Source organism: Ochotona princeps, chromosome 11 (assembly GCF_030435755.1).
Source record: "Ochotona princeps isolate mOchPri1 chromosome 11, mOchPri1.hap1, whole genome shotgun sequence".
In the NCBI taxonomy this organism is placed as follows: domain Eukaryota; kingdom Metazoa; phylum Chordata; class Mammalia; order Lagomorpha; family Ochotonidae; genus Ochotona; species Ochotona princeps.
Window position 1 is genome coordinate 70,281,129 of NC_080842.1, and position 69,428 is coordinate 70,350,556.

The 69,428-nt window shown below is 55.2% G+C and overlaps 1 protein-coding gene across 1 annotated transcript; it reads left to right on the top strand.

Annotated features, from left to right (window-relative positions):
* Nucleotides 1-5,394: 5,394 nt before the first annotated feature.
* Nucleotides 5,395-40,008, top strand: WDR1 (WD repeat domain 1). The gene is made up of 15 exons (XM_058670302.1): nt 5,395-5,599; nt 5,984-6,105; nt 16,160-16,250; nt 19,565-19,712; nt 20,963-21,143; nt 26,938-27,015; nt 27,192-27,272; nt 27,541-27,774; nt 30,030-30,122; nt 31,256-31,407; nt 32,537-32,624; nt 35,265-35,375; nt 36,695-36,868; nt 37,154-37,298; nt 38,884-40,008. The coding sequence occupies exons 1-15, from the start codon at nt 5,584-5,586 to the stop codon at nt 38,988-38,990; spliced, it is 1,821 nt and encodes a 606-aa protein (XP_058526285.1). The 5' UTR covers nt 5,395-5,583; the 3' UTR covers nt 38,991-40,008.
* The last annotated feature ends 29,420 nt before the right edge of the window (nt 40,009-69,428 follow it).

Sequence of the window (69,428 nt, forward strand, 5' to 3'; positions counted from 1 at the left end):
GGAGGAATCCACCATGGTGGGAGGGTTTGGGGAGGGATGGGGAGAATCCAAGTACCTATGAAACTGTCACATAATACAATGTAATGAATTAAAAACAACAAATTTAAAAAAAAAAAAAAGAATTTTACTGTGACTGCTACTATCGCATTATCCACAAGGGGTGTTCTGCCAAATCGCCAGCTTCTTTTGCCTCGTCTCCCCCACAAGGCCAGGGGAGGCCCAAGGACGAGAACAGGGAGGGAAAGCCCTGTCTGTACCTGGGTTAAGGGCTCGGTTGATTTCCCCTCAAATTATGTTCAAAAGTGTTCAACCTCCAACTCCGGATTTCAGCGATTTTCAAAGATGCTGTCAACTAGAAGACGGATTTCCTTCAAGAAAGGGACACGTGACGGCAGAGGAAGGCCAGCAGACACTGCTATGAGCCAAGCAACACTAGGGACGGCCAGCAGAGCTCCAGGAGCCAGAGATGGCCTAGACTCTCCCTCACAGGAGCCAGTCTCAGCCTTCCCAGCATTAGACTTCTGGGCTCCACAAGGAGTTATGGACCCATTTGTTTCCAACCAGTGTGTGCTTTGTCACAGCAATGAAGATGAGCAGATACTTCCCAGCCAACACACAAGCCTGGAGCATACTGGGTCCCACAAGTGGGCGGAGCAGTGCCTACCTGCCTAACTGCAGGGCAAGTCTATTCAAAGCACCTGTTCCCAGTAGCAGAGGCCCTGAGCCAGAGAAGGGGCCATTAGCCTATCCACATCCCAGCTTGTTCTGAAGCAGTGAAACCCATGCCTCTGGTTCGCCAGTGCTCTTCTACGTGGAGAGACATGAACCCAATATGGCATTGCCTGCTTTCTGGTTCATCCCCCAGGAAACGACCAAGACAGTCTCTGCCCACTTGATCTGGAGGAAGAGTATTCAGAAGGGGTTTGACAAAATGGACAGCAAACCTGCTCGTGAGTCAGGATAAGCTACGGGATTTCTCAGGCCTCACTCCTGGCAGTCTCCTGCACTCTGCTGGATAAGAATTAAGTCCTTCCTGTAGAACAGACTTGAACAAGCCAGTCAACTCATGCACGGAGTAGTCCTTGAACTACAGGAAAGGCAGAGGGAGAAGGGCTTATACAAAGAACTCCACAGAAGTTACAGCCCTCAGGACCGAAGGCTCCACGTAAGCAGCCAGGAGAGCAAGAACCTCCCAACTGTATAGGCATAGCACAGCTATCACAGCCAGACCCTCAAACAGGCAGAAGCCCCCCCCATAGTGTCAACCAAGAATTTGACCATGCAACCAGAGAGCCAAGCTTTCCTGGCATCTGCTCTAAGCTAGGAGACAGACTAGAAGCGTTCATTTGCTTTGAAGGAATGGTGCTTTCTTTACAGTGAGAAAGAGCTGCTACCCATGAACTTGCCTAGGGAAAGCAACCAGTCTCCAACCCCTGAAGAAGTGATAGCTGTCCAACATGGGCAGCTACGGATTTGCACATCCTGGGCTGGGGTGGCAGGCCTCACTGTTGAGCTCCAAGGAGGAAACACATGAGCCTGCATCCCAGCTGCAGTGTTCAACACCTTGAGTTTAAGTCAGCCTCCGAGTTCCTTTTTCCAAGGTTTAAAGGAAGCCAGGAAGGCACACAGGGCTGAAGGTGCCATCACAGGGAGTCCCTGGAGATGCAGGCTTGAGGGTGGCAGCTGAGGGATCCAGGTCTCATCACCTGGCCTAAGGTCTACAGTGTGCAGGGGCTCAGGCAGCAAGTCTTCTATAAAATACCTGGGCAGACAGTCGTTTGCTTTCACAGACCACCACCCAGCCCCTGCCCCTGTTCCCTCAGAGAGGAGTTGAAGGATATGATTTGGTTCCCAAGCCTCCCAAATGTTTGCCAACTCTGGCTAGCCATTACCGACAGCAAGATCAGGTTAACATGCTTAGTTGCCAAAGAATACAGCTTATATACACAGTGAAAGCTTTAGGAAAGACTTTCCTGAACCACGTTCTGGCTAGTCCAGAATTACAGCAGTGTTCCAGGCTCACACCTAGGACGGCTTCAAGATGGGCGTTTACACAGGCCTCTTGCACATGAGAGCCAGTACAATGCTGGTTACAGGTGTGAGAGACCCACTTGTTTTTGCGAAAGCCCACTTGCCCGACAGGCTCCAACGGAGATGGGGTACTTTGAGAGGCCCCAAGAGCAATGCAGTATACTCGAGGTAGTGGGACTCACACATCTTGCTTTGAAGTGTGGAACCCAGAACTTAGCATTGCTGTAGAGGTTCACACAAACAGTGCACTGTCGGTTACAGGCATGGGGAAACCGGCCGAGTCCTCAAGCGTGCTCCCTTCTAGGACAGCCCCAGACCTGGCCCAAACAGGTGGCTAGCCTCGTGGCTAAACTCACCCCAGCCGACTCCACTTCCACTCCTGGTTACTGACCGCACCCTTGGATCCAAAATGAGCTGGACTGCTCAGTCCTGAAGCCCATCTCTGCACTGCAGCCAAAGATCTGGAGCCTTTGAGCCAAAGCCACGGGAACCACGCAGTCAACAGCGCTAACGGCATGCACGGCAGCCGTGCAGCAGGCTGCGGCAGAACTGACTTGCAATCATTTCTCCAGACAAGCAACAGGAGGGATTGTGTAACATACCAGAGGGCCAATTAAGTGTTACCCAACTCAAGTGGAGCTGGTTTACCCCAAGTTAACTTCAGTAATGAGGTGCCTCAGGTATATTGTTTTATCACAAAGCTTAAGTTCAGGTGGTGCTCATGTTGCTCATGCCCTCATGGAAGTCAAGAATTGGCTTCAGACGACCTGGCAGGCCCCGTCCTAGGCATCAGCAAACACGCTATTTGCACATCACAACTTTGCCCGGCACTTCCAGTAGTCAATGTCACTCATCTCAAAAGTGAGTCTGAGAAAGCGGGCTAACTTAGTTAGGACGTCACAGGGATGGCCTGGAAGTGACAAGCATAGTATCCTCAAGGGATGAGATCACTAAAGGGATTAGATGAAAGGCAAGGACTGGGTGGATCCAGGGAGAATAACCAAGCCTTCAAGACTGACTGCTCACTCTGCAACAAGGGTTCCTGCAAGTCTGTTGAGGAAACAGTCAGGAAGGCAATAGCCCAGGTGAGGTCGAGCAGCTAACGGCAGGTGGTGCTAGTGATGTTGCACTGAGTGCAGGACGGATGGGGTTTCTGAAAGGGGGAAACTGGGAGCAGCCTAAGTTGGGAAAACTGGGGATGCACTGTTAGGCTGCGGTTAGGCAGCTCCGGTACCAGGAGGCAGTTGCCAAAGTGAGGCAGAGGAAGTTTCTGGACTGAAGCTACAGCCATGAGCTAGTAAGGGAGCTTGCAGTTGTGTGGTGGGGTTTATGGAAGCCAAGGAGTTGCCTGGATCCACAGCTACAGCCACTTAAGGGCTGTGGAGCAACCCAGCAGACCCACCCCTTTTCGCTTTGTTTCTCAAAGTTAGAGACCAAGCAAGGCTCCAATAAGGAACATTCTTAAAGTTTCTGCTTCTAGAAGAGCGACTTCTCTTCAGGCAACAGGACACCCACAGTGAGGAACTCAGGAACACACGCTGTGGGACCCCCTGCCCCCTCTTCCCGCCAAACCGCCTGACAGTTCACACGGTCTTGAGAGGATTTGTGCCTGAGCTTCAACGCTCCCAAGGTTTCTCCCAGCATGTAACTGCCTCTGGAGCTAATGAAAGCACAGATCCCCAGCCTCCAGCGAGGGCTCTGGGAACAGGTGGCCCGCATTTGCTTTGCCTCACTTTGAGCAGGGCAACACTCCGACAGGGCTCCATGCACAGAAGTCCATACCTAGCTAGCTTTCCAAATACTCATTATGTAAGGCCCCACAGGGTTTGCTCGCAGTCGTAGCACCAGCTGTAGTGTATCTAAGGTAGGTTTAGTTCTCGGTTCTCAGAGAAGCCCCCTTTCGTAGAGCACTTGCCTCGTCTCCTGCTTTGGCAATCTCATCTGATGCTTTCGTTTTAGGTCCCTTCAGCTCATGAACCACGGGTACAAAGGGGTTAGTGCTTTGTAGGAACGGACTGGGGAAGTCCCTTAAGCACCCACACGTGCCAAGCGGGTTTCCAGAGGCTGGACAGTTGCCACTTAGAGCTGGCCATTCGACTTGGGCTGAGACACCTGTGTCCTAGTGCCGGGAGTTGTTAGGCTCCTGACAGCCTACCAAGGCAATAAGGATAGCCCAAGTACACTACTGCGGAGTCGGGTTTCTGGCTCCTGGCCCTACTTGGGAACAGCCCAGCAGAGAAGCTGTCTGCCCCTGAAGGCTTTAAGCCAGAAAACCTCCCGTGAAGTTTCAATCCATGTGGAACCCAAGCATCAGAGACCCCTAGGGTAGTCACACAACCCCCTGGGCATTGCTGCAACACCAAGGCTGGCCGGCGGGCCAGAGCAAGGGGGCGGCAGCTGCCGCGCGACACCTGGAGACTTTTCCTCACGAAGCTTTGGGCACCCCCACCACCCTCGGCTTCGGGCTGGGAAACAGGTTTTACCCTTTAACCAGAATCACTCAGGTGTTCTCAGAACTAGAAGGCGAGGCAGCCTGATAGAAACACCTGTGGTAGCCCAGGGGGTGCACGGTAGCTCCGAGCTAACGGGCTGCAATGCGCTCGAGAACCCGGACACTGAGGACGTAGCACAAACTTCCTACAAAGTTCGAGAAAAAGCAGTAGCTACTCCCCTAAGACTGCGTTTGGAGACGTTCCAGAATCCCCGTTCCCTACACGCTGCCACTTCGCCAGTCCCCCGGAGTTCAAGTCCTTCGCTCACCCCCACGGGGCTGCTCAGCGCGCCCACCCCTTACTTTAGCCGCTAAAGTGCCAGTTTCTCCCGCTTTTCTCCAGCAAGCAATAACCGGCCCCCCGCCCCGACTTCCTCCGCACGCGGGAACCCCTTTTCGCTTTGTTTCTCAAAGTTAGAGACCCAGCAAGACTCCAGCAAGGAACATCCCTAAACTTTCTGCTTCTAGAAGACTGCGACTTCTCTTCAGGCAAGCTCAGTGAAAAAAAGCTATCCCCGAGCCCGCGCCCTCCACGCTAACAGCGGCTCAGAGGTGGCTCGCACCCGCAGCGCCGACCCAGGCAGCCTTCCCTCCGCGGCCCGCCCTGCCCCACCAGGCCCGCAAACCCGCCCGCTCCCGGAGCGTTCTGACCCGACAGCCGCCAGCCCGCCGCCTTTTCACGAGGGCCGCGGCGGGGCGGGCGGGCGACGTCACCTCCGGGGCGGGCGGGGCGGGGCGGGGCGGGGCGCGGCGTCCGCGCAGGCTCGCTGGGCCGGCCGCCGCTGAGCCGAGCGCTTGACTATATATGGTCAAAGCTGGGGGCGAGCCGCGCGCGGGGCCGCGCTTCCGTGTTTGGGGCGTCCGCCGCGGCCGCGCGCCAGGGCAGGAGCCAGCCGCCGGCCCCGGAGCCCCGGCCTGGGCCCGCCCCCTCGGCGCCCGGCACGCCCGCCCAGCGCCTTCCGGCCCCTGTCCTCCGGCTCGGCTTGGGCGAGGTGTGCTCGGCGGCGCGGGCCGGCCCCGGAGGCTCTCGGCTAGCGCGGCGCGGGAACAAGTGGGCGAGGATGCCGTACGAGATCAGTGAGTGGCGGGGCTCTGGGTGTGGGCGCCCCTCTCCCCGCCCGGGCGGTGGCCGGCCGCCTGGCCCTCGGGGCCCACGGGGGGCGGCGCGGGGGCGTCCCGGGCTGCGGGCCCTCGGGGTCCCCGGCGGTCATCCACCCCCACCTGCCCGCGCCCGGGGGCGTCCCGAAGTTGGCGATCGGCCGCCGTGGCACCTCATCCCCGAGGGCTTGGCCCGGAGCGCCGACCAGGAAGTCGCGCTCTTAGGAAGTGGCGGCGGCCCCTCCCGGCGGAGGCAACAGGTGACCGGCGAGACCCGGTGCGGGGCCGCCGCCGTCCTTCCCGGCCGTCCCCTGGAGCCCCCAGGCAGGCGCAGCCCCTCACGAGCCGCGTTTGTCTCCGCAGAGAAGGTGTTCGCCAGCCTCCCCCAGGTGGAGCGGGGCGTCTCCAAAATCCTGGGAGGCGACCCCAAGGGCAACAATTTTCTGTACACCAACGGCAAGTGCGTCATCCTGAGGAACATCGACGTGAGTGTCCCCTCCCCGCCCCCACCGGGAACTGGGGTCCCCCCTCGAGCGGGGAGACGCCCTAGAAGTCGGCTCAAGTTCCCCAGGTCGCCGTGGGGGAAGCTGGGGCCGGGGTGGGACGGGTTAAGACAGACCCGCTTCGTCTTGGGGTGTGGTCGGGGCCTGGTGTGGGGCCACTTTCCTCCTCCCAGTGGAGAGAGGTAGCAGGGCGCTGATCCCCACCCCACTATCCCGCTGAATGAGCTGAGGCGTGCCCAGGTTCCTGGCCGCGCCTGGCACCCTTGGTGACACTTCCGCCTCATGCTGAGGCTGTGGGGCAGATCCCAGGCAGTGGCCTGTCGGAAACAGGAACCAGGTGATCCCCCGAATCCTGCTCTGCAGGCGCGTGGGGCTGTGGCTGCAGATGCTGCTAGAGCCAGCTCCTGGGAAATCCCTGCCAGTGTCTGCTTTTCCTGTGTGATTATCTGCATAACCCAGGCCTGCTGCAGGACTGCCCGCTTCAGGGTCCCCCCCACACACCGGCTCTGCAAGTGCAGCAGACAGAGCCTTGCTGGCAGGGGTGGGAGTGGTGCCACTGTGGGCAACCAAGATAGGCTGGCAAGGGATATCCGCTTCACCCGGGCCTGGAGGGGACTCAGATCTGACTACAGAGTGGAGGGCTGGGTGGACCGTCCTTGCCCGAGAGCTGCAGGGCCCCTCTGGTCAGAGGTACTGCTGGCCGGGCTGCTGGAAGACAGGCGGCTGTAATGCTGTCTGCCCTGCCCGGGTTTGCCCGGGCACCTCCAGTGAGGGGGTGGTGGCTGTGAATCTGCTTTGAAGGTGCTAACAACTTGCTAGTCAGGCAGATTCCTAGAAAGCCGATCCAGCCACACTGGCAGCTGGGGAAGCCTCACCAGGGACCTAACCAGTGAGTCCAGGGAAGTCTCTGGAGCGAGGGCCTTGACTCTGAGAAGGTCGAAATTGAGACAGCCCTAAGGAGGTATTCACTTAGCCGCTGACTGGCAAACGCGCTCCGGCACTGGCCTCCGCACAGTATCACAGTCCCTGTCCACTCCCAGGCCGACCTCCCTGAGGTACCTACTGCCAGTCTGGTGCCAAGCAGGCTTCATGGTAGCAGCATAAGCCGAGCCCGTGAAGGAGGCTGATGCTATTTGGGGGTACAGATGAATGCCCGCTGGCAGGAAGCTCCCCAGACCTGTGAACCCCTGCTGCCTACTCTTCCCCGGGTTCTTGGTCCAAGCATTCCAGGGAGCTGGCCATTCTCTTCTGGGACACCGCCTCCCCGTTTCCCTTCCCACCCCACAGAGCCGGGGGATGGGGGATGCGGGAGGTGAGGCCAGACACTTTCCCCTCCTGTTAGATTGATGGGCCAGTGGTCGCCAGAGGAGGGGGTAGTTTTTATGAGAGCAGTGTGTTCCCGGGAAGGGGGAGATGTAGTTGCTGGTGAACATTGAGTGGATGGAAAGGAAAGTGGTGCGGATGGAATCCAGGCTGGGGACGAAAGGGGATGAAAGCAGACATGCCTGCCTGGAGTCTTGACTAACACACCCTAAAGGGAAACGTCCTCTCTGTGGGCCAGGCCGAAGACCTTGGGCTGGTCTGCTGCGCCACGTTCGTTCTTCCGCAGCTCCTGCCACGGTCAGAATGTCCTGTCCAGGATCTGATTCTCAGGACATCCTCTGCTTCCACACCTCCCACCGGAGTGATTGCCCAAAGCCAGAGCAGGAAAACACGCTCGAGCTTGTATCTCTGCTGCCCCGTGTGTGTTCTAGCACAGCAGCTTGCATGGTTACGTTTGAACGCAGCCTTGTCCCTGAGTCTTCAGCAGCCTCCCACCGTGGTGAAAGTCCGGGTCCCTGTGGGGGCTGACCCCCTCTGGGTGCCAGGCACGCCTGCCTGTACAGCGCCTCAAGCTGCACCCCAGGATCTGCAGTCTTTGTTGCTTTCCTGGGATGTGTCTTCCTCAGACACCTGCAGGGTTTGTTCCCCAGCCTCTTGGTACCTGCTTCGATGGCCCGTGGTCAGAGGGGTTTCCCTCCGTGGCTTCCCTATCCCTTACCCTGTCTGGAAATAGGAAGCCAGCTGGCAAGCAGACCTACAAATGGCTGTAAGGATCTGTCCACCATACCTACTGTGCCCTCCTACTCAGAAGGAGGGCCTGGCACAGAGTCAGTGCTCACTGGGTTACCTGGTGACTGAAGGACCTCCGAAGCCGCCCTGTGTCTTGGAGGTGAAGGTGGTCAGTGAAGTTTAACTGCAAGCGAGTAAGCAAGGCTTGGCCTACTTGAGGCTGCTGGAGTCCGCTCTACGACGACTGGACAGTGCCCTTGCAGACGCTCCTCGCTGGAGCCACTGCTCTGACTTGCTTGCCTTGTGGACTTAGTGGTGTGAGCCCAGCATAATGTGCTTCTTAAAAAGTATAGGAAAGGAGATTTTCTTGTTTCTTTTAATACATCCTGTTTCCTCACCTTGGAGAGGGAATTCTGTGCACGATTAAGGATGTGGTGCCACTGAGACGAGGAAGCCAATGAGGCTCCAGTGAGCAGTGTGTACACATGATGTGTGGAAGTTGCTCACGAAGGCGGGGTAGTTGGTGAATCCAGGAGCTGAGGAATGCGGGTGGGGGTGGCTCCTCTGGTTACGTTGTCCTGTGGCCATAGTGCCTTCTAGTACCCTCTGCCATCTGTGGCATCTGACAAAGGAGCCCGCTTATGACTGCAAACATCCAGAACCCCTCCCCTGCAGAGGCCTCGATGGGCTTCCGGAAGCAGCCTGCGACCTGCTTGTGGGCAGGTGTTCTAAAGGCCCAGTTCCTGGATGCCAGGATTGCAGTGTGCAGTGAGGAAAGTGAGGTCTGTGAAGCTCAGCTTCAGGAGAGCAATCAAGAGAAATGGGGAATCGCTGATCAGAATGCACTGTCGGGGGACTTGGCTGTCAGTGGTATAGAGCACTTGGGGCCTGGAGGACTCTCACCAGGGGCCATGTACCGAAGGAGCACTGAACGGAGGAGGAGGGGAGGCACAGGGTTTGCACACCTGCCTAAATCTTCTATCCATTGCTGCCCTCCGTGTCCAAAGGATGGTGGCCCTGCCCACAGTTTGCTCCCTTGGAAGTGAAATGAGATTGGTGGAAGATAGTGACAACAAATGAAAGATCCATTGCTTGAAAGTTCAGGCCTTCTGACTGGCCCTTCGTCTAGGAGAATCTTGAGCCGAGTCAGGCAGGGATCAGCAGGTGCCAGCTGGGAAGATAGGTGGTTGAAGAACCCTGCACAACAGGATGCATTGGGGAGGTCTTTGGACAGCTAGTCAGTGCTGGGGCTGGTTTGGGTGACCCTACGATGGCCACTGGAACCATGGAAAGGTCAGACCAACCGGTAGGCTCAGAGCTGTCGTGAACAGTACTGTATCTGAAGCTGCTTGAGGATGAACGCATCCCTCGGTTGGCATGGCCCTCTCCCGGGATCAGTGTTCCTGTTGCACCTGCCTCACCCATCTTGCTGAGCCCTGCCCATAGCTGGAGGACCCAGATCGATGTCAGTGATTCCCGGGGAGGGACTCCTGAAGGGACTTTGGTGTTCAGAGATGTTTCTGCATTGCTGGTGTGTAGCAAGTAGAAGCCAGGGGTGTTGCCAAGCATCCTGCGAGGCCCAGCCCCTTCCCACAGGGACCGGTTATCCAGTCCGCAGTGCCAAGGCTGAGGATCTGGTGGGTGATGGGCTTGAGCTTCAAGAGAAGGTTGCCCTGCCTGCTGCAGGAGTGAGGGTAGAGCTGAGCGCTACAGAAGAACAAGGTTGATTGCTGGAGACCCCGCGTTTGAGGAGTCTTGGGGGATGAGTGGGAGTTTCCAGGAAGTGAAGGTGGCGCGTGTGCAGGGCCTTGTGCGGACTCCCACTGGGCGGCTCCGGTCCCTGTCCTGCACTGCCGGGGGGGGCGGGGGGGCCAGCAGCGGTTCTTGAGGCGAAGGAGAAGGTTGCAGCCGTAGGAGGCTCTGATGGTCCTGCTTGCAGGTGGGTTGGGAGGAGATGCTCATCCTGAGCCCCCAGGAAGGTGGTCCTGCTCTGTGGGACCCTGTGGGGATGGTCTACTCTGGGGTTTCCTCCGAGCAAGGGGTCCTCCATAGCCCCCCTGGCCAGCCGTCTTCCAGGGAGCACTGGTTTCTGTCTGGCTCGTGTCCCGAGTGCCCACAGGTCCTTGCTGGGCACATTGTGTGTACTTACGTAGGCTCCTCACTGGGCTGTGTTCTTTTCTCATCTGAAAATGGAGAGTGCAATGGGCTTGATTAGGGTGAAGTTGACCCAAGTTAATTCACAGCTCATAAGGCGTACTTAGAAAGCTGCCTGGCATGGGAACTTTGGTGTGAACGAGGTCTAACTTTGAGACCACCTAGGCCTGACGTGTGTACCTGGGCAGGTGGGGCTAGTATGGGGCAGAAGGGAGGTGGCAGCATATTGACACTCACTTCATGATGCCACACCTGGGTCACGGGGCGAGACCTCCCAGGCTCCTGATCTGTCATAAGAGCACGAGAAGGGGAGAGTCGTCTGTGTGTGGCAAGCCTCCCAGCTGAGTAGCACCACATTCCTGCACGGACTGGGCCAGTGCAGAGTTTGTTCCCGGTATAGGCATCACATTAGCCGTGGGGCTACCACCAGTGAGAACAAAGGCGAAGTTACGTAAAGGTGTTACCTGGTTCAAGTCCAGCTCTACTATGTAATAGCAGTGTGACCTGGGAGGGCATGGCCCTGCGTCTACCTGCCTGTAAAGTGGCTGTGAGGTGACCAGGGGTATGGGGCGGTTTCATGGTAGAGCTGACCAGTGCCTCTCGGATAGGGCATTAGGATTGACCACCTCGGCTGTGCCCTGGTCTCTCCAGCCATGTGGCAAAGCCAACAAAGGCCTGGCCTGGCGTGGGAGCCATCTCTGGAGAGGTGGGGCACAAAGATGGTAGGTGGCACAAGGTGGGAAAAAGTGGGTTCCGCTGGGTGAGGTTGACAACAGGAGTGCCAGGTGGGAGATGTGGCATGCAGTAATGTGGAGGGCTCGGAGGGAGGTGGGCTTTGGCTGCTCTGAGACAGCAAGCATTGTGGACAGGGAAGGAGGAGCAGGTGAAGGAAGGGTATGGAGTGGTTTGTTGGCACACAGGAGGAGTAAGGGGAGCCAGGCGGTGTTCTTTGGCCAGGTGTGCAGGTGCACCCTGAGTGGGCGGGATGTGGGCTGCTTCCGGTGATGGAGGCTCCTGCCCTGAGTGCTGGCTTGTCTTGCTGCTTTTGGTCAGCAGTGAGCAGTGGGCATACTCACACTGCGATGGAGCCCGTGGACACAGCACGCTGCCTGGGGCTCGTGCACACATTGCCTGGGTTTGTTGTGGGCTCCAGGGGCCCCTTGGCCTGTAAAGAAGAGCTCAAGAGGCCCCTTGGGGAAAGCCCTGTCAGCGGCTGAAGTGCTTTGGGATCAGGAGGCCTCGCCCACCTTCTGGCTTGTTCCCTGGGTTCACTGTGACTGGGGGCTGAGGTGTGTCAGACCTTGGGCCGGCACAGCCTGTTGTGATTTCTTCTAGAAGCCTGACCCCACTCAGCGTCTGAGGTGAGAGGACAAGGGCTCTGAGGATTGCGGAGCTTCCTGCGCGGTGCCTCCTGCCCCCACCCAGCCTGTGAGCTTATTGGCATGTCAGAGCAGGCCTGCTCACAGGCACCACGGAAGCAGTGAAGTCTAACGGTCGGTTCGGGTTCCTGTGTTCAGAACTCCCTGGAAGGAAGTGGGAATATTGTTGAGGGGTCAGGTGCCCCAGCCACACGTGGAGGTGTAGGGAAGATGGCACCCAGAGCAGAGCAGGCCTCCTGCTTGACTTTGCTGTAGCCAGTGTGCCTCAGGCCCTGTGACCACAGACCAGAGCACCAATCTGCTGTGTGTCCGCACCAGTCCTGGAGCCCTGCCACCCTCATGCCTTCTGTGCAGTTCCTGGTCCCTGTTCAGGTGGCAGCAGCATTCTGGGGGTTATCCAGAGCTCTCTTCCGTTGGCTCCAGCCCCTGGGTGGGAGGCTAAGCAGCTCTTGATGTAAGGTAAGGCTGGTAGGCAGCGGGTCCAAGCCCACAGGTGGTGAGTTAGGACAGGAGCAGCTGGAGCAGCTCCACCATCCTCAAGGAGCAGGTGTGCGGAGGGCTGGGCTGAGTGGGGTGGAGTCCAGGGGTCTGTGTGGTGGGCAGCAGTGTCAGATTGCGTAGTTGGCAAAGGGAACAGAAGACTCGCAGCTGTGGAGTGAGGCCTTGAGTGTGGATTTAGAGATGAGGGTGGAGGAAATGTGGAGAGGGCTTAAAAGGCGCTTGAAAGGCTGGTCTGGACGCGGGCGGAGCTGTAATGACAGATCCTGTGCTGTCTGCGTGTGTCCCAGCTTCCTCCTGTTTGCTGCCCAAAATTGCCTTCCGACTGCTAATGCTGGCTCAGGGGGTGGGGGAAGGGGCGCCCAGCTCTGCACCTGCAGCCAGCCTGGGTGGGTTCCCTCAGTCCTGGAGGACAGGGAGCCCCCTGACCAGGGCAGTCCCTGCCTTGGTTCTCTGAGAAATGGCTTCCTTCCTCGGCGTGCTCCATCCAGAGCTCTTCCCAGGTGTGCCCAAGGCAGCAGGAGAGAAGGACGCGCTGGGGCATGCAGGGGGGTGCTGACCCAGCGAGTGTGTAATGGTGAACCTCAGGTACAGAGGGCCAGGTGGAGCGTGGGGACAGGAAGGATCCGCTCTCCCGCTCTGCCAGGGGCTTCCCCCTCAGGGAGCAGAGTCGGGAGGAGGCCGTCTGACTCAGATGGAAGTCTGTCAGCCCCACACTGACCCAGTTGTACTTAGGATACAAACGAGAGAGTGATTCATGCAGCCCAGTGCTGGATTTTACTGCCCGTGGGGTGTTGTACACACCCTGCTTGCCGGCCCTGACTATGTAGGGGAAGGATTCTTTCAGGGCAGGACTTCCTGTTGTGGCCCCTGCCCCTTCTTGCCTGCTCCATCCCCCAGATACCCCAGGCCACTGGGACTTCCCCAATTCACACCCCTCTCAGGACCTTGCTGCCTTGGCTGGGGAAGGAAGGGGGGCTGGAGGATTGGTCACCAGTGAGTAAAGGGCTCTGTTGGCCAGGCAAGTGTGTGTGAGACCCTTGGTCAAGCTGTGAGTGGACCCTGGTGTTTGGGTCGGAGGAACTGTCGCTGGGTGCCTGCTCACCTGCAGCCCAGCCTCTGCAGCTCCTGCCTGCGTCCCCCTGTCTTGCCCAGAATGGCTGCCCTCCCCCAGGGAGTCTGTTGAGCCAGGCGTCCTTGGGCAGTGCTGCTGAGGGAGCTTGCAGTATATCCCTTCTTGTGGCTGACTGGCCTTGTGTTGGCAGGTCCGCCGCGGCTTGTTCACCTGCTGGTGGGCCCTGGGTTGCGCCCAGCTTGGGCTGTGAGGAGTAGAGCTGAGTCATGCTACACAGGTCCTGGGGACCCACGCTTCTGCTTTGCTTGCCTGAGTACGTTTAGGAGCGTGATGTGCTTAATCTCATCAGCGCGCCCTGCGTTTCCAGCAGCAGTGTGAACGTTCTGTGTCCCGGGCTGGGGTGGGAGTGTAGCAGGCTGTCACCGTAGTTCTGGTTCACAATTTTTTGTAAGACTCATGGCACTGCCACATTTTCTGGGCCTGTTCACTGTTTATGACATCTTCTTTGGTTAACTTGGTATCTTTCCACTTTTTTTTTTTTTGTTTAGCAAATGTTTGTTTCCAAATCAACTAATTTATGAAACGCATGCCTCTGGCTACTTTAAAAAGCTCCTAGAAAAATGGAATTGAAAAGTAAATGTGGTTTTGATGCAAAATTTTTTTAAAATGTAGTTTTTTCATAATGCACATGGAATTTTTTTCCCAGGAACGTTTAAAGTTCTTAGGTGTAATATTTCTGACATCACGTAATGGTAACTGTTAAGCCTAAAGAGAGAAAATTCTTTTCCTCCCCAAAGTAGTTTCCTGAACATGTCATTTGCTAGGTGCTGTTACAAAATAGCTAATGAGAGAAATGTCACTTCAGGTGGGTCATGGACAAGTTGGAGTTGGAGGAGACCGGGGAGTTTAGGGCCGGTGTGTGCACTCTCCGCCTTGGAGAGGCAGACTTCCCTGAGGGCCATGCATGGCTTGGGCCTGAGAACACGTGGGTGTCCTGGTAGGCGGGGGGCACAGGTGGCCTGTTGTCCGGGCTGGTTAGGGGGTGTGCTGCTTTGCTCCTGTGGTGTACAGCGTTGCAGCAGAAGGCTGACCAGAGGGCAGCTCGTTTGATGTAGCTGAGTCAGAGCTGAGCCAGAGCTCACTTGACAACAGTGCTGGAAAGGCAGAGGAAGGATCTTGATAAAGAATAAAGGTAAAGTATGTGTTAAAACTGCAGTGCTGGGACCCACACTGCTGGCATTCCATGTGGGCAACACTTCCTGTCATGGCTGCTTTGCGTCCCTTCCACTCCTGCTGACGCACCTGGAAAGCAGGACACGGGCCCCTGTGGGAGACCTGGAAGAAGCGCCTGCCTTCAGCCTGGCCTAGCCCTCAACATTGTGGCCGTTTAGGGAGGAAACCAATGGATGGAAGTTCTGTCTGTCCCTGTTTCTCCCTCACTAATTCTGACTTTCAAGTAAATATTTAAGGAGGAGGTAAAAGAGCTAGGGTGGGCACTTCGTGCACCTGTTAAGATGCCACTGGGTGACTTGCATTCAATATCTCTGTCTCTCTCTCTTCCCCTCCACCTCTCTCCCCTGTTGCCTTTTCTCTCCATGGCTACCTCCCTTGTTGAAATACAGACCTCCTGTGTGACTCACAGTGTCTGGCTTTTTGGGGTTTATGGCAGTGAAAGCTAACAACTGGATTGAATGCACTGCCTGCTGACCGCTCTCTACAGTTTCAACTGGGAATTATTTTGTTTGTTTTTACAGAGAGACGGATTTTTCCATCTGTTGATTCACTACCAAATGGCCATAGTGGTCAGGGCTATGCCCGGCTGCCTTTAATTCTACCGAACGGCTGTAGTGGTCAGGCTGGGCCTGGATTCCTGGAATTCTACCAGATGGCCGTAGTGGTCAGGCTGGGGCTGGCTGCCTGGAATTCTATTTGGGTCCCACCCTTTTGGGTAGCAAGAGCCTAAGCACTTGCACTTGAATCATCCACTGCTTTCCCTGGCACGTTAGCAGGGAGCTGGATTGGAAATGGAACAGCCAGGACTTGAACTGGCACTCATGGGATGTCAGTGTCACAGGTGGTGGCTTAGCCCACTGAGCCAAAAGGCTGACCTTCAAATCATGGATTTTTTAGTCAAATTTTTTGTTTCAAAGATATATATTATGTGTTGTAGAAAGTATAGGAAAGCAGACAAGAGGGAAAATCACCTTGAATTTTTTTTTTTCCAAGATTTTATTATTATTGGAAAGCCGGATATACAGAGAGGAGGAGAGACAGAGAGGAAGATCTTCCATCTGATGTTTCACTCCCCAAGTGAGCCGCAATGGGCTGGTACGCGCCAATCCGATGCCGGGAACCAGGAACCTCTTCCAGGTCTCCCACGTGGGTGCAGGGTCCCAAAGCTTTGGGCCGTCCTCAACTGCTTTCCCAGGCCACAAGCCGGGAGCTGGATGGGAAGTGGAGCTGCCGGGATTAGAACCGGCGCCCATATGGGATCCCGGGGCTTTCAAGGTGAGGACTTTAGCCGCTAGGCCACGCCACCGGGCCCAATCACCTTGAATTTTATACTCACAGAAGAAGTTAAAGTTGCCTGAAGTTTTTGTCACCCAAAGATAAGCAGGCATTGAGTGTGTGGGCAGTGGTTCCTTGCAGGTCCTTGGTGCGGCAGTTCTGATGTTTGTGCAGCACCCCTGCCTGTTTTCCTGGGTGAGCTGCGGGCTCTCTGCAGCCTCTGCTCGCTGCTCACCCCCTGCCTGTTTTCCTGGGCGAGCTGCGGGCTCTCTGCAGCCTCTGCTCCCTGCTCACCCCCTGCCTGTTTCCTGGGCGAGCTGCGGGCGCTCTGCAGCCTCTGCTCGCTGCTCACCCCCGCTCCTCCCTGCAGAACCCAGCCATTGCTGACATCTACACGGAGCACGCCCATCAGGTGGTGGTGGCCAAGTACGCGCCCAGCGGATTCTACATCGCTTCTGGAGGTATGTGCTGTGGCCCAGGGGGCTCCTAGCTTTGAGGGGAGGAGGAGAGGGGGACAGCGGAGGGTGAGGCTATGCAGGGAGAAGGGAGGGGGTGGCAGGTCAGTTAAAAGAGGGCCAATGTAACTAACTAGGCATGAATAAGATAACAAAATGTCCTGTTCCAGAGTTGCCCTCTGTTCTAGAAAATGTGCTTTCTAGTTCACAGTATTCCCATAAGTTCCAGCTCAGAGATCATGAGAGAATGAGGTTGGCTAGAGGAACCTATTGGTGACTGTGTTATGCTGCAGTTGGGCTCATTTGTGTGGATGAATTGTGGCTGTTTTGTGCCATTCTTGCATATTGCTGCTTTCCCAGGACCTAAGCTAACAGGAAGCTGCTCTCAGAGCTGGCTCTTGTAAATGGGGACTGAGCTTTTCTCTGTGGCCCCAACTTTGTGTGCCTCTGAAGGAGCCTAGAACAGGAGACCACGTGAGGCTATGTTTTTGGGATGCCTTGTTCACTTAGTTCTGTGAGGTGGAGCTTTGATCATTTGTAAATGAGGAAGGGAGGCCCACTTGAGCACCGTGCCTCTCACTCATTCAGCCATTTCTATAGTCAGCAAACATTTCTGGCCTGCCTTGCTTTGTGCCTCGTGCCACGGGGACAGCTAGGTATATAAGCCATTGCCATTTAGTCTGCCCTGCCCTTCCCTTGTAGCCTGTGCGCAGATGCCTCCCTGCAGGTGGAAGCTAAGGGGTCAGAAGCACTTGGAGGTCACCTCCTACTGCCTCTGCAGCTGTACTGGAGTGACTACCCTCCTGTGCCCTGATTTTCTGTTCTTTAAACTGGAACTGTAAAAAGCCACCTTGTGGGGTTTGGGAAGCATCCAGTGAGGCAGTGAGATGCAGCGTTTAGCACAGGTGGTGCCCTGAGGTTGGTTAATACCATGTGGAGCTCGCAGTAGAGCAGGGCCTCTGTGCTCAGGCAGCTGGGCTGATGGGTGAGCTGGGCCAGAGGCTGTCACCTCACAGGCACTTCATGCTTTTTGTTTTGGTTCTGCTATAGCTCCATCTGTATAACTTGTTCTGATTCATCCCTGGATGTATTTCAGCTCTGGGATACCCCTTACTGTACTCACTAGCTCAATGTTTGTTTGTTTAAGCCCCCAAGAGTTAACCCAGATGCCTTTTAAACATTGTTTAACACATACGCACTCTGGAGTGTCTGAAGAAATGTGGCTGGTGAAGGCCTTGGCCTCAGCTTGGCCCGGCTCCCTGCAGGCTGAGTCTGTGAGCCAGGCCTGCCTTCCCTGTCCAAGGGAGTAGGCAGCAGCGGCTTCACAAAGGACAGTCTCCATAAATCCAGGGCACCGGTTCCAGGCTCTGCTTTCTTGAAAGCGCTCTGATGTGACAGTGGAACCCCGGGCTCTCAGGTAGAGAGCCAGGCCATGCTGATTGTTGAGGATTACAATGGAACAATGCAGCGTTTGCTGCAGAGAAGAGGGCCGTGGGCTAAAAATAGTGTGCTTTGTGCAGTAGAGGGGGCAGGTGCTCAGAAGGGGCTGTGCTAGCTAACATGTGGGTCACCCAGGGATAAAGAGGCCCAGTACCCTAGGAAGCCCACAGCTCGCTTCCCAGGTGAGGTCCTAGCCTAGCCTGTCCTCCGTGGAGTCTTAATTCCAATCATATTGGCCTGTGCGGGGAGGGGGCTTTAAGCACATGATCCCCAGACATTACTCTTTCCTGTCGTGGGTGTTTCTGTGAAGAATTGAATGGAAAGGGTGAGGTCCGGTGAAGGCTGATGGGGAAGTACAGTGGACGGGGCTTGCAGTGGAGCCAGGCCGCAGGAGGAGCAGCAGCTCAAGGAACACGAGAGCTGGGACAGCTGGGCCTGGCTGAGAGGTTGACACCCTCCACCTTGGCCCAGGGAGCCTGGCCTTCTCAGGCACAGCTTCTGTCACTGCTGGCCCGCACTCACTTCCTTTCCTTTCTCTGATGTCTGTACCTCCCTGGGGCTCCTGGTCATCTTCCCGGACCTTACCCAGAAAGCTCCAGGCCCTCCCGGGGCTCCCTGCACTCAGTGCTGCTCACATGCTTTGGTGACCCCTCTGTTCTCACAGCTGGACCGCACTTTGGGCCAGCCCTTGGCATTGTAGTCAGGCCCTGGCCCGGTGCCAGCTCTGGCCTGCAGCGTCGTGCGGGGCCTGCAGTGGCCTTCACAGAGTATGAAGTGAACTCAGTGCCTTGTCCAGCTAACTCGGAATGCTGGCCTGAGGCTCGGCCTGAGGTGGTGTTTGTTTCCATTTATCCACATGCCATTCCCATGAGGTGCACTGTTATTCCCTCTCGTGTGGATAGACCAAGGGACGCCACATAGCGTTTGAGATTTGCAAAGCCCATATGGGCTCAAGGCCAGGTTTAGATTCAGGCACTGGTTCCCAGGCCCTGCTTTTAGCTCTTGTCCTGTGCTACCTCCCCCCTCCCTGTCCTTAGGTTGGCTCCACCAAGAGATCCAAGGCTGTGCACATGAAACCAGCTCTCAAGTGCGTGCCCTGTACTGCTGCAGTGGCCGGGCTCCTCTGCAGGAGCCACACCCTGCCCCTGCACGGAGGCCTTGCCTGAGGTTTGAAGCTCTAGGAGGGTAGAACAGGGTTGTTCCTCCCTGCCAACCAGGACTCGTTCTGGCAGGGGTGTGTTGGGGCTGGTGCTTGGCTCCAGCTTGGCCTCATAGAGGAAGAGGATGTGGCACCCAGTGTCATTTCATCAGTCTGCCATCTGCTCACCGAGGCTTATGTGTTCTCCTGTTGTGCAGCAGCCACTGTGTGTGTCTCAGAGGCAGCTGACTTGGCCTCAGCAGTCGGGGTGTGGAACCATCCCTGGTTGTGAGGAGTGAGCAAGGCCTCCCTGCTGAACCTCCGGGGGAGAGGAGGATGTCCAGTACATTGCCACTTGGTACCAAGGACGCCGATCATCGTGGGATTCTGGTTGTCCAGGGCCCATGTGCCATTGACATGCGTCTGCAAGGAGGAAGGAAGCTGGGCTGTAAAGCTAAGTGACCTCGTCACTGTTGGAGTCTCAGCCTGGTGTGTTGTTGCACTTTGATACCTGAAGAGGGCTGGTTTATCCCAGTGATTACTGAAGAAATGCATAGACCAAGTGCAGCTCACATGGAGACAGCAGGCTCGAGTTCCAGAGTAGCCAAGTACTGGGGACACAAAGGGGCTCCCTCCGCTGCGGAAAGCCTAGGAAGCCAGAGGTGGTACCAAAGTGCACTATGGCCAGGCTTGGCCAGCGCGGAGGTGACCTGGTTTTCTCTGCCCCTGTTGGCATTTGCAGATGTGTCTGGGAAGCTGAGGATCTGGGATACCACGCAGAAGGATCACCTCTTGAAGTATGAGTACCAGCCTTTCGCTGGGAAGATCAAGGATGTTGCTTGGACCGAAGATAGTAAGAGGATCGCCGTGGTGGGCGAAGGAAGAGAGAAGTGAGTCACTTGCCTTGGCCCCTTCCTGCTCGGTTCCCTGTGGCCTGTGCCCTGTTGTTCCCCAGGTGGGATGGAATCTGGGGGTGAGGTCTTTGCTTGCCTATGCTTGTGTAAGCTCCTGACCAGGCTGGCTTCGCCCACGCATGAGGGAGACACTACGTGGTAATAGGTCTGTTGTTAGCTAGGCCCCTTCTCTCTTCTGACATTCTTAGCCCCTCCAGGTTGCCATGCCCTGATTGCAGGCAGCAGTGGAGGGACGAAGCAGAAGAGACAGCTTTTTTGGGGAGCCCCCTGCATAGGTGCTGCACTAGCACATAAAGGATCCTGTTTGTCCCAGCGGAGCACTTGCCTGAGGCCCCCAGCCGGGGGGAGGGCGTGGCTGCTGCTGTCAGTCTGGTGACCAGTAAGGGACAGTGCTGGAGCCCAGGTGCTTATCCTGGAGCAGTTAGGGTTCCTTCAGGGCAGCCGTGGCTCCCACAGCCCAGGAGCTAGACAGCCACATCTTGGTGTCCCTGCCCTAGAGGCTATTTCCAGCAGTTCGGGTCCTAGGAGATACTAAATGTTCATGGTTTTTCAAGTGATTCCTGTCAGGAAAAGGAGGGGGCCACAGAGACAATCCCCCCACCCCCAAGCAGGTCCTTTCTTTCTTTCTTTCTTGGTTTGTGTTTTTTTCTTTAGTATTTATTAAATAAATAAACAAGATTATGAAGAGACAGTCGGAAAGATCTTTCACCTGCTGTTTAACTCTCCAAACGGCTGCAGTGTCTGGGACTGGGCCAAGCCAAATCCAGGAACGTGTTCCAGGTTTCCCACATTGCTGGCAGAGGCCCATGGACTTGGGGCATCCTCTTTTGGTTTCCCAGGAACACTAGCAGGGAGCTGGTTCAAAAGTGAAGCAGCTGGGACTCTAACTGGCTTCTGTATGGCATGCTAGCACTTCAGGCAGCGGCTTGACGTGCTGTGCCGCAGTGCTGGCCCTGAGCAGGCACACTCTGGGTCCCCACCCGGGTTGGAGGTTCTTTTGCCTGGGTCCTTCAGCTCCTTCCCAGGGGCACTTGGATGACAGCACCTCCAGTGTGTGCACATTCGGGCCCCGTGGGCAAGACTTCAGTGGATCTGTAGCAGGCTAAGATGGCGGCTGCGTCCATACCTGCTGCCCGCCTCTGGCCTTTTGTGCCCTGGAGACTGCAATCAGATTTTCCTCAGCTTTCCAAAGCTCATCTTTTTCTCTTTGACTCTCGTTGGTGAAGGTTCGGAGCCGTCTTCCTGTGGGACAGCGGCTCTTCCGTGGGCGAGATCACAGGACACAACAAAGTCATCAACAGTGTGGACATCAAGCAGAGCAGGCCGTACAGGCTGGCAACAGGGAGCGACGACAACTGTGCCGCCTTCTTTGAGGGACCCCCGTTCAAGTTCAAGTTTACAATTGGTGTAAGTGCACGTCTCTTTCAGGGGTGGGAGGGTTGGGTTGGGTGAACTTTGTGGTCTGTCTGAGCCCAGTGCAGTGTAGACCTGTTGTGCCTGGCGGGAAGGTCGTGGTACAAGCCCTGGTGCGCAGGTACAAAGTAGGGCTGTTGGAGGAAGCGTCATGGGTACGGGCAAGACTCCATGGTGCCTGGGCGTCCTAAGCCTGAGTCCCAAGCTGGCCATGGGTAGTTCCTGGAGGAGGGCCCCCATCTTGGGACTGTTGGCATGCTGCCTGGGCTGAGAGCAGCGTGATGGGCTGTAGTGCCTGTTAGAAAGGGACCCCACTAAGCTACTAAAGACCAGGGGAAGTGAGCTCCAGGACACTGGATGGGTCTCTCGTGGGCCTCATGGGGGCGTCCCTGAAGAATTATGAGACTCCAAGGCCCTGTGTGGAAGAAACAGCCCAGTGCCCAGTGGAGCGCTGCATACCTGAGTGTGAGCAGCAGGCCTTAGGGTTCCTCTGCCTGTGCTGTGGTGCCCTGGCCTCTCTCAGCCTCCCTTCTCCCATCTGCCAACAGAGGTGCATGGGGGCCTCTGCATCAAGGGTCGTAGCTGTGGGTAGGGCGCTCGAATGCAGGGTGGTGGCAGTGCCCAGCCCAGCCCCAGGCTGGACCCTCAAGGTCAGATCTGAGCGAAGCCAATGATGAAGGCTGGGCAGTTCTCTGCTGGGGCTGCCTTTCCCAGTCAGGCTGGTGTACAGCCAGGGAAGAGGCAGCTGGCACGGGCACCGGTGATGAGAACACGGCATGGCCCTCTTCCCTGGCAAATGTGTGTTTTGTGTGGGGGCTGTTTGTGGCCTTAGGGGGTGGGTAGTTGAGTGCGGGGTGTTTGGTTGGAGGTCTCAGGAGCCCCCAGGATCCATGCTTCGTGGAGCATGAGGTGAGGTAATGTCCTCAGAGCAGCTCCCGGAGGAGTGCCGTTCGCCGTTCGTTTTAATGGCCTGGCCCAGTGAGTCACAAATAGCGACAGCGCATCACCAAGAAAGGCAAGGCCAGGATGCCTGCTAAGTTGGGATTTCCAGAGGCAGAGCTTGGCTCAGGGTACAGATGGCTCTCCAAGGTTCCCCCTTGCCAGTGACCGGCCTGGACATGGCCCGGCCAGCAGTGTGGGAGGTGAACTGAGGTGTTGTGCAGAGCCTGCAGCTCAAGAGGCCCTTTGGACCACCAGCGTTCTCATCCTGCCTGCTGGGGACTGCCTAATTGCCAGGTAGTGGTGACCTGGTTATTTTGGGAGTTGTGTTGAAGGCTGCGGTTAAAAATCAATATTCTTAAGTGGAGGTGGAGGTCCTGTGTAATGGAGGGTGAGTAATGCTGAGTCAGCCAAACACCTGATCTGACCCTGTAGAGGAGGATAGGCGGGCGTGGCAGCCAGAGGCTGTGTTCCACTCTTCTGTGACACTGTTCCTGTTTCTTCACCCCCACCCATTATATGGGCTATTGTGTCGGACGGGGGGCTGTCTCTGGTGTGGATTGCCTGAAGCTTGAAGCACAGGCAGGCAGCTTTCTGTGTGCAGGTCCAGCTGGGGTACCCTTCATACATAGCACTGTGTCTCCCTCATGTCAGAGCAATGTCATGGCCCCATAGCCCCAGCCATGCAGTGAGTCCAGGGTGGGCACCACCCCTTGTCCTGGGGTTCTCCTGGCACCCCACTCACACGACCTGCCTGGGTGGCCTCTGGCACTCCAGGAAAGGAAATGATGATCCCTGGCTGTGGGGGAGGACTCTCAGGACGTTAGTGATGTGTGAGGGGTTATTCTTGGAGGAACACCTGGCTGCCTATCCCAAATGACCTGGAAGGTGTTGCCTTGGGACTCGGGGAGCTGTTGTGTGTGGATAAGGCTGCAGTAGGGAAGCCCCGAGCCACCTGTCGCCTGCCGTCTAGCCTGAGAACATTCAAGGCCATGGAGTAAGGGTGCGATAGAAAGTGCAAAGGTCGTCAGTTGTTTCTCCTTAAACCTTCGATTCTCACCACTGAGACTGCTGGGGTCAGGGCCGTCTTCACCTCCCAGCTGTGCAGGGTGTGCGGGCTGGGCCAGAGGGCAACTCTGCTCTGGAGCCATGCATCCCCTGCAGCCACACTTTCCCCTCCTCCCACTGCTGCCGGCCAGGCCCAGAAAGGCTCAGGTAACTGCCGGGGAGGGAGTGTTGTAGGGCCCTCACAGGACGCATTCAAGCTGCCACCCTGGAAAGCAGTAAGCTGTGTCTGAGTTTCAATACCTAGGGAAACACGACACTGATGAGGCCGCCCCCGAGTGGCCCCGGAAGCAGCATTTCCCAGAGGCAAGTGGGCCTGGCTCACTGCAGTCAGACTCTCCTGGGGTAGGCCTTGGGTCCCTGGGGAGTGGGGTGGCAGCTCATTGGGTGTTCACAGCACGGGAGGATGCCAGCAGGCTGCTCCAGTGCGTGGGATCCTTGGCACTCTGGATGCACAACAGGGCAGAAAACAAGCATTTCTGTCCTCCGGTCAGTGCTGTAGCCCAGGTGTCCCCATTTGCTCTCCAGGGCTGTCCTGTAGGGTCACCAGTGGGAGTGGCCGTGCTGGGAGACTCGGAGCCTCTCCTCAGCCCAGAGAACTGAGAGGCAGCAGGGAGGATATAGAGCATTCTGTTGGCCATCAGCCTTGTCTTTGTTCTCCAGGAGAGTGGCCATGGAACCAGGTGACCAGAGAGGCACGGCATAGCAGCAGTCAGAGCCTCCACTGTGCTTTTGGGGTAGGAACTGGCAGAGGATGTACAGTGCAGCCTCTCAGGGTGCCTGATGAGGAAGGCTGGCCTGGAGGCTGAGAAAGTAGAGCCACTTGTGTGACCCTGGGGGACAGGACCCCACGTCTGTGGCACTATGGTCTCTCCGGGAGCATGCATGGTGGTGGTCCCTCCCGTGTATGTGGCAGCCAGGGCAATGGGAGCGGGAGGGGACACCTTGAGCCACCAGGTAGCTGGTGTGCTCACTCTGGAGTCAGCCGCCCCGGCGGTGCTGTGGACTGCGCTGTGTTACTTATGACCCGGTTGTCTCGGGTCTTGGATTCCTCATCCTTGAGGCGTGCAGGTGGACAGCAGCAGGGCGCATTAAGTGTTCCATGGAAATTAGCTGTAGCACCTGGGGGCAGGAGTGGGCCAGGCACAAAGACCTCAGAGGTCCACATCAAAAGGTGGCCCAAGGCTGGACCTGTACAGTGGTGGATGGGTGGGGAGGAGCAGGCGTTCTGCGTGGGGAGAGTGGGGTGGGCAGCCTCAGCCAGGGGGCCGTGGAATGTGGACCCCCTCCTGTTTTCCCTGTGTGCCTGTCTTTGGACACTGGTTACTGTGAGGCTGTTTTTAGCTCTCACTTCTTTGGCTCACGAAATGTTGGCTGCTCCGCCCCATTTTAAGGGGTTATTTCAGGAACAAGCCTCAGTCTCTCCGACCCCCTGGACTCATGGGGCTTGGCTCCACATGCAGGAAATGGTGACAGAGCTAGGCTCTGGAGGCAGGGTCCCTGAGGTCACATGGTGCTCAGCCTTGAAGGGGTATCTGCTTCATGAGACAAAAGGCCTGGTCGAGGGGGCTGGGGGGCACACACGACTCTGTCGCAGCTGGTTCTGCAGGAGAAAGCAGCAGAGGTGGATGCTGTTTGAAGGGACACACACACGCTGTCATCTCCAGGCAGTCAGGGCACCCAGGGAGACACTGATGTCAGCCCATCTTGGCCATGTCACCACACTGTCGCAGGATCTGAAGCGGGTGGGGCAAGCCAGGGTAGGATCTCCGGTGAGAACTGAGCCTGTGCTTACCAAAGGAAGGAAACTGGATGATGCTCGGAGGAGACCTGTGGCTAGCTTGTTGCGTACCACAGGGGCTAGGGGAGGGGTGCCGCATACTGAAGGGGACTCGGAACACAGCCCCATCCCCTCGGGTCCAAGGCTGCCTGGGGAAGAGCAGGGTGAGTCCTGTCAGCTGACGCAGGCAGGGGCCTCGATCCTGGCAAGCACAGAGTGTGTAGCAGGGAACCCGAGTTAAGGATCTGACCTCTGGCATGGCTCCAGGCCAGGACCTGTCCAGCACCTGCCACGGCCCAAGAGCTGGTTCAGCGGAGACAGGAGCTGGCAAGCAGTGGGCACCAGGCTCAGACCTGCACAGCCCGTCTCCTCACCTCCAGGCCTGGCGGCCCTGCTGCTCTGGTGAAGTGAGGGCTCCTTGGTGACAGCAGAGGAGGCCAAAGCCCCTGGGAGGGGGGTGCCTGAGGGACTCCATTGTGGGAAGTCAGTTTTGCTTTTCCCCAGCTCCACACATCTGAGAATGCTAGGAAACAAGCGATATGGCCCAGGTCGACCTTATGATGTATGGAATGAATGTACTAAAGAGGCATGGCTGACTGAACGCCAGACTAGGAGGCTGTGTCCAGTTCTGGAAGCAGGACAGCTGCGCCATCAGCACCTGCGGTGGCCCGGCCCATGGGGCCTCACGGTGTTCCTGGGTGCAGCAGTGGGAGGAGAACACTGTGTAGCCCACCTTACTAGTGGCGTTCATCCCTCCCAAGGACCCCATTCTGCCTGCCTGATTTTGAAACCACCCTGTGCTTTGTCGCTGACCATTGAGGGCAGTGACAGCCCTACAGAACTCACTACAGTGAGCTGGAAGGGCAGTAGGCCGGCCCGCAGCTGCAGCTGTGCCTATGGTGGCACTCAGGGACTCTCAGGTAGCCAAATAGTTGAGTGTCAGCATCAAGGAGCAGCTTACCTGCTGGTTGTGCCAGGCCTCTCGGGCTATGAGGGGCAGCTCCAGCTTTGGCTCGCAGTGACTCCCTGGCCTGGGTGCTTGGGAGGCCGACTCTCTTTCTGGGTGTGCATTTCTTATCAGGGGAGCGAGTGCGGTGTCCCTGGGGGGGGTCATTCACTCTACTGTTGTGACAAACTGCGGTTGGTCACTTCCTGTGTTTCCCAGACTGCACAGAGGACCACAGGCCAAGGACTTGAGCCAAAATGCCTTGCAGAGTCAGATGCCCGTGGTGGGGGTGTCGTGGGGCGTGAGCCTTCTGAGTTCTGCTTGGTCTCCTCCAGACTCCGAGAGTCAGGTCCACATCTCCCTCTCACCGAGCACCAACCCTTGGACACATCGGCAAAGACCATTTCCAGAGGAGGCTGCATTCATGGCGCCTAGGACTCTCACAGTCTTCTCGTACGTCGTTCACCGTCCTTCCACCATGCAGCTTGCACCCCAGTGATGCGGGGGACCTGAGCAGTGGCAGGGCTACAGTGCGTTGAGTTCTCTCCCTACAGGTGTGGCTGTCTGCCCACTGAGACAACTGACCCACCTGCCAGAGGAGGCCAGAGTGGGCACCTGCAGGCTGAAGCTGGGGTGGGTTGTTGCTGTTGGCAGGGGGCTTTAGTGGGCCATTCTGCAGTCCTGACTGTTCACTGGGGAAGGAGGGGGTTCTTTTGCTTAGTCAGGTAGGGGATTCCCCTGAGGGCATTTCCTGGTGCTCTGCATTTGATTCCTGATGAAAATCAGACTGTTGGTCCTTTTCCAAGTCAGTTCCCCAGTGAGCACGTGCGCCTGGGCACCTCTACCAGTCCGGGCTCCTGGCCTCAAGGTCCTGGCCCACTCAAAGCTGTAGGATCCAGAGGGAAGTAGGCAGATCTGGACCTCCAACCAGAGTCCAGGCTGGTGGGAGCAGCACGAGGGCTGTCTGTAAGATGTGTGCCCACCCTGTGGACGGACAGCTCCCACCGCTGTGGCCGCTGATGTTGGTTCAGACCTTACCTTCCTCTACTCTCCTGCAGGACCATGGTCGCTTTGTCAACTGTGTGCGGTTCTCTCCTGACGGGAACAGATTTGCCACAGCCAGTGCCGATGGCCAGGTAAGGGGCAGCAGGGGACTTGGTGGTGCTGGACACACAGGCCCGGGAGAGCTCCCTGCCTCCCGAGGGCGCTAGAAGCTAGTGTATAGAGCCACGGACTGTTGACAATTGTGCCAGCTCTTGGGGCATTTGGGAACGTGAGCACATGATCCACTTGTATTCTTATTTCTTGAAAGATCTACATCTATGATGGGAAGACAGGAGAGAAAGTGTGTGCTCTGGGAGACGGCAAGGCCCACGACGGAGGAATTTACGCTGTGAGTAGAGGCCCTTTCCTCAGGGGAGTGGGGTTTGCATCCAACAGTCACCTTTTGAAGTTAGGCAAGAACTTGAAAGGAGGGGTGGAAGTTGGGTAAGGGTCTCGGTCACCATGAGGTGACGTGGGCAACAGAAGGCAGAGCAGCAAACTGGAAGCTGGTCCTGCCCCTGCCTCGGGTGTGTCCCTGCTAGAAGGTGGGTGGGGATAGGAAGCTGTGGTCAGCTGTTGTCTGGAATCCTCTGACGCATGACATGCTGTTTGTGTAGGTTAGTTGGAGTCCGGATAGCACTCACTTGCTTTCTGCTTCCGGAGACAAAACCTCCAAGATTTGGGATGTCAACGTGAATTCTGTGGTCACCACATTTCCCATGGGCTCTAACGTCCTGGATCAGCAGCTGGGCTGCTTGTGGCAGAAGGACCACCTCCTCAGTGTCTCCCTCTCGGGCTACATCAACTACCTGGACAAGAACAACCCCAACAAGCCCCTGCGTGTGATCAAGGTAGGAGTGGCTCTGCCCCAGGGCAGGCGCGACCAAGATGGGCAGCCTGGGGTCGGGGGAGCGCAGTTTGAGTAGACACTGCCAAGGTGTCCAGACTCCCTGGCCCTCACTCAGGTGGAAGTCCATGGGTGGTACCTCCCAGGAGCAGCCAAATGCTGAGTGTTGGGCAGGGCTGGGAGCCTCCTGGAGGAAGAAGATGTGCAGCTGACCCTGTGCATGGCTTTGTGTGTGACTTAGCTTGAGGGAGACGCAGCAGGGAAGCCTGCTGGAGTACAGGAAACAGCCCAAGTGCTGAGGGCCTGGGCAGGCACAGAGGTTGTCTCCAACCCCTCTGCTGGCTCCCGGGGGCCAGAGGCTGCAGGGTCTCATGCTGTCTAGGTGGGTCCCGCTTTCCCCCATCCACCCCAGCCATGGTTGACGTCTGGTGACTGTAGCCAGGTAGGTAGAAGCTCCAAGCAGGGCCTCCTCAGGTCTGCAGGGTCACTGCTGTAGGCTCTGATGACTGAGCTGCAGTCCAAGGGAGCAGTCACACAGCTCCATCCTGGGCTGCTCTGCATCCTGGCAGCTGGAACCTAGCCCTTCCCTTACCAGCTGCTGAACTGTGGCTGTGCCACAAAGGGACAGAGCCCTGCAGCATTAGTGTGACCAGCTGGGAACAGCCCCCGGGTGCCCAGCCCAGCATGCTCTCTAGCAGGTGCCACCTTAATCGTCGCCCCCCTTACAGCTGGACCTTGGTCACAAGGAAGGGTCCCATGCTGCTTGTATGAAATTCCTGGACACCTGCTTTGTTTTTTGTGTGAGGTTCCCTGAACACAGGGAATGAGGAGCTCCTTTATGTAGGGGTTCCTAAAGATAGGGAGGCTGGCACCTCGGGGAGCTTTCTAAGACCACGCTGCCTTGTGACGGTGACAAACTGCACATGCGATACAGTCCTTGCTGTGAGTCGCCCTGCCCAGGAGAGCTGTCTCCCAGGGCTGCCCACAGCAGTGAGCACCAGCTGTGCCGGTTCTGGGTCTGCCACCCTAGGACCACGTGCATGTCTGCTTGCCCTGCTGGGGGTCATGCGGGACCAACCACCTCAGCTCCGAGCTAGATGGTGCTGGCCGTGTCAGCTTGGAGAATAACCTGGGCTCTTACGGTGTCGACAGTGAAGCTCACGTCACGGTTCTCACACCACACATGAAACACTGAAGGCGTTTGGTGCTGGACACAGGCTGCCAGGGTTTCTAAGCCGCTTGCAGGAGCTGGAATGGCAGTTTCTGTCCTAGCCACATGTTACCTGTGGCCTGGCTGGCCCCACGGAGTTCAGACAGGGTCTCTACTACCTTAGGGTTGCAGTGAGAGCCATGCTGCCCCATCTTGTTCAATACCCCAGCTCACAGCAGGGACACCTGTGACATCTGAGGGTGAGAGCTGAGAGCTGGCATTGAGGGAGTTCCAAGAGAGGTGGTACTGCAGGCGGTAAGTGTGCACATAGGCCCCCCCCCCCCCCCAGCAGGCCAGGTGGCCCCTGCACTACTAGTGACACCTGCCAGGCTGAGGTTCCACATGGGAGGTCACAGGCCTGTGCTGCATGAAAAGCCGGTCCCTTGCTGGAGCACGGAATGGAATGACTCACTGGCTCCTCACTGGCTCCCCAGCCCTGAAGAAAACTGCCTGTACCTCCTCCCAAGATCAATGCTGCGTTGTGGCAGCAAGTGGGGCACCACACGTTTGGGAGTTCCTGGACAAAGCTCCGGACAGGAGTGCCAGCTGGTAACGAAGCGCTACTGGCAGAGTTGGGCCTGGCCGCAGCCAGGGTGAGGACTGTGGTCAGACCACACCCAGGCAGCAGATGGTAAAGAGGCTGTGTGCCCTCCCTGGACACAACGTGTTTTGGTAAGCTCCTGAGGCTCTTGGGCCTTTGGAGGTGCAGCCCAGGGCACATCCTCGTGTGTGACAAACAAGAGCCGCATTTCCTCCTGCAATAGCTTAGGTCACTTGGGCACAGGCCATGCACCTCCTGTGCTGGGCTTTGTTTTAGACCCGTGTAGGGTTGGGCCCCTCTGGGGAAGGGCACAGATGCTGTGGGCTCGTCAGGTGATTGGTCAGCTGGAGTAGGGGGTGGGGTGCTCACCGTCCCTGGAGTGTGCTTTTGGGCACCGGTGCCACCAGGTCTCAGCTGCTGTGTGCTGAGGGGTTCCTGTGTTCCCGAGCAGCTAAGGGAAGGCCTGTGTGTCCTGGGCTCACCCTGCCCCTGCTTCTCTCCTCCACAGGGTCACAGTAAATCGATCCAGTGTCTGACAGTGCATAAAAACGGCGGCAAGTCCTACATCTACTCGGGGAGTCACGACGGGCACATTAATATCCTTTGAGTCACAGAGCTGGTTCCAGCTGCTGGCAGAAGAGGGGAATTTCTCGTTCCCACAGTGCCAGGGGCTGGGCCAGCCAGGTGGCAGCAGCCACGGCTCCACGCTCTTGGGGACTGTACTCGTCCTAGACAGGCTCACAGCTGCAGGGCAGCCACAGCCTTGACCCCATCGGCCTGCTTGTGCAGCACACGGTGTGACAGCTGCTCTGGAAGGGTGGGTGCAGCCAGTCTGGCCCACATCAGTGGTGGAATTGCTGAAGCTCAGACACCCTCTAGTGAGTCCCCTTGGTTGAAAAGTGGGGAATGACACCGAAAGATGGGACCGTCCCCGAGGTCACAGTCCACCAGCAGCTGAAGTGGGTCAGAAACTCCAACAAGGCTGTCATGCTTCGGCAGCAGTGTCCCCTGGAGGCGTGTGTGGCCCCTTTCCAGACCCCCCATCTGAGACTTCTGATAAGGAGGGACAGCATTGTGCTTTCTCTGCATGGCCTGGCACTCCACACTCCCTCACAGAGCTGTCCCGAACCTCAGCAGCCAGATGCTTCCCACGCCACTGAGCTGGCAAGGCCATGCGTTGATTTGGTCACCCTGCTGCGTCTCTAGGCCGTGCTCTGCTCCCAGGGCCACTGCATCTCCTGAAGGCTGCCCAGGACCACACCCCACATGCCCGCCAGACCTCCCCTGTCTTGGCAAGAATTCTGTGTTCACAGATCTAGACCAGTCTCCCCACAGAAGGAGGTCTGCCCGAGAGGAAGGCAGATGAGTGTCTGCTGCACTGAACAAAAGAAGTAAATGGGAAGGGGCACGTGGAGGTGGAGTAGGGCCCGCCTGACGCAGCCAGTGGCAGTGAAGGCCCAGTGTCCTCTTGCTCTGGTGGTCACCCATGGGTCAGCCTTGGGTCCTAGCTGGGCTTCTGTCCCAGGACTGTCAGCCTTTCCTGGGAGCAGTAACCTTCATTGGAAGTAGGATTCTGCTTTGTTACTCAAGCTACAACTGAGACCAAAAAACCGGGACTCGGCATCCCCACACGGAGTCAGCCCCAGGGCCAATACTTGTGTTTCTGAACTGCCTGGATTGGGGTTCAGTCCCAGCCCTGGAAACGGGCTTTTTCTTAACCTTGCCCTACATTACTGGGATTCAGAGACTGGGGAGAATGACTCCTTTGCTGGGAAAGGCCACACGAATCAGGTGTCCAGGATGACCGTGGATGAGTCTGGGCAGCTCGTCAGCTGCAGCATGGACGACACGGTGCGGTACACCAACCTCATGCTGCGAGACTACAGGTGAGAGCAGCTGTTGGACACACCCCGGGTGCCTGGTGCGGAGCCACAGCATCTGCTTCTCCTTCCTGTCCTGAGCAGTGTTCTGTTGTCTTGTGCCGAGATGCATGTGGGCTGTGGTGTCCAGGTGACCACACAGACAGTAACCAGGTGTGGCTCTCCCCAGCCTTGGAACTGGTCACAGCCCATTCTTCAGGAATTCTGTTTCCTCATCAGAAGAGGCAGATGATCAGGAGCCTGCATCGGGCCCTTGTGAAAGTCGGGTGAGGCCCCTAGGTGCCCAGCAGCGGGCACACAGGTGCCCTGATTAGAAGACGTGCCTTTCTGGTTTTGCCCTTGTGTCCTTGGTTGCGGCCACAGAGATGGGAGAGTGCTGTTGACAATGTACCTGGAGTTGTAAATAGTTTCCTCACACTTACAACCCACCTGTCTCCCGAGGGGCAGCCTGGTGAGCCTCCAGTACACACTTCCTGCTCACAGGTGCTCATGCAGAGGAGCACCTGTGACCAGGCAAACCTCGGGAGCCAGGTATCCTCACACTGTGCTGAGGTGACCCTGCTGTCAGCACGTGCCTCGTGAACTCTTCGCTTTGGTGGGCTGCAGTGGCCTGGCTATGAGAGAACCAAGAAAAAGGCCAACCGTGGCCTTGTTGCAGGCCTGACTGGGAGCCTGGTTACACGGAGGTTTCCTCAGTTCGGTTTCTAAGTGTGTATTTGATGGCATTAGGTAAGATGAAGATGGCATATGATTTCACCAGTAGAAGTAGTTGATTCTGCCTATGGCGAGAAGGATGGCCATAACTTGGCAGGAGGCTTTGCCCAGCACACGTGGGGAAGAAGCCACAAGAGCGGGGAATGGTGGTGTGGCGGGCACTCCTCACAGATGGGAACAGAAGCTGTCCTCTGCATCTCCCTTGGCCGCCCACTTTCTCCGCCCAGGCTCCCGTGTGCTCTGACCTCTGCCCTGGGTGATGAGTCACTCCTGTACCAAGTCCATATTTTAGTAAATTGTTCTTGAGTATAGAGTACTTCCTCCTAAGACCTGAGTGGTTGGGACTTTGCAGTAAGTGCACAGCGGGTACCTGCACACAGAACTAAGTACTAAGGTAAGGTTTTATCTTTCTCTCACACAGTGGCCAAGGAGTTGTGAAACTGGATGTCCAGCCAAAGTGTGTAGCTGTTGGCCCTGGGGGCTATGCTGTGGTCGTGTGCATCGGGCAGGTATGGATCCCGCTAACCTGGGCTAGAAGGAGCAGCGGAGAGAGGGATCAGAGCTTGCGGCCATGGCTGTCTATATCCAGAGTGCACGGTTCCCACTTGACGGTGGCTCTCACCGGTGGTTTGGTTTGGCTTGATTTTGCTTGCCTTGGTTTGGTTTAGGTTTACTTGTTTTATTTGAAGGAAGTTATTTCTTTTATTCCAAAATGGCTTCACAGCCAGATCTAGGCAAGATGGAAGCTAAAAGCCAGGAACTCCATCCGGGTCTCCCACATGAGTGCTCAACTTAAGTACTTGGACCATTCTCTACTACCTTTCCTGACACTTAGCAGGGAGCTGGATTAGAAGTGGAACAGCTAGGCTGGAACCTGCCTTCACACTGGAGGCCAATGCCCAGACAGCTGCCCAGCTACTGTGCCACTGTGCTGGCCCCTCATCAGTGTTTAGGGTGGGCACTTGGTGGTATGCCAAGGATCTCCCTGATTCCTGCTAGGTGGGCAGTGCATGTCCCTGTTGTGCAGATGAGGACATTGAGGTACCTAGAGTCTGGCTAATGAGTCAGCACTGAGGTGTCCCTGGCATCTGACCACACTGAACATCTGCAGGGGGCTCCACTGAGCAGCAATTCCACCCCCATTCAAATCCCAAGCCTGCCACCCTATGGCCGTGTGACTCCTCACCCCCACCAAGCTCTGCCTTCCTCGTCCCTAACACACTCAGGAGCCTGTTGGGCGCCTGACGCCATCTTCAGTTCCTCTTACGAACAAGGAAGGTGGGGTTAGGGGCTCTGGTGGCAATCATTGTCCAGGTCACCAGAGTGTAAGGTGACCCAACTTGCGGGTCAGGGCTGCTCTGACCCCACAGCTGGGGCTTATGCCCACTGGGAGTCTCCCGCACACTGTTCCTGTCAGAATTTCTGGGATAAAGGACCCTTGCCTGGGATGCTCAGTGACCCACTTTGAACAGACTTCTTGGTAGCAGAGGCCGTCTGCCTACAGCGTGTAGATCAGGGAAGGCAGGTGGTGGCTGAGGCCCCACTGGCAGAGCAACCAAGCCTGCCACAGAAAGCTGCCCTTCAGGCCCAGCCTGCGCCTCTGCGCTCTGAGAACTGAATTGCTCTGGCCAGACTGGATTGCTGTGTGTCCTAGATAGTGAGAGTTCCCTGCCAAGTCATTATCGCCACAGCCTGGATGACCAGTGGGGCACAAAAACCCCAAGGGGTAGGCGCCCCAGGGGGGCGGGGGGACCTGGCTTCTGCTGGCCTGCTCAGCAACCTGGTGTCTTCTTGGGTAAAGCCGTGGTCACACAGGCTCTCCCTGTTCAAGAATCACCGAGGAGGTCGCAGCAGGTTCCACCCAGTGCCTCCCACCAGGAGGTACTGACAGGGACCCTCAGCAGGGGGGTAGGTCCCAGGACCCCTAGGACTCTGACTTGCATGGTTTTGCCCTGTCATACCGCTGCTCAGCGGGGTCTCCACGGGCACCTCTGTGGCCTGCTCCAGGTGGGGTTGTACTGCAAGGCTCCTTGTCATGGGTCATGGGGCCAGGAGTGTGTCCAAAGGGACCTGAGAGTTTAGATAAGCAGACAGCCTCAGGTCTCACATCAGACTAAGAACGTGCTTTGCCTATCAGGTACATTGTCCCTGCCAAGTCGGGAGATGGGGAGGGGAGCATTCCCCGAGCTTTGTCATAAGTGGGCGATTATAGTCAGAGATTCAGGGGTCCTCATAGCACAGAGCTAGGCTTGGCTCGTTGGCCCCATAAGGGCTGTTGGAGCCCAGCCCTGCGGTGCGAGCTCTTTCCCGTTTCCACCCATACAGTGGGGCCGCTGACCTCTGAGGGGCCCGAGCGCTTGGAGCATGTCCATGCCACTAGTGGGCACAGACATGCTTTGTTTACTGTCACTGAGCCCTGCTTGCCCCGAGCCTGGAGTCCCAGTCTCATGAGATCCATCTGGGAAACTGAGGCCAAGATGATTTGTGAACTCGCCCTCCAACACTGGTGGCTGGGGTCAGCTCTGCCTCAGGTCCTGGACTCCTGCACTGGTCTGGCGTTGCCATGGCAGAGCAGGGGAATGCACACTGCCTGCTGTGGGTTGGGAGGTGGAGAGCAGCCCGTGTCCTGCTGCAAGGCCAACAGGCCACTCCTCCATCCTCAGACTGGTCTTGCTCAGGCGGGAGAGCAAAGAGCTGCTGTGGACTCAGGAGTTGCAGTAGTGCTGCTGAACTGCCAGTACTCGGAGCAGGTGCTCAGGCCGAGTCCCCAGTGTGTTCCCAGTGCCACAGGCACCAGTGCCGAACGAGGCTGCCCAGGGGCCCTGGCTGCTGCTTGCAGTGAGGAGCCTGTCACAGCGCTTCCACAGCTGCACAGAGCTGTGATGCATCCCAGCCTTCTGTCCGCTTGGGGAGCACTGAGTTCAGCTGAGGCCATTTTATGTGCACTGTGTCTGGACAGCGTGGAAACCTCAGAAGACTCTCCTAGAACTCAGTGTCTGGTGATGACAACAGACCTTTTGTTGAGACACTGAGCAGGAGGGCCTGGAGCTGACCCACTTGACTGATGAGGGAAGAAGCAGCTCCTGCCCACAGCCACATGCCACAGGACCTCCAGGGCTATGCCCTGACCAGCTGCCCATGTCCTGCAGGTGGTGCTCCTGAAGGACCAGAAGAAGTGCTTCAGCCTCAACAACCTTGACTACGAGCCCGAGGTCGTGGCGGTGCACCCCAGCGGCGATGCGGTGGCTGTTGGGGGCGCGGTAAGGCCCTTTCCTTTCCCTCATGCCCTGCTTCCTCCTAGCCAAGCCGTCGGAGTGTGACAGTAAGGCCTAGGGCTGCGAGGAAATGGCTCTCCAGCCTACTGGCCAGGGTGTGAGCCTTTTGTGGTGGCCTGTCGGCCTGGCCCCCTGACCCCCACAAGGACCCCAGCCCTTTAGTGAGACCACTGCAGCAGGGCAGCCAGTAGCGCTAGAGGTGTAGACCTGTGGCCTCCAGCTGGAGCCCCTGGGATGGGCAAAGGGGGAGTGAGCCGGCGGGGAGGGGGTGGGCGTGCTGCAGCTGTTGCATGCGCAGCTGCTGCTGGGTGCTGAGAGCGGCCTGGTCTGTAATGTAGCCAAGGTATCCCCTGTCTTGGGGAAGCCTGAGCTCCCCGGGTACTGCACGAGAAGTCAGCATCCCGGGGTGCTGGGTGCCTGGTGGGGCACTGCTGAGAAACTTGTTGACCTGATTTCCCAAGAGTTTTGGCTTCCACTTGCCCACCGAGTAACTCACACCCTTTAGTAGCCAGAGCTTGTGGGTTAGGAGTGGTCACCATCAAAAGGTCCTGTTATGGACACCCCGTATTATCCTCCTAGCCCTAGGAGGGCAGTCCTGCCATTAAGTGGCCTGCCCTTAACTCCTAAGGGAAGCAGGTGCCTGCCAGGCTGTTTACCCCGAGCTGGCCAGACTCCAGGTCCAGCTAGCCGGCACAGAGCCAGCTGTGCACCCACAGGGGCCTTTCTTTGCTTGGCGCCAGGCTCAGGAAACAGTACAAACAGTAGCATCAACTCTGACAGGCTCCCCTCAGCACACCCACCAAACTGTCCCAGCTCTAGCCTCAAAAAGCTGTGCCCGGGGCCTGCTGCCTCAGGCTGTGGGTCCACTAGGCAGTGTCATCCTACAGTGCTTCCACTGGGGTCAGGCCACACCCCTGGCACTGCTGCCACCAACTGCTGGTGTGTTTGGCCCTTTGGGGTTCTGTGGAGTTGCTGTGGCCAGTTGTAGCTGCTTTTGTACTTGGGGGTTCCAGAGCAGTGGCTGGCACTTGTGAGCTCTGAGACCCCCTGGAGCCCTTCTGGAGCAGCAGCCAAACAACCTGGTGACACAGGCTTGTCAGGAGGAGCTATTGGGCCAGGAGAGCTGCTGGGGCTTGCAGTGCCTTCTGTGCTGGCGGAAGGAGCTGCTCACTCCTGCGGCTGGGGCACCCCAGAGCAGGTAAGGGAGAGGCACCTTTCTGCTGACTCTCCAGCCTTCTCCCCGGCTAAAACCTGAGGTGTCATGAGTGCATGTATGAGAGTGGCTCTTGCCCGCCCACCTGCAGGACGGCAATGTCCGTGTGTACAGCATCCTGGGCACCACGCTGAAGGACGAGGGCAAGCTCCTGGAGGCCAAGGGCCCTGTGACGGATGTGGCCTACTCCCACGATGGCGCCTTCCTTGCTGTGTGTGATGCCAGCAAGGTCGTCACGGTGTTTAGCGTGGCTGATGGCTACTCGGTAAGTGCTCGGCTGACCCTTCATCCTGTATTGGCCAGGCGGGTGCCAGTGGGCAGCAACACAGCTGCAGGGTCCTGGGCTGTGCCTTTCTGCCTGTTCTCTTGTCCTCTCAAGCAGTGGGTATCGTGGGATGCTTACCAGGAGTCAGTGAGCTTGTAAGGAAAGTGTAGAGTTGGCACCTGGTGAGCAGGGACCCACATCGCTGTCACAAGAAGGGGTGAGGGGTGACAGACGGTGACTCTGGCCTAAGTGCTGACCTCCCTGCTGCTTTCATCCTGCAACCAGGAGAACAATGTTTTCTATGGGCACCACGCAAAAATCGTCTGCCTGGCCTGGTCACCAGACAACGAGCACTTTGCCTCTGGGGGCATGGACATGATGGTTTATGTCTGGACCCTGAGTGACCCGGAGACCAGAGTCAAGATCCAAGGTGAGTCCAGGGCCCTGAGTGCTGGCTGTCCCCAGGGCCTCTAGGACAGTGACAAGCACAGAGGGTGTCAATTCTCATGCCAGCAGAGGAACCACAGGCTGCTCATTGTCAGTACACAAAACAGGTGTCATGGAAAGGGTTGCCTACCTGGCATCTCACCTGTGCCTGACCGGCTTTCCTCCCTGGCACAGGGGAATCCAGGAGGACCGTACCGTGTGGAACCTCGAGTGGGTGTTGAGTTTTCCTAGTCGCCATATTGTAAAAAGCACCAGGTGAAATTAGTAAATTTCCTTTCAAGTAGCAGAGCTCCCATCTGATGTTTCAGTTCCCACATGCTCTGGCTAAACCAGGGTGAAGACTGGCCCCGCACATGGCTGGCAGGGGCCCAGTTACTTGGGCCACGAGCCCTCCCTCCCAGCATCTGTGCTAGAGGGAAGCTGCAGTCAGCAGAGCCAGGCATTGAACCCAGTTGAGTGTGGGCCGTAGCTGTTGCAGCTACTCCTACAGCGATTTTGTATCACCATTTCCTCCTGGGGCAGAGGGTGAAGGTCCCCAGTCAGGTGCAGCTGTTGGAGCTTTTCCATTTTTGGATTTTCAAAGTGGGGATCCCCAGCCTGTGAAGTTGGGGCACTTAATCCCCAGTGTTTGAGATAAGAAACCCTTGACCAGTGGCCCATTCCCCACATGTCCTGTGGCTGTGGCTCTGGGTGAGCATTCACACCATCCTCTCCCAAGCCACTGCCTCTCCAGCTGCTGCTGCTCTTGATCTGGCTGCCTTTTGTGTGAGATGTAAATGAGACCGTTTCCTGTTTAAAAGCAGTTCTGAGTCCATCACTGTAGCAGTTCCCAAGCTGCAGGAGAGGGTGGGCACCTGGTGCTGGGACGAGCAGAGATGCAGAGCCCATGAGCTGCTCTGGCAAGGGAGATACTTAGTGCGATGAGATCTGGCAGGTTCATGAATGCAGCAGATCAGCACCAAGATGGAACACATGCTGGGCTGGGGGTGGGGTACGGGTTTGCTGGATTGGGGGCTGGGGAGTACCTGACCCATGATTGGCCATGGTCCACCCAGGTGCACTTGGGTGAGTTCTCACCTGGGGATGCAGCACTAAGCTGTGCCTCGTAGTCAGGGTTGGCATTGGTGACACCCCAGTGCTGTGGCTCTCAGCGTGCTGAGGTTCTTGGCATAAGACCAGACAGCTGAGCTCACCAGGGCCTACCTCAGCTTCAGCCCAGTTCTGGTGGCTGCCCAAGGCTAGACACACAGAGAGCCGGCACTCCCTGGAGCTAAGGGCCCCTCCCTGGACTTCAGGGGAATAATGGCTATACAAAAAGCTGCAGGTGCACAGGCATGGCTCTGGTTATAATGGAGTCTAGGCTACAGGCACCGTCTGGGGCAGTGCCCTGGGCAGCACCTTGCTCGGTGCCTCCCTTTGGTGTTAATACCACAAGCAGACCATGTTTTGTCTGCTGCTGGGGCGACGACACTAGAGGTTGTCAGGACTTGAGAGAGATGTTTGGCACCTGGTAGGCAGAGGCCAAGAGGCAGGGAAGTCTGTCTGCTTAAACACTGCCCTTCTCCCAGATGCACACCGGCTACACCATGTCAGCAGCCTGGCCTGGCTGGACGAGCACACCCTGGTCACGACCTCACACGACGCCTCTGTCAAGGAGTGGACAATCACCTACTGAGGAGCCTGGCCTCTGCCCGACCGAATCAGGGACTAGCATTTCACTGCAGCCCATCAGATTTCTCTAACTGTCTCTGTAACAGTCCCCGCCCCGCCCCAGCATGGGGAGCCCCTCCGTGAGTACCCCCGTGTCTGCAGGGAGCTCATGTCTGTACACATCCTTCTGAAAGCTTTAGACAGTGACTATTTGCACATGGAAAATAAAGCAAGCACTTGAACAAAGTGTGGAGCGTAACTAAACCCGCAGCCCAACCAGACCTTGAGGATGTGGAACATTCCAGAGGCACAGCCTCAGAAGCACAGCCAGAGACCCCAGGCCCCTTGCCTCCCGCTGTGGCACTTGCTGCCCATCAGGGAGGTTGTACAGATGAGCGAGCCCTGGCTCCCACCTCCTTGCTGCAGCACAGTGCTGTTCTGGAGAGAAGGGAGCGCTCTGTCGAGCCCATGTCCAGCTCTTCCCTGGTGTGTGCATGTCACAGCACGCGGATGCCCCCAGGAAGCCACCTCCGGACCCCTGGGGACGAACGCATCAACCCTGGATGAAGTTTCATTGTCCGGTTTTGTGCTTGGTTTTAATAATGGAGTTGTGGGATTTGTTTTTCTTTTTTTTTTAATGTAACTTAGCTGTTGTCCGTCGGTGTTTACAAGCCGGTGTGCTGGCGGCACCAGGCCCCAGCATTCAGAGCCCCTGTTAGCCAGACTGAGGTATCCTGGCAACCACTCATCATGCTTTGGTGTTTTCCTGTCTTTCTCTCTGCTTTGGCCCCCAACAGCAAAGATTAATTTAAGGGCAAAGATAATGTCGCTGTAACCTAATCTGTTATTGTTTTACCTTTCTTTTTCAGTGCAGAAATTAAAGTAAGTATAAATTATAGCACGGTGGTTGGGCATTTCTTTGCGTGTGTCGGGATCACTGGTAAATGTTGGCTGAGTACAATCCCTTTCCCTTGCACTTGTGAAAACACTTTGAGCGCTTTAAGAGATTAGACTGAGAAATAATTAAATATCTTTTCTCTTCATTGTGAATCACTGACTTTGTGTGATGTGGGCCAGTTGGGGCAAGGGATTTTGGTGGGACCCTCTTAGCTTTAAGCATCTCATTCAGGAGAGATGGGCAGAACCCCAGGCTTGCTGTATTCCCTTGTGTTCGAAGGAGACTCCGGACCTCTGTCCCCCCAAGACAGTGGCTGGGCTGCATCCCTCTCCCAGGTGACATCCAGAACACCCCCACCCCTGCCTCGGAATCTTGGTCGTCTGGGGTTTCTAATGCTGCTGACTTCAAGAAAGGATTCACGTGCAGTTAGATGTTGAACTACATTCCCAGAGTAAATTGCCAGGTGAATTCAAGCAAATTGTGGGGCGGGAAGCAGAAAGCCCAAGTTGGCAATCCCATGAAGACATCTGTGTCCCAAGGGCTTGCCATTCAGTTAGGAAGAGGAAATGAAATGTCAGTCTCTAATATGTGAAGCTGGGGCTACCCCAAAACAAATTCTAGAAACACATTCGGGCCCCTAGCACTTATGTGGGGCACCTGGATGGAATGTCTGGCTTCTGGCTTCGGTTTGGCCCAGCACCAACCATTGTGGCCACTTAGGAAGTAAGCCAGGGGATGGAAGATTCTCTGTTGCCCTGCCCTTCAAGTGAAAATTTTTAAAAAAACAAATTTATACATATTTTGATACATTTCCTCGTGATCTTTTTGATAGCCCTTACACATATAACATGTTATTTTTAGTACAGATGTATCCCAAATATTGCATACACATTGAACCCTTAAAAATTATTCATTGCTAAACTGCTTCAGATATACCAGGGCATCCTGTACTTAAAGTTGGTGCTAAGTCTAGCAACGCTGTTATTAGTCCTGTTATTAGCCTCAAAGCAGTCCTACGAGGCGTAGGTGCTGCTCCCCTGGTAGCAGGTGCAGAAACTGAGAATTAGCAGCAGGGTAATTTTGTGTAAATGAGCTCCTGCAGGGAGTACAACTCAGACTTGAAATTCAGCCCATCCAACACGGAATCCTCTGTGGGAGTGCCTTGTGCAGAGCTGACTCATAACCAGAGGTGGCAGTCACAGGCACCAAGTGCTTCCCGGGAGAACAGCCACAATGGGAAGCAGAGCCTGCAGTTCACTGTCTGGCAGCACACAGATGGCAGCTGGCAGGGTTAACCTGAAAGTAAGTGAACCAAGCAGCCATTGGCCTAGATCTTGGTAGGATTAGGGAAACCAAGAAGAGGATGGTGACTACCCAGGAGCAGCCCGAGAGGAGGCTGCTACCAAACCCGTCCTGGGTCTGCAGGTGCCATGGGAGTAAACCAGATTGGGTAGCAAGATTGGGGTGGGGTTGGCAGGAGGCTGGGATTCTGGAGCTTGCCACTGGCCAACAGGAAGCAGAGGGCTGGTTCACTGCATACTTTTAGCTCACGGCTGCCCCTTCAGCAGGTGGTCTCAGGTGAGGCAGCAGGTCACAGCCCACACAAAGCCATCACCATCTCACCCACCACCTTTGGGAGCTGCTCATCGTGGATGCATTAGGCAGCTCTCTCCACACTCCGGGACGGAAGCCAAAGAAGGCAGGTGTAGAAGGAGGGGCTGGTGGCCTCCACATTGGTCTGATCCAGAAGCAGGCCCCGGCTGAGTGGGGAAGTCTGGGGGACCCAGTGTCTTATCGGGATGAGCTGCTGTGCTGAATGGAATTGGCAGAATCGGGCATGTGCGCTCCATGTCCATTGGTCCCCAGATGTCCAGCCTCTGTGCAGGGCAGGCAGCTGGGATCCTGAGCCATGACAAGGAGCTGGTGGCAAAGAGGGACGCTTCACCAGTGCAGGGGTGCCAACAGTCCCACAGCAGACCACAGTGTGAGCAGGACCCAAGCCTTTGCTTCCTCAGCCCTCCAGTATCTTCCCGCTTGTGCCCACCGTAGAGCAGCCCTGTGTACCAACGGACAGAAAGGATGCATGCACACTCATGTCTCCATTTTGCAGAAGAAGCATGGCAAGGGCTCCCATCTCCGAGGACTGGGTGGGATTGCACAGGGTAGCCCGTGGAGAGCCCCAGATCAAAGCCATCACAAGTGCTGGCCGCCATGTGTTACTGTAGATGTGACCTTGAGCCCGGGAAGAAGCTGCCTTCTCACTGCCTCGGCCCTGGGTTCGGCTGCCCGTCCCATGGTAACAACACACGTGGCCTGTTGTCCTGGCACACAGACGGACAAACTTCCACTTGCAAAGCCATCTGTAAGGGGTTCACTCATCTCCATGTCTAGATATGCACTTTGGTCTGACTTGCCGAGCCCTGGACAGCCAACCTCCAAGCCAAGGCCTCTTCCTCCCTCCTCACTGGCCCCGCCCAAATCCTGGAAGTGATCAGTGCACACTCGCTGCCCGTGCTGTGGCCAACAACCTCTCTGAGACTTAGTAACTAGCCAATCCCCATTCTCTTCCCAGAGCTAGGGCCTGCTGCTGGTGGTGGGTGGGAGATCAAATAGATGAATCTCATTATTAAGAAAAAAAGCAATACTAAAGGTAAAATTCATTTTATTGGAAAGGTGGATTTTAGAAAGGAGACACAAAGATTTTCCATCTGCTTCCCAAGTGGCCACAACAACCAAAGCTGAACCTCTCTGAAGCCAGGAGTTTGTTCCGGATCTCTCATGCAAGTACAGAGCCCCAAGGCTCTGGGACATCCTCTGCTATTTTCCCAGGCCGCAGGCAGGGAGCTGGATGGGAAGTGGAGCAGCTGGGATACAAACCAGTGCCCATATGGGATGCCAACTCTGCAGGTAGAGGATTAGTTTGCTATGCTACCGTGCCACTTTTCCCCTCCCCTGCTTTTTTAAAGATTTACCTCAACTGACGAATCCTCCACCTCAGTGCCAGCATTTGTACACAAAGACAAGGGGGCTCCTCACTTGCCTTTGAGGTCACACAGCTTTGAGGCTGAGATGACCTGGTGAACCACAGGTGAGCTGGCATTCTTGACCAACAGTGTAAGGTGCATGGTGATGCAGGGAGCTCAGGGGCTCGTGGAGCACCCAGCGGCACCCAACTGGGGAGCACAGATGGGGGCACAATCACCTGCCTTGTGTGTTCCGGAGGTGCCGGGTGTTCCTTCGCAGCCTGGCCCAGAGTTGGTTCCGTGAGCCTATTTTACTGCCTTGCCAGTCTTGCATCCCCTCTGGTTTTCTGGGGTTCACCAGCTGCAGTGCTTAGCTGAGAACAGCAGAGGGCAGCTTCAGACCTCTGCTGGGTAACTGGCTCCAGCAGAGGGACGGAGATGGGGCAGGCCAGCCCTGTCTGCCTGGGCCTGCCTGCAGCTCTGTGTACTGGCCTCCCTCCCTCACCAGCCAGATGCACATGCTGGGAGAAGTGGGCAGAAAGGAACAGCTTCCCCTTGAACCTGCAGGGCCCTGCAGGAGTGCAACCACCCTTTTGTCTCACCTGCTTTGTCAGAGAAGGACTGGCAGGAAACTGCTTTGCAATTATCTTGTTTTAGATAAGCTGAGAAGATAGTGGCTCCTAGTAGGGACTACTCCAACTCCCAGCAGGCCCACACAGGAGCACCATCCCGTAGGGGTGAGTCCTGGCCCAGCCTCAGGCAGGGCGGGAGGGAGCTGGCTGATGCTTCCCAGGACCTGGCTCCTCACCACCCTCCGTTCCGTAGCTTCCAGAAAGACCTCCTGGTCCAAAGAGATGCTCATCGATTATGCTGAATTAATGCATCATTCTCTCCTTTTTCTTCGAACCACCTGCCTCAGTATCTCAGTTTTTTAAAGATTGGTTTCTTTTGTTCACTCGCCCAGTTGGTCACAGTGAGAAGAACTAGGGCCAGCTGAAGCCAGGAGCTTCTTCTGGTCTCCCATTTGCATGATTGGGGCGCTAACACTTGGGCCATGCTCCTTTACTGTCCCCAGGCCATGATCAGGGAGTTGGATAGGAAGTAGACACCCTAGGGCGCCACAGCAGCAGCCCTGGTATTTCAGTATTAGCAGGATGTTCCCCACTGTACCCAACAAGGGCAAACTCAAAGGGACACATTCACCACACTACCAGGGTTCTAGGTAAGCAGTTTTCTTCAAAGTGCAGTTCAAGACCACCTGCATCAAAAAGTTCTTGGAAAAACAGGGATTCCCATGATTTGGTCAAATTAAGATATTGCAAACGAAGCTGAAATCAAAGCAAAGGCAGCTTATTTGTGTTAGAGTCGATTTGCAAATCAGGAACCAGGCTTCATCAGAATAAACAGTGTTCTATGAAGAAAACCTCAACTTGGATGATTGCAATGAGAAACTAGTCCCTGTGACCCAGCATTCCTTGGGGGTGATGAGCAGGACTGGGACAAGTCCAGCACTGGTCATGCCGGCTGTGTATGCGGCTGTTGGATCCAGAGGATCAGGGGACGGTATTCCTCCAATACCGTCATTCTGGTATTTCTTTTTTTTTTAAGATTTTATTATTATTGGAAAGCCGATATACAGAGTGGAGGAGAGACAGAGAGGAAGATCTTCCATCCGATGTTTCACTCCCCAAGTGAGCCGCAACGGGCTGGTGCGCGCCAATCCGATGCTGGGAACCAGGAACCTCTTCCAGGTCTCCCACGCGGGTGCAGTGTCCCAGTGCATTGGGCCGTCCTCGACTGCTTTCCCAGGCCACTAGCAGGGAGCTGGATGGGAAGTGGAGCTGCCGGGATTAGAACCAGCGCCCATATGGGATCCCGGGGCTTTCAAGGCGAGGACTTTAGCTGCTAGGCCACGCCGCCGGGCCCATTCTGGTATTTTTTTTTTTAAGATTTATTTATTTTATTACAAAGTCAGATATACAGAGAGAAGGAGAGACAGAGAGGAAGATCTTCCACTCCCCAAGTGAGCAGCAACGGCCGGTGCTGCGCCGATCCGAAGCCGGGAACCAGGAACCTCTTCCGGGTCTCCCACGCGGGTGCAGGGTCCCAAAGCTTTGGGCCGTCCTCGACTGCTTTCCCAGGCCACAAGCAGGGAGCTGGATGGGAAGTGGAGCTGCCGGGATTAGAACCGGTGCCCATATGGGATCCCGGCATGTTCAAGACAAGGACTTTAGCCGCTAGGCCACGCCGCCGGGCCCTCTGGTATTTCTTGAATCCTGCCAGGCATCCTTAGATTCTGGGAAAGATGGCCCTCGGGCGGGTTCCAGAACTGATGTAGTATCTGAACAGTGTCTCAGAAGGACTCAGGCAAGAAACTGTTGTTCTTTTTGACCATTCTACGGCCACTTGGACATTCATTTTTTTGTCCTGCATCCATCTCCCTGCCACTAAGAAAAAACGAGAGAAAAGACTGTAAGTTCAGCAATGAAATCAAGCAGTCCTGTACCGAAGAGCCCTAAACCAGAATCAAGCCCTACCCATCACAGGACAGTCGAGGAATGATTAGCAGCTTATTCCAAAGACAGTGGCTGTCCTATCAAGGTGAAGACAAGCTGAAGTCTGTCTGCCCAACATGATGCCCCCACAGGAGCATCCAGACACATGGTATGGTATGTGCCAGGGATCTCACTGGCATGACCTCAGGGGCCAGCAAAATTCACCTGTGGGGACAGAAGGTAGAACAGTGGCTCCTGGGGCCAGGAACTGGGCAAGGGAGTCATTGAGGGATTGGAGCTGTTCACTATCCCATATGGGCGCCGGTTCTAATCCTGGCCGCTCCACTTCCCACCAGCTTCCTGTTTGTGGCCTGGGAAAGCAGAAGAGAATGGCCCAAAGCACTGGGATCCTGCAACCGTGTGGGAGACCTGGAAGAAACTCCTGGCTCCTGGCTTCAGATAGGCTCAACTCAGCTCTAGCCGTTGCAGCCGCTTGGGGAGTGAATCAGCGGACAGGAGGTCTTTCTGTCTGTATCTCCTTCTCTCTATATATCTGCCTATCCAATAAAAATTAATAAATCTTCATATAAAAAAGAAACTATCATTGTGTTTTTGCTTTAAATATGGGTTTATTTTTATTGGAAAGGCAGACTTACAGAGAGAGAAGGAGAGACACGGAGAAAAACCTTCCATTCATTGGGTTCATTCTCCCAATGGTTTTAACGACTGGAGCCTCATCAATCCAAAGCCAGGAATCAGGAGTTACCTACAGGTCTCCACGCGGGTGCAGGGTCCCACGTTTCTGGGCCATCCTCCACTGCCCTCCCAGACCACAAGCAGGGAGCTGGATGGGAAAAGGAGCAGCCCAGACACAAACTGGTGCCCGTGTGGATGCCAGCACTTGCAGGCTGAGAATTAACCAACTGAGTCATTGCTCTGGCCCAGAAACTACTGTTCAGGCAAGTTTCACGCCTTTTTGGTACATCAGTAAGCACCTCAGGCACCAGTTGGGGCGTGTTTATTTTGTTTCAACATTCATTCTTGAAGTAGTAATACATGCTTTCTTATTCTAGCTTTACCATATCTTCTAATTGGAAAATCACTCTCTTTTTATAGGTATTTTGTTACTTTCTTCTGTATTTTTTCAGATTAAATTCAAACTGATTTTGTCAAATTAAAAAACACTCCACTGAGGCGTGCGTTTGACACCTGTTAGGACTCCTGTCACATTTCTCAGCGTCTGGGTCCTCCAGCTTTCTGCCATTGCACACTCTGGGGGTAGCAGGTAATGGCCCACGCTGCTGCAGAACTCACTGGAGTGTTTAGCCAGGCTGAGGCGCCCTGGGTCAGGAGGTAGAAACTTGGGCGCAGTGGCAATGACCTTCAGAGCCCACAGGGAGGAGGACTTCACACACACACACACACACACACACACACACACACACACACACACACAGCCCCACCCTTGGAGAAGGGAGTCTAGCCCACAGCGGCTGCCGGAACATGGATGCGTGGCTCAGATCACAGCCCGAAGGCACCATGAACTGGGATGCTGGGCCACTAGTCAGGGCAAGTTGTGAGGCGTGGGTGGCTTGGCCACAGTGCCTGCTGCTGATGGGCTTGTATCGGGCACCCAGAACTGGCGCACCATGCCAGCCTTCCCTCTGCTCAAAACAGATTCCTTGCCCTGACTAGGCAGTGTGCCCGACTGCTGCTCTCAACTTGGGAGAGCTCAGCGTGTGCCTGGTGCAGGGAGCTGGCCTGCGGAGATGGGGAAATGAGCCAGGTAGCAAGCAAGTAAAGGGTGTCAGTTTCATCTGTCATTGGGGAGACAGAAACTGTTAAGGCCGATGGGTGAATTCCCCAGGCTACATGGCAAAGCGACAGGTGTACTCGTCTTCCCTCCCAGATGCTGTTAACAACAGACAGAGCAGCGTGGAGACGAGTGGGCCCAGTCACGAGGCACAGAAGTGGAGGGTCCACACGCAGCTCATGGGGCCTGTGACATCCAGGCCAGCCCTTAAGCCATGCTCAGTTCCATGCGAGGCAAGTTTCCGGAGTGCAGTGTGGATGCGATGCCCTGGTGGAGGAGCTAATGGGGCTGGGCAAATGCCGCCGAGTCACACAGCCATGTCGGCTCCCTGCAGTCCTTCCTCAGTGTGCAGGTGTCTCAGAGCCAGCAGGTGCAGCATCCTAAAGACCCTGTCCTCCACAGGGCTCTGCTTCGTCAGTCCTCCAAGCAGTCACTCCATAGTTCCATATCGCCATAAATCAGCAGCCTGGTTCAAAATGCATCCTTCTCCCCAGGCTAGCATTGAGGTGCCTGGGCTGGCGGGGGCTACACTGCTGCTGAAGCTTCTGGGGGTGGGGGGGTCTCTTTCCTTGGTCTTTAGACTCCATGAAGCAGCCTGCACCCCTCAGCTCAGGGCTGCCACTTCCCTCCTCGGCAGCAGTGACAGCCCAGGTCTTTGGCATGTCACATCTCCTTGCCTCTTCCATGTTCCTCCCCGCTCGTGAGCCCACCTCCCACCCCCCGCCACCACTGTGACTGTGACGGATGCAGCCACAGATCTCCAACCGAGGCCAGTTTCTGTATTGTAGACTTTCCTGGTGAGCAGTGCTGAAGCTGACATAGTCACGGAGTCCTGGGGTTCAGATGTGCACACCTGTGCGGGTCAGCAGGAATCCTAGATTGTGTGTTACTGAGCCGGGTGTGCAGGAGACAGCTCCCAGGTGACTTCTCTCACCCAAGTATGCTCAAGGGAGGGAGTCCGATTTCCAAGTCAGTAGCCCACTCTGGGTAGTAAGTCATCAGTGACAGGAGGAAAACATGGCGGGGCCAGGGAGAGTTTCTGGATGCTATGATGGAAGGTGACGTGTGAGCGGTATTTGGGTACTGAGGAAACAGAGGGCAAAACAAAGGCTCTCAGGTACGTTCAGAGCCTCGGGAGAAAGCCAGTGTGCTGCCAGGGCCAGGTGAGGAGGAGGAGAGGCATGGAGGGAGAAGACGAAGACGCAGGCAGGATGAGATCATGGGCCATGGGCCCTGGGACCTGGGGTTTAGTTCTGAAGACACTGGGTGTGGCTGGAGGGTTTGGGAAGGGCAGCAGTGGCACACTCAGTTGACACACTCCCCTGCTGAGTGCCCCGGCAGCAGGGGAGCCGGAAGGCAGTGGAGATGGGGAGCTGTTGGAACCCTACTGTGCCACAGAAGTACCTGGTGGTGCTTCAGCGAGGGTTCAGGCAGCCTGTGTGGGAGGGAGGCTGACTTTGCCAGCACTCCCCAGGGAACAGAACTGCCCCAAAGCACCCAAGCAGGAGGGTCGCTCTCCAGATGAGCTCAACAGCTGCAGTTGGGCCAGGAGAAGCCAAGGGCCAGGAACTCCTCCCGAGTCTCCCACATGGGTGCAGGGGCCTAGGCATTTGGGCCATCTTCTATTGCTTTTCCAGGCCATCAGCAGGGAGCTGGATCGGAAGTGGAGCAGCAGGCCCACGAACTGGTGGCCATATGGAATCCCAGCATGACAGGGCCCGGCATCGGCTCCCAGAATAATGTTTGGCCAAAAGTCTGGGCACCCTGTGGCCCAGTCAGAGAAATACATAAAAGTAACCCCTCAGAATCTATCTTCCACATGGCTTTTGACAAGGCAGAAAACAAACTAGTGGGGAGTTGAGACCCCAGGCTGGGGGCGGGGCATCTGCCGGGAAGCAGCAGAATTCTGGAATTCACGGGCACCCACATGGGCATGGATGCAGACTCGGGGCTCTGACCCTGGCGCCACGGGAGGCAGCAGCAGGGGGTGAGCGCAGGTGGTTGGGCTTCTGGGGTAAAGCTGTTCTGAGGCTAGGGCACGCTGGGACTGCTTCAGCAGCACGGCCTGAGCTTTGAAGCTGGTGAGCTGACTGGCCCTCTACCGACTGCAGGAGGAACACCCAAGCTGTGCCTTTGCAGGCTCACACAGGCAGAACAAGCAGGGCAGGGTCGCAGAGGTCAGTTCTTCACGCAACGGCTTTCATTTTAGTTTTTCTTACAGAAATTTCATATCTGGGAGCAGAGAAGACTTCCAGATGCAGCCCTGCCTGCACAAGAGAGGCTAACACCACGGCGTCTCTATGGGCTTTTCACCCTGTGACAGGGCACCACGCACTGCGACAGCCAGCTTGTTGTTGGGCAGGTCTGCAGAGTCCAAGGCCAAAGCCAAGGCATGGGCAGGGCCGTGGTGCCCTCGGGGCAGACACCCACCCGATCCTCCCTTGCCTGGTGCTGCTTCTGCTGTGCCCACAGCTGCTCTCACACAGCAACCCCCTGCTAGCTGGCTCCTCTCCTGGGAACCCCAGCTCACTGGTGCAAGCCCACCTTCACCACCTTACCCCTATTTCCAAATAAGGTCACACCCCATTTCCTGGGGCTTAGGACTTTGGCTGGTCTTTTTTGAGGAGATCAAATGCAGCCCACGGTTCACACAGAGCTTGCTACATTGCTATGAAAAATAAGATGATGCATGAACTCATGCTGTCTGAAACAATGCACCTGAGGACTGGTGTGCTGGCGTAGCAAGCTAAGCTTCCACCTGTGGTCTTGGCACCCCATACGGATGCCAGTCATGTCCCAGCTGCTGCACTTCCAAACCAGCCCCCTGCTTGTGGCCTGGGAAAGCAGTGGAAGATGACCCAAGTGCTTGAGCCCCTGCACCTTCATGAAAGCCCTGAAAGAGGCTCCTGGCTTCAGATCAGCTCTGTTAGCCATTGCGATGATTTTGAGAGTGAACCAGCAGGTGGAAGACCTCTGAATTTTCTTTCTCTTTGTAACTCTGCCTTTCAAATAAAAATAATAGATAAAAATTTTAAATACATAGCAAATGATTACAATACTGGATGGTGGGTTTGACCCTTCTGTAAGAAAAAGGAAAGATTTGGGCCCAGTGCAGTAGCCTGGTGGCTGAAGTCCTCACCTTGCATGCACCAGGATCGCAGATGGGTAACAACTCGTGTCCTGGCTGTTTCACTTCCCTACCAGCTCCCTGCCTGTGGCCTGGGAGAGCAGTAGAGAACAGCCCAAAGCCTTGGGGCCCTGCACCCACTTGGGAGACCCGGAGGAAGCTTTTGGCTCCTGGTTTCAGATCGGCTCAGCTACAGTCTTTGCAGCTGCTTAGTGAGTGAACCAGCAAACAGAAGATATTTCTCTGTGTATCTCCTTTTCTCTGTGTACCTGATTTCCCAATGAAGATAAATAAATGAATCTTTTAATATATTATTTATGCTTTAAAGGCAGAGTAATAAAGAAAGAGACTGGATAGAAAGAGAGAGATTTTCTATATGCTGGGGTCGCAGGGGTAGCTGAGGTAGGTCATAGCTGGGGCTGCGCTGTATCGAAGTCAAGAGCCAGGAACTCGATCCAGGCCTCCCATGAGGGTAGCAGGGGCCTGGGCACTTGGGCCATCACCTGCTGCCTTCCCAGGTGTGTTAGGGAGCTGGAAGGGAAGCGGAGTGCGTGGGATTTGAACTGACATGGACATTGTAAGTGGCAGCTTGTCTGCTGTACCACAAACCCAGGGCCAGCTACATCTTAGGGTGACAGGCCATCTGGGTGCACGCCACAAGGCAAGATCAGGGAGGGTCACAGCGACCTGGGAGATCCTGAGCCGTCAGCATTGCTCCAGTTGAAATGGTTCCAAAGACAAGGGATTCCAGGAGCCACAGTTCAGAGTCTTCTGAGCCATACGTTAACTGCGCTCCTGGGAGTCAGCAATGTGCGGTTCATGATTACCAAGATGTGACAATGCATCTGGGCATCGATAGGAGCCTTCTTCCTTCACGCCTCCTCGAAAGAGCTTCTTGAGAGTCCTCCCAAAGCCTGAAGCAAAGAGCTTATCTTCTCAATAAACAGGTGTGTCAGGGCCGGGCCTTGGGCCTGATGGCTTCCACCTTCATGACCCAGATTGCAATGCTCATAGTCCTGGCTCTGAGCCCAATCTCAGCTTCGTGTCAATGCAGGCTCAGTGTGGTGGCGATGGTGGCGTGAGTTGGGTCCCCGTCACCCATGCAGGAGACTGCAATTGTTTCCTGGCTCTTGGCTGCAGCTCAGCCTAGCTCTGACTGTCCTGGACTTAACAGGAAGTGAACCAGCAGATGGAGTTTGCTGTGTGTCTGTATCTCTCCCTGACTCTGCTTGGGGATAAGAATGTAGTATGCTCAATTCCCCCCTCCATTTTCTGTGTGTGTGTGTGTGTGTGTGCGCACGCGTGTGTTTTCAATTGAAAGGCAAAGAAACTCAGAGATGATAGACATCTCCCCACACCGCCTTGCCCCGCCAGTGCCCGCTATGGCCCTGTCCAGGAGCCGAGAGCTTGGTGCAGAGCTCCTATGCTGGCTGGAAGGACCGAGTCCTTGAGCCACCCCTGCGGCCTCCCACAGTATACACTAGCAGGAAGCCTTGGTCAGACACTGTGGGCATTTGGGGGCTCAGCCTGTGGACAGGAGTGCCCTCTGCCCCTTGCCTCTCAAATAATAAATATGTGCATAAACATATACATAAATAATAAATACACACATAAACATATGCGTAAATACAAAAAAATTAGGACGGCCGTAAGCATGTTCCTAGAAGCTACTAGCTTTTCCTGTCTGAATTTTGTGGTGTTGCTGTTGCTTTTATTATTTTATTGACATAAGGTGAACAGATCTCACGTACTTCACAACGCAGATTAGGAGCCTAGAGGCCCTTCCCCCTCTCCCCTCCTTTCTGCCCATGCTCCCACCCTCTCTCCTCCCTGTTTTCTCTTTAACATGTACAATGGCATACTTGGTTCACTTCGCAATCACAGGCTTGTCCCTCCATTAGGAAAAGCACACAACAGATAGCAAGTAGAGAAAAGCCACTTCCTCAAGCTTAGACAAAGGCGGCAGGCAACAATCAGTTCTCAGTGTCAGTCTTGCTCAAATAGGTTATTTTCTGTACGCTGTGTATTAGTTACCACAGATCAGAGAAAACGGGATATTTGTGTTGGAGGAATGGCTTATTTCACCAAAACTTAATGATTTCCAGTTGCATCCATTTTGCTGCCAACGAGGATTTCCTTTTTTATGCCTGAGTAGTATTCCATTGCGTGTATATGCCACATTTTTGTTCTCCAGTCACTCTCTGAGAGGCAACTGGTACGATTCCATGTCTTAGCTACTGTGAATTGAGCTGCAGTAAGCACAGGTGCACAAATGACACTTTCAACGTGCTGATTTCTCACTGGGTTTTGCGTGGAATACGGAAACATCTGTCGCCTCTCCCACTGCCTGCTCTGCATTCCTCACTCATCCTGCAAAGGCGAGGCTCATGGTCTGGCCTCCTTGAGAACCAAACAGCGGCAAGGCCAGTCCCTGCGTCTGTCACAGCTCTGATGATAAATCTCAGTGGGTGTCCCAGAGCCAAAAGCCAAGCGACAGTGCTAAGAGACTGGGAACTTATCCCATCGAGTTTTGAGGGCCTGGGAAGGGCTTGGGTGGGGTCTAGACATTAGAGCAGAGCGCCGTGATGAAATTCTGGTGCTTCTAAGAGGAGAGGCGAGCTCACCTAGACGCAGACACACACACACCCCAGGACACATGACACTGTGCCCTACTACGGAGCATACCTCCCCAACCTGTTCCCTCTGGGATGCCAGACTCCCTCGGGGGCTGCTGGTGCTGCACTCCTGGGGTGAGCAAAGACGGCCAGGACTCGGAGGGGAGAGTGTGGTAGAGACAGCTGAGCCTGTCATGCTGTGGGGTGAAGATGATCCCGGGCAGGTGCTATGGGCTGGACATGAAAGTCGCCACGGTCGGGAATTTGAACTCTGACTGGGAAGCTACGCAGCGGAGGTTTGCCTGGGCCCTGTGGATCATACAAACAAGCCCATGGCTTCCAGTGCTTTCCAAAGGCTCCTCACCTGCACGGGACCACGTGGGAGACCATGCTCTCCCTCCCAGACCTCCAGACCAGGAAACTCTAATAGGTCGGAAAATTAACAGGAGACTCCAACTCTGGCAAATACAGCTTTGCAAGACATTGTTAAAAACCTTTTTAAAAAATATGTTCTTTATTTGTTACAGTCACAGAGAGAAAAGAGGGCTCTTCCATCTGCTAGTTCATCCGCAGAACAGGCACCTGTGACTCCCCACCCCTTCCCCTCCCCTCCTCCTTCTCTTCCTTTTTCCTTTTCTTTTTCCCTCACCCTTCCTTCCCTCCTTCCTCCCATCTGCTCCTCTCTTCTTCCCCTTTCTTCTTCCTCTTTCATTTCTTCTGTTCCTCTGTCTCTCACTCTTCCTCCCCTCCCCTCTCCTCCCCTCTCCCTCCCTGCCCTCTGTGAGGGTGGGTCCAGCAGCTGCGAGGACACCCGTGCCCCTTGTCTGGATGTGTGGTATTTGTGCAGAACCTCAGACACTGTAAAACAACCCCAGATCACTTGTGGCACCCAGTAGAACAGAAACACCGTGGAAACCCTTGGTACACTCGATCGTCTAAGAAAAAGGACTAGAAAAAAGAAGCTGCATATATTTGTTGTAGAGGCAATTTATTTCAAGCAATTTATTTATTTTATTTAAAAAGCAGAGTTACAGAGAGACAGGAAGAGAGGGAGAGGGAGAGAGGGACTTCCATCTAGCTGCTCACTCCCCAAATGGCCACAGTGGTCAGAGCTGGGCGCGGCTGAAATGAGGAGGGTAGAACTCCACCCAGGACCACTACCTAGGCTCAGCGACCGGTGCACTTGCAGCGTCACCTGTTATTCTCTCGAATGCATTCGTGGAGATGGGTCAGGAATAGAGCAGTCAGCTCACAAACCAGGGCCCATATGGGATGCTGGCACCGCGGGTGGTGGTTTAGCCTATTATGCCACAACAGCAGCCCCCCAGGTTGGCTCTGTGAGTTATGACGTTACAGAGGCAGAAGGCTCAGCTCTGGGGCTGAGACTGCCTAAGGATCCCTGCAGGCATCCCTTGCCCCAACGCTTGAGCGGGGGTTTGCAGCTATTGTTCCATTTTACACATGCAGAGGCTGGGGTCCATAGTGGTTCTGTAAGGGCTCAGGGCCAAACAGCGTGAGGAGCAGCTGGCACAGGGGAGATGGCCCAGGCAGAGCAGAGAACACTTCATGCTTCCCAGGAGAGGTGAAGGCATTCCTGGGCAGACTGGGCAAAGGGCCTGGCTCAGGGCCAAATGGAGCAGGGGCAACAAGCAGGGAAGACCTGGGATCTTGATGATACAGCAGAGGGGGCGGAGCCTGCAACCAGGAACGAGGCTTTGCATGCCACCTCACTGCTTTCCATTACGCATTCTGAGTGTACTCAGGGACAATGAGCAACGTGCCTGGATGTCACTGCCTGTTCTTCCTGTGTGACCTTAGCAGCTTTACCTCTCTTAACTCTGAGTTCCCTGCCTGTGACCGAGCACCTGAGAAGCTAGACGCTGATCTAGAGGCTGTGCACCTGCTGTTGCAATCCCCACCACACTCTGTGAGGCCTGGATCCTTATCCCCAACCCTGGCAGCAGGTGAGGAAATAGAAGCCCCAGCCACAGTGAGCAAGGGAGGGGGCAGTGCCCAGGTTCCGGCAGCCTGGTCCTGGGGGCCACACTCCTAACGCGGGGCTCCAGTTGCCCTTGCTGGGAAGGACGCAGGCACTTGCACTGCCCAGTGACTGGCTCCGCTTGAGTTCCCTCTGGTCACCACCCGGGGCAGCCCTTGGGTCATTTCCCAGCTTAGTCAGCACGGACAGAGATGCCTGAGCACTGGGCTGTGCCAGGCTGACCACAGAGGAGTCGGGGAATGGCCGGGACCCTTGTCTCTGGCTGCAGGGCCTGGGCATGTGTCCTTCAAAGGGGTGAATTAGTGAAAGGGCTAAAACTTGGAGAAGCTGTCCACTCAGGGTCTACCTCACCTGACTCCTGTGCTCTCTTGTGATCCTCCTGAGGGGAGAAAGAAGACACGCATAGAAGACCTAGGGTGCAGGTAAGGCCAGGCTTGGGTTAAGGGAGAGGTGTCTTGGGAGAGAGAGGTCCTGGTAAGGTCTCAGTGGAGAGAAGGCGGGCAAGAAAAGGAGCCAGTGCTAGTGACCCTGAGAAGGCCACAAAGCTCTGTAGGGTGCCAGGGTCTGGGTGACTGGAGTCCCAGGGAGCAGGACAGGGGTCTGTGTGCCTTGTCAAGGGAGCGCTTTGCACGGAAGTCACTCCAGTTTCTGACAGTAGCATCAGACATCTGTCCTACCCGACAAACTCAGACCAAACTGGCTGGTCCACCTCTGTGTCCTCAGCCTAGAGCAGCCAGGCATACTTCAAGGGTCTGTTCAGTGACCTGCTGTGATGTGTTGAAATTCTGTCCATGGAAGCATATAATGGTGTGTCTGAGAGGAGTTAGATACAGAAGGGATCCCACCCACCAGGGCTTTCCACAGACTAATCATCCAGGCCCAGCCAGGCCGAGCAGGGGCGTGATTTCCTGATCCGGAGCTTGCATTTGATGTAGTCTATCCCACTTTCTTTTGGGCCCTCTGTCAATCATCACTGCTTCCCTTGCAATTCAAAACATAAGTGAATGAAGGTTGAGCTTACTTATTTAAATTCCTCTGAGTCCCAGGGCATCCAGAGGGACTTGGAGCTGGCAGCCCCACGTGCAGGGTCCTAGGGCAGAATGGAGGAACCATGGGATGAACTTGGCAGGCCATAATGACAGGTGGAGAAGGCAGAGGGAGCGGGCAGAGGGAGGGCAGAGGGAGCGGGCAGAGGGAGGGCAGAGGGAGCGGGCAGAGGGAGGGCAGAGGGAGTGGGCAGAGGGAGCGGGCAGGGGGAGCGGGCAGGGGGAGGGAGGTTTCCAGGTGTGTGGTGCTCACATTCAGCAGGGAGTTCAAGCAGGTGACACCTGACTCTGGCCCCACTCCATGCTTCTGGTGCTGCGGTGAGAAGGATTCTTCAGGCGTATCTGGGCTCAATGATTAGTTGAGATAGTCTGCTACAGGTACGGGAGAGGAAAGCAAGAGTTCAAAACTGCTGAGTTTGTTGCTTCTTGATGAATGAAAGCAGAGGGGGGACACAGTGAGTCCCACACAATGGGTGGAATTTGTACATTTGCCTGAAGAATCTGGACTTGACCACTGATTCCACAGGTTTTAAGTGCCACTCTGCCATATCTACAAAGTCTTGGTAGAAGCAGGTGGGTGACTCTGGCAGAGCTGGGGAGGTGGGAGCCCCAGGGCTATGGATGGGGGTGAAGGAAATGAAGGAACACAGCGACTAACTCACTCAGCCCTACTGTCGCAAGATCAGCCACAGGGAGCTCTTCCCAGTCGTGTGATCCAATATGCAGCATCAAAGTCAGTTATAATAAAGCCACAAAGAGCGTATGAGCTGTTTGCCCGGAGCCCAGGACAATGAGAAGAAACAACATTAACAGCATTAGGCATTCCCAAACCCCGCGTTCTCAGGGAGCAGCACCGGCTACTCAAAGGAGTGACTTTGTGGGCATCTCCACAGCCCGTGACTTTGCAGCTTATCAATCAGGGTTGTGTGCCTACAGAGAGGAGTTCAAGTGTCCCTTTATAAAGAAAGCACGTGCCTCAGCATGGTTACACACGTGCCACAGTCAAGGTCAAGTCATCAGCACTGACACCCTGCATGCCTCTGAAGTCAAAGTCCACTGTGCTAAGCGATCTTCTGGGAACCAGTGGTGAGCGGTCACCCACTGCTCCAAGGCCAGCACAGGGGCTGACACAGGGCTCCAGGGGCCTGGGAGCCTGGCACTGCGGGCACTGGGTTCTCAGCAAGGGTGGCCTTCTGAGAGTGCTGGCGCCACCAGCCCCAGCACAGCCCAAGTCTCCATCATCTCTTGCTTGTTCCTAGGCATGTCCGTCTTGTTGCTGCCACTTCCTTCCCTCTCCTGCAGTCTGATGACCCACTTCCACGTGGCTGCCACAGCTTTCTTTGCAAAGGACTGGTCTGGTCATCCTGCAGCACTCCACCCCTAACTTCTCACCGCCCTTGGGATGTACTCCAGGAAGCAAGCCTCATCCAGCCCTGTGACTGGCCTCTCACCCCTCACACACATGTTCCTGTTGGTCCTGGGCCCTTCCTACTTGCTTGCTGCTCCATTGCTGGTTCCTACACACTCAGTTAATTCACCACCCCCGCCCCCACCCAGAAACCAGACTCTCCTATGCCTGTCCCCATCTTCTAGAATGAGCCATCATTGCTCATTGCACCCAATATCAGCTGCTGTGTGTGGTAGTTGAGTGAATGCTAAACTTACACTGTGTATTAGGCTAGGATGGCAGGACTTCAGCCTTGTCCATCAAGCCTAGGATAGGGGGCCTTATCCAGAACAGGCACTCCCTGCACACTGTTGAGTGAATAAATGAGCAAAGGTGTGACTCAGTGAACACATCAGTGGGTGAGCCTCCTTCTGCTGGGCTTCACCTCCCTGTGTGCTGTTATGTCATGATCAGAAACATTCTCTGTTGTCTCTGTAAAAATAAGACAGTCCCAGTCGCTAAGCTGCTGAATCCCACACCGGAGTGCCTGGGATCCCAGCTCAGGCACACCCTGGAGGGCAGCGCTCTTGGCTCAAAGTGAGTGGTTCCCGAGTACCCACATGGGCAACCAGGATTGAGTTTCCTGCTCCTGCTTTCTGTTCCAGCCCCACCTCAGCTCTCCTGGGCATGTGGAGAATAAACCAGTGGATGGAAACTCTCCTCTCACACTTCAAAAACAGATTTCAAACAAGTCAGGAGAATGCGTAAAGCTGCAGTGAACCCAGCTCAAAAAACCAATCTGTACATCCTGAGCTGCTCCCGCTGTGCTGGAGCAGGGGGCGCCTTCGTTACTTTGAGGACCAACTAGTACATCGGCTTGCGCCATAGCTGGTCCAGAAATGGGAAGTCAATGAGATTGGATCAATTAATGATGTGGCCTGTTTTGTTTTGTCTTTTTAAACTGTCCACAGCTCTCATGCAATTGGGCTTTGCCAAGAACTAAAGGTCATGGGCTAGCCTGTTAACTGTGCAAACAACCACTTCATGAAAACCTGATCTCTCTAACTGATTGAAACGTGGCCCCCTGAGCCCGGTGAGACTTCACGGCTTTGTTTTATAACCTTGGGAGAGTTTTATAACCTTGGGAGAGTTTTATAACCCAAGGGGCAGTTTAGGACCGAGTGAAAGTGGAGAGACCAGGTCGCTTACAGGGTGACTTACGACTTAAGCGCACTTGATCTCCGAGGCCACACATCTGGAAGTTTCTTCTTCGCTGCTGTTAACGCCCAATGGGGGTCCCTGGCTCCTCAACTCAAGCCTGCTGGAGGGCAGGACAGGGCTGCCGCATGCTTGGCTCCGCCCTAGTGGAGAAACCAGAGGCTCTGAGCCCAGAAGTTGTGCTAAACGTCAGGCCTTGGGAGTGCACCCCTGGTGTCCAGATCTCTACCTGGGGGTTTAAGAACAATCCTGGTGGGCAGTCACAGAGGAGATCATGGGATACACGAGAAAAGAGGGTGGGGTTAATGGGTGGGAGAGGCTCAGTACAAGACAATGTCTTTTAAAGCTTCATTTGTTTATTTAAAAGGCAGATTTACAGAGCAAGAGAGGGATACAGAGAGAGAACTTCTATCTGTTGAAACACTCTGCAAATGCAAGCTAGTCTGAAGGCAGGAACTAGGAGCTTCTTCTGGGTCTCCCACATGGTTACAGGGATCCAAGCACTTGGGCCGTCCTCCAGTGCCTTCCCAGGTGCATTAGCAGGCAGCTGGATCAGAAGTGGAACCGCTGGGACTAGAACTGGTATCCATACGGGATGCCAGCGCCTCAGGCAGAGACTCAACTTGCCAGGCCCCAGGACTCTGTCTTTTCCTGGACTCCAGCCACAAAGACTGGGAGGGCCATTCCGTCTCGTCCAGGGTTTCTCACAGCATGGACGCTGGAATGACTTTTGATAGTTTGTAAGTGAGCATTTGTGTTTCTGCTGTGTCCACTTTTAGAGATGTTTTAGGTCCACACCCTAACTGAGAGAAGCATAGAGATTCTGGCCCTGAACATGGGTCCCCACCCCCACTATCAATGACCCTCCCCCAGGTGGCGCCCTTGTTGGGCTGCATAGCCACAGGTGTGCGCCGACAGACACAGTCACCCAGTGTCCCCAGGGTATGTGGAGTTCCTGCCCAAAGCCCTGTGGGTCCAGGCAAATGTGCAATGACAGGTGTCCATCCCGACAGTGCCATGAAGCACGTCAGGGATTTGTTTTTGACAAATAATGGTATTCAAATGAAGTCATGTCCCAAAGGTCATGGACAATGGAATGGAAAGTTTGTTTTGCTGCAAAAAGTATTTGAAAGCATGCATGAGAGGGAGGGTTTTTTTTTTTTTTTAATTTGTAAAAATGGAAGCCAGCATGGTGTAGTGTGCTAATGATGCATCTGCAGTGCCTGCATCCCATATGGGCACTGGTTCATGTCCCAGCTGCTCCACTTTCAGTCTAGCTCCCTGATCATGGCCTGGGAAAGCAGAGCGTGGCCCAAGTCCTTGAGCCCTGTGCTCACATGAGGGACAGCAAGCAAGAAGCCCCATAGGTCAGTAACTCTCTGTCCAGCTGAAACGACTTTCTTTGGCCACTATGAGCATCCCTTTCTCTTGCCCTTTGTGTGTGGATATATGTATTTTTGGCTATGTATTTTTTATATATTTGATTTCACATGCATCATTACTTATGTGGCACCCTTGAACAAGTCCCACACCTTAACAACTGCCCAGGGAACTTTTAAGAAACTTCTCTCACCTCCAGATGGGCCTGGCTTTGGAATTGCATACAATATTCTCCGGGTGACATTGGTGAACAGAGGAGCCCAGGCTTGCTGTCAGGATTGCTGGCTTAGGATGAAACTAATCTAAAAAGAGAGAGGAGATGGTACCTCATAGGTATGATCAGAAGGCCAGAGGAGGTGTGGGCGATACTTCAAGGAGATGGTTTTTGGGAGGCTAGACACCAGGACCACCTGAGGATCCTGCCTGTACTCGTCACTGTTCTAACAACTCCAGTCCTAGACCTGAGCTGTCTGCACTCAGAAAACATCTGTTAAGTGATAAACACAACCCACTGTACCTTAAAGTTCTTAGTGTGTCTGTTTCCCTCCCATAATTGGGAGTGCTTTCTGAGAGGGACTTCATCTGGTTCATTTCTGCATCCCTAGCAATGATGTGGGGGGCCTGGCACTTAGCAGATCCTCAGGAAATCTTTGTTGAGTGGTTGGCTGGCTGGCTGGCTGGCTGGTTGGGTGGATAGATGGATGTATGAATGGATGGATGGACAAATGGACAGATGGTACATGGATGGACAGATGGATTGGTAAATGGAAGGAAGGATGGATGGATAAATGGGTGGATGGAGGTGGATGGATGAGTAGAAGGAAGAATGAATGTACTATTATGGGATGCAGCCAGTCATAGCCAGCACCCATTGAAATTTGGCTGTGTCCCTTATCCTCTGTCCTGAAGGTGGGTCCTAACAGCAATGGAATGATAATTCCATCCTCTACCACTTCCCCCACATCCTAATTTAGCCAGGATATTGGATGCAGACAAATCCAATTAGTCTAGACATTTTTGGCTACAAGCCCAGTTCCTGTCCCTGCCATCTCAATGAACACTAATCAACTCCTTAGCCCGCAACACTTAGGTATTCGCTCCTGCCCACCCGTGATTCACTTATCAACTGAGAGGGGACAGTATTGAATTGTCGTGTAACCACTCACCTCACAAGCCCCTTTAAAAGGCCCATGAAGCAGGGGCTCTCACTCTCTTTCTGGCCAGGTGCTTCCATTACTCTGGCACCTCGACTCTTGGCTGACCCAGGACAGGTAATCCCCTGAGCATGGTCCCTGTGTATTGTTTCGATGAGGCAATGGTCATAATAAGGTTTCTGGTTTGTGTACTCTCGGGAGTTCCAGGAGGGGTGAGGCCTGGCAGTAGCGGAATGTGGGCAGAGAAGCCAGGGAAAGGTGAATGTCTGCAGCTTTGTGAGTGTGTCCAGGTTCTTTGTGAGTGTGTCCCGGTTCTTTGGGAGTGTGTCTCGGTTCTTTGTGAGTGTGTCCCGGTTATTTGTGAGTGTGTCCAGGTTATTTGCGAGTGTGTCCCGGTTATTTGTGAGTGTGTCCCGGTTATTCATTGCATGTCTCTTAGGATAACTTGTATTGGAAGCTGGGACATAGGTTTTCAGCTTAATGGATAGACTTAAGGATAATGACCATTTGTTCCTTTGGGAATTATAATTCATTGGGTTATGACTGGTTGGATTGCCGTATGGACTTGTGATTTGGTATTGTGTTCTATTATCACCAAGCTTAGTTAACAAAGACTCCTTAACAAACCTTAGACATATCTGGTGTGATCTAGCTTGCACCCTGCAACAGTACAGAAAAACCTCTTGATGGAGCCTCCACATTTGGAGCACTTGTCCCAGAGCCATGGCAATGACTGGGAGCAATGAGCAGGGCAGTCCAGAGGAGCCCAGGCTTGCTGTCGGTGGCGCCCCTGCTTAGCAGGAAGCCCCTTCTTCCAGGCCACTACCAGTAGGTGCTTTCCATCCTGGAGGCAAGGATGTGGACCCCAGGGCTTCTGCCTGCACAGACAACAGGAGTGTCTGCTGCTTGGAGAGTCATTGTGGCTCTTCCACACACAGCCTGGGTTTGAACCTTGGCGTGCAGCCAGGACAGGGAGGTGGGGCAGCTGCAGGGGGCCTCATGGGCAGGGGCCCCTGATACTTCACTGAGCTGAAAGAAGGTCATTTTGTCTTAAGCATCAGGAGACAGCAGGGGGCAGGAAGGCCTTAGAGACCTGCTGAGCAAGGATTAGGTGGAATCTGTCAGTTTCGCTTCCCCTGTTTACTCCTTGGGAGGAAGTGAGCTCATGGACTTTGTCACTCCTGTTCTCAAATAAGCACAGCAGACTCATCAGTTCATTTCATTAAGTGGCATATTGATTTCCTTCCACCCTTTCTCTGCTAATTAAATAATTTAACATGTTGGTTGAGCCTCAGCTGTTTTCCAGGCTCCACTCCAGGTGCTACACGTGGCAGTGGACATCGCCCGGCCAGCTGGGATTCGAGGGGGAACAGCTGCAGTCGGGGTAAGGGAGCAATGGAGGAGTAAATAGAGCCCTGGTGGCAACGAGGGGCCAGTACCCCAGCTCCAGGGGGGGGCAGAGGGCAGGCAGAGGATGGGAGCTGTCACTGTGGTGGAGGTGTGGCATGCAGCCATTGCCCACACTTCTGAGACAGGGCTGCCAGGGATTCCTGGGGGTGAGGGGCAGAAGCAAGAGAGCGGGGGAGCAGAGCATTGGATGAGGGTGATCGTTGGGTCATTGTAGGCCTTGGTAGGAGTTAGCCGTCAGAGGAACCAGCCCCAACCTCCAGGACCGGGGCCTCGGCAGGTGCAGGTCTGACAATGGGGAGAGCGGCAGCGCTGTTTGCTAGGGAAGGGCTGGCCTTGGACACGCTGGGTCTGAGAGCCTCTGACTCCCTGGAGCAGAGTTGCTGAGCATACAAAGGGGACCATACTGGCCCAGCAGAAGATGGTCCTTAAGGCCCGGCTGTGCCAGACCAGACTGAGCCAACTCAGCTTTGCTTGGTCCCATTCACTCACCCAGTCTGAGCTTCCTGACTCAAATGTGCTAGGGCCAATGTCACGTGGGCCAGCTGAGAGGTGGAACACGGGTCTGGGCCGAGACAGAAATGTGGGAGCCTTCAGCAAACAGATGGGAACAGAGCCACAGACTAGACAAGCTGCCCCGGGCAGTAAGCCCAGGAGGGAGAGGGGGAGGAGGAGGAAGAGGAGGAGGAAGAGTCCCTGAAGGAGGCGGGGAAGGCAGCCAATGAGACAGGAGGAGAACCAAGAAGCTGAAAGCCCCAGAGGCCATCGCTGGGTGAGAGTGGAGCCGGAGAAGGTAGGGAAACGGTGCAGGTAGGGAAACGGTGCAGGTAGGGAAACGGTGCAGGTAGCCAAGCCCCACCAAGGGGTAAGGGACAAGGACATCAGGCTGGAGGTTTCCACAGCCTTGCAAATGTCTGCTTCCTTCCCCAGCAGCCCCACCGGCCCAGCCAGCAGTGGGAATGCCCTTTCCCCTCTCTTGCCTCTGCATCACCTCTTCCAGGAAGCCTGCCAGGTCTGCCTCACCAGACCCATGGACTCAACCCCCAGCTTGCTGTTCATGTGTTGAGAGGTCTTGGGTGAATTAGCAGCCTTTCCACGCCTCAGTTCCTCATCTGTGAAAGGAGGAACAGTGGCTTTGGAGGGTTGCTGTGGAGTTTGGCGGAGGTTCACGCATGGGCAGCGCATAGCTGGCCCTGCCACTTGGAGCAGTATTTTCACCGCTGCCGCCCAACACCAACACAGCCTGCTCATAGGTGCCTCCTTCCCCAGATGCCACCACTGACCCTTCCTGCCTTGTGGCTCCCTGATCCCTCTGCACTTGCTGGGGCCTGTTCAGGAGATGCTCTGTGCTCTGGCTCTGAGTGCAGCTGGGTGTTGGGTTCACTGGGGGCCTGCAGAGGATCCCTCCCTCCCAGGGCTCCATTGTGCGGTTGTCCAGATGGGCCCTTCCTGGATCTGTTGGCTAGAGCCTGCTGTGCAGCCTGTCCTCCACCTGCCAGTCACCTGCTGAGTCTCTGTGGGAGCAGCAAGGTTGTTGAGACCAGCTTGGGCCACCCAAGGCTGCTGTGCTGAGTGGGGCAGGGCAGGCCTGAGCAAGCTCCCGACGAACGGCTAAGTATAGCTTTGGATCTTAGAGTCTCTGAATTTGATGAGGGAGTGACTTGCATCTGTTAAAAATAGCTGCAGCCTGTGTGCTTCTGCTGGGTGCTAGGGGTTAAGTCTGCTCATGGAGATGCCAGCCCTGTGCTGCAGGCAGAGAGCCGGGCCCTGACAGGTTGATTAAGTTGCCCGAGGTCACACAGCTGACAGCAGAGTCAGGATTTGAACTTGAGTCTCTGTGGGTGCCAAAGCTTCACTGGTCCTGTTCCAACCAAATTGGGGAGCAAGAGGGGAGGGTCTGAATTCCAGAACCCCAAACTTTAACTTGTCAACCAGAAATGCTTGAGGAAGCCTCAGCTACTGAGTTCGTGAAGTTTCCTGATCACAAAGGATTCCCACGCTTTGTCCTTCTGTCTCTTCGCGCCTGAGTTGCCAAGCCCCTCTCGGGATTGGGTTGTGGTCCTGCGGGAGGCTGCTCCACGGAGAGAGGAAGCTGGCACCTGTGACTGCCCCACTGGCAAGGGCCACATGGACGGCCACGTTCACGATTAAAGCCACTGGTGCGGAGCTGGACTCGCTGTGGTGGAGAAGGGTGGGAGGAGGCTCGTCACCGGCCAAGGGAAGCTGCTTCCGAGGCCACTCGAGCGGGGGAGACCCCAGTCGGCATTTTGATATAGCAAGTCAGGCAGTTTGTTCAGCAATCAAACACTCATCGAGTGCTTAGTGTGTGCTGGGTCCTACTCTGAAGAGGCAGCAGTAGACAAAACTTTTTCATGAAGTTAGAATCTGAAGAGCTGGCCTGGCGTTTGGCTCAGAGTGTTAAGCCCCTGCCTGCAATTCCTTCATCATGTATCAGAGATCAATTTGAGCCCTAGCTACTCCATTTCTATTCCAGCTACCAGATGCTGGGGCCTCTGCCGTCCACACGGGAGACTCAGATGACTTCTGGCTTGGTCTGTCATGACCCTGGCCATTGTGGCCATTTGGGGAGTGAACTGGTAGAAGGAAGGTCTTTTCCCTTCTCTCTGTCACTTTGCCTTTAAAATAAATTTAAAAACAATTTAATCCTATGCAACAAGACTGATATAAAAACCAATGGACAAGTTAAGGGCAGACATTAAGTAGGCTGAAGCAAACAAAAGGGGATGCAATAGATACACTAGAGCAAGGGAGAGGGAAGCGGGAGACGGGAAGGAGAGAAACCAGCAGGAAGGGAGGGAGGGAGGAAGAAGAGGGAGGAGATAGTCAAAGAGGAAGAAGAGGGAGGCAGAGAGGAGCCCTTTGGGGCGTAGCCAGGAGCTGTGGGAAGCAGTTTTTTGAAGGAGGCACCCGAGGGAAGACCCAGGGCAGGGTGAGGCAGCTACCGGCTCTGGGAGGAGGTTTGGGGTGAAGGCTGGGAGCGGAGCCAAGTGCTGAGGCAGGAGGACGGCGTGACTCTGGGCTGTGGCTACGCAGGCTGGACTGGGCTCTGGGACTGCCACCCGGGTTCCAGGTGGAGAGCTGCATGTTGTGACATTTCTAGGGATACTGCTGGATGGTGATTCCTCCGGGTGACAGACACCCAAGTGAGCGCTGACGGGCGGCATCTGCCCCAGGTATAAACCCAAGTGGAGTGGCTGAGAGCTCTGGCGCTTTGGACAGGCAGCAGGAGGGAAGCCATGGGATTGGAACAGTCTTGGCTTTTGCGGCTGAGAACCTGGGAGGAGCCTAAGAGTGGGAGCAGCTGGAGGAAGAAGAGGTTGGTTGGGGATACAGGAGGCAGAGCTTTGGGCTTGCTGTGTTTGAGAAACATGAAACCAAGGCAGGCACTGACGGGCAGGGGGACCTGTGGTCTGGCTCTCAGGGAAGCTCCGAGTAGAGTAGAGGGACCAGATGTGGGGTTAAGCAGCACACAGATGGGTGGAAAGCTATGTACCTGGAGGGAGTCCCCCTTAAAGACAAGGGGACAAAGAGAAGGGGGCTTGGTGTTGAGCCGTGGGGAATTCCAGCACAAGGGATCCGGCAGGTGAGTCAGTAGAGGAAAGCCAGCCATTGTGGTGGCTAAAAGCCAGGAGGAGGAAGTTTCTAGAAGGAAGAGGCATGGTCCTTTGCAAAGGGAGGTTGCAGTTGGCAAGAAGTGGCATCCTCATTTGTTGTGGCTGACAGGAGGGTGGGAGGTGACAAGTGGGGACAATTGATTCTCTTTGGAATCACTTTCCCATAACAGAAAGCAGGCAACAGGAGGCTGTGGGTTCAGACAGCTTGAGGATTTTCGTTTAACCTCAATGCAATCACATTGCATGAAATTGACCATGTTAAAGCAGACATTTTGGTGTCATTTAGTACATGCACTGTTTCGGTATCATACAAACACCAACTCTCTCTGTTTCCAGGGCATTCCCTTCACTCCAGGGGGCAACAATTCCCATGCTGGGATCCTGAAGGCTGCCCACTGCTCCCAGACCTGGGCACCCACTAATTGCTCTGTCTTGGAGGATTTGCCAGTTCTGAACACTTTCGCAGACATGGAATGTTACTGGCTGTGGCTTTGTCCACCTCCCACAGTGAACACAGTGGTTCTAGAGACCCTGGTGATGCGGCAGGTGGCCAGGACTTTATCCAACTGCAGGAGGCCATTCTGTTTTTCATCTCAGCAACAATGACAAGGGCCGTGGCTTGGCACCTCCAGGTGATGCTGACAGAGCCCACCCTCAACCTGCCATCTGGACTGGGGACCCCATCTGCCCACATTCCTCTGCACCTGCTTCACAGCCCTTCTCCATCAGTTCTCTCAGCCTTCTGGGGCACAAAGCGGGGATACAGGAGGGCTAGTTCTATGCTGATCACAGTCTCAGGAGGCCGAGCCAAGGTCAGTCCTTTAGTCAGCCGTGGCTTGCTGGGATTCCTGGTACAGAATATGTTGACTCAGCCCTGGGCGTGTTTCTGATAAGCAGAGGCAGGAGGCATCAATTGAGGGCCGTTAATCATTCATCACTTATGAAGATGGGCATCAGATAGTGTTGATGGTAGCAGCTGGAAGCAGGTGTAATGATTAACGCCGCTTGCTTTTCCAGGTTCACGTCTGATCGCATCAGCAGGCCACCCATCTGCAAAGCCTATTGTTCTGGAGCAGGTGCAGGCAGCTGTGGGGCACCGGTGAGTGATGTGCACAGACCTGGGGCTGTGTCAGGGGGATCCAGCAGTGACCAGGCTGCTGGAGCAGCTGGGACAGGGCCGGCTCTGGAAATCAGCTACACAGGCTCCTGGTGCAGCTGCAGTGAGAGTGCCCATGGACAGTGCGTCGAGTCGGTGGGACAAGCAGGGGCCAAAGAGTGGAATCAGCTGGCTGCGGCTGCTCTCTGGTGCCGCATCATCCGGGATCCTCTCTTCCTCCCTCCCACACTCTTCCTTCTGTCCTCACTTCTTCTCCTTCCTCTTCTTCCTTCTGTTCTTACCCCTCGCCCCTAACGCTGTTCTACTTTTCACATACACGCTCTTTCTTTTTTCTTCTTCTTCCTTTTTTTTTTTTTTTAGTTTTACTTATTTATTTATATTTGAATGTCAGAGTGGCACAGACACCACAGAGGGCGGGAGGGGGGCTTCCACCTACTGGTTCACTCCCCAGACGGCCACAGCAGCCAGAGCTGGGTGCATGGGTTACCACCGGCTCTGTCTCCGGTTGGACTGCTTCTTGAGCGCCCTTCTTCCTTCCAGCTGCCCACTTGGCACTTCCGCCTCGGTGCCTCGTTAAACAGCTGGATCTGGAGCTCAGAACGTTTGGCTCCTCCTGCCCAGATCTGCTGCGTTCTGGATCTTCTCTGCAGTTAGCATGGTGACACTGCTCCATGTAAACTAGAATGAGGAGGAATCCCAGAGGCAGGCAGCATGCTGGCCCACCCCGTGCAGTGTGCTGATGGGACTCCTCTCTGGCCAGTCGGCTATGGACCCTGAGACTGAGGCTAATGGGAATGATGCCGAGATACAGAATCAATAGGGTGTGCGTGAGGCACTTCAGAACACCTATAGAAAAAAATGGAGTTAAAAGATACACTTCTTTTGGTGTGGAAAAAAAAAAAACTCCTAAAATCCATGCATGTTTTCTTCATCACAAATGATTCTCTTGAACTTTTTAAAGACCCCTTTTCGGGCTGGCACTCTGGTTTAGCAGGCTAATTCTCCATCTTTAAGTGCCAGCATGTTATGTGGGTGCCAGTTCATGTCCCGGCTGCTCCACTTTCCAAACCAGCTCCTTGCTGACAACCTGGGAAAACAGTGGAGGATGGTCCAAGTCCTTGGAACTGTACACCCACATGGGAAACCCTGAGGGGGCTCCTGGCTCCTGGCATCAGAGCTGCTTGGCTCCTGCGCTGCAGTCATTTAGGGAGTGAACCAGTGGATGGAAGATCTTTCTCTCTGTAAATCTGCCTTTCCAATAGTAATAAATAAAGTTTTTAAAAAGAACCCTTGTATGCACGTACAATCTATCTATCTGCCTATCATCAATCCACCCGTATTTATGATAAGGAATTGGCTATGTGCTCATGGGAGCTGGCAAACTCAAAGTCACAGGCAGGCCACCAGACTAGAAATGCCAGCAAGTTTGACCTTGCAGCCTTAGTTCGCCAGCTGGAAACTCAGCAGAATTGCCGGAGGCCAGCTGTCTTCCTCTTTGGTCTTTGGTCTTTAAGGTCTTTGGGTGAGGTGCACGCCCAATACAGTCACCTGCTCTGCATGAAGTCAGGGCAGGACCAGTGCTCATCCAATCCCCCAGATATCTCCCCAAGGACCCCCAGACCACCCTCCAGATGTTTGGCCAAGCAACTGGGCACCACAGACTAGACCGCTTTTATTCCTGCTTTAGGCTACATTTTTATAGAGTAGATGGGCCAAAGACTTTAGGTTTTGTTATGGTTCTTTTTTTAAGATGTATTTTTACTATTTTTATTTGGAAGTCAGATATACAGAGAAGAGGAGAGACAGAGAGGAAGATCTTGAGTTCGTTGATCACTGCCCAAGCGGCCACAACGGCCGGAGCTGAGCCAGTCAGGAGCCAGGAGCTTCTTCCGGGTCTCCCACGCGGGTGCAGGGTCCCAAGGCTCTGGGCCGTCCTCGACTGCTTTTCCAGGCCACAAGCAGGAAGCTGGATGGAAAGCAGGGCGGCTGGGATTAGAACCGGTGCCCATATGGGATCCCGGTGTGTGTGAGGTGAGGACTTTAGCTGCTAGGCTACCACACTGGGCCCAACTTTTGTTATGGTTCTAGAAGCATATTCCCAAACTCTAGAAAAAGCTGTGTAATTTTCCACTTCCATCACACCAGCAACTCTGCTAAGAGTTTTAGTAATTAGTCCCAGGTTGGCCAGTGAGCTTTCACTTTAATTTAC

Bases quoted from the DNA above. Each gene is read 5' to 3' on its own strand.
- WDR1 (XM_058670302.1), top strand. The intron at 27,016-27,191 runs GTAAGGGGCAGC...ATTTCTTGAAAG, and splicing joins CAGCCAGTGCCGATGGCCAG to ATCTACATCTATGATGGGAA. The intron at 31,408-32,536 runs GTGAGAGCAGCT...TCTCTCACACAG, and splicing joins CTCATGCTGCGAGACTACAG to TGGCCAAGGAGTTGTGAAAC.